The 72089-nt window shown below is 44.3% G+C and overlaps 2 protein-coding genes across 4 annotated transcripts; one reads left to right on the top strand and one right to left on the bottom strand.

The window, feature by feature from the left end:
• Window positions 1–11891: 11891 nt before the first annotated feature.
• LOC109782280 (uncharacterized) lies at window positions 11892–14706 on the bottom strand. 3 transcript variants are annotated; one of them, XM_040401632.3, is made up of 3 exons: window positions 14438–14706; window positions 12997–14372; window positions 11892–12795 (listed from the first exon to the last, which is right to left on the bottom strand). In XM_040401632.3, the coding sequence occupies exon 2, from the start codon at window positions 14340–14342 to the stop codon at window positions 13221–13223; it is 1122 nt and encodes a 373-aa protein (XP_040257566.1). In that variant the 5' UTR covers window positions 14343–14372; window positions 14438–14706; the 3' UTR covers window positions 11892–12795; window positions 12997–13220. The 3 variants fall into 3 exon arrangements, with proteins under 3 accessions (XP_040257566.1, XP_020196470.1, XP_040257565.1); XM_020340881.4 differs by having other exon boundaries at window positions 12997–14380; window positions 14438–14704; XM_040401631.3 differs by having other exon boundaries at window positions 12997–14705.
• Window positions 14707–41051: 26345 nt separating this feature from the next.
• On the top strand, window positions 41052–42285 carry LOC109782282 (protein SRC2-like). Its single transcript, XM_040399201.3, has one exon. The coding sequence runs from the start codon at window positions 41112–41114 to the stop codon at window positions 41904–41906; it is 795 nt and encodes a 264-aa protein (XP_040255135.1). The 5' UTR covers window positions 41052–41111; the 3' UTR covers window positions 41907–42285.
• Window positions 42286–72089: the final 29804 nt, after the last annotated feature.

Here is a 72089-nt window from a genome sequence, read left to right on the forward strand (position 1 = left end):
TGCAAAACAGTTGCACACGCGGAATACTCAGGTTAAACTTGACGAGCGTAGCATATGTACAGATATGGCCTCGGAACACAGAGACCGAAAGGTCGAGCGTGAATCATATAGCAAGTATGATCAACATAGTGATGATCACCATTGAAACTACTCCATCTCACGTGTTAATCGGACATGGTTTAGTTACTTTGGATCACGTAATCACTTAGATGATTAGAGAGATGTCTATCTAAGTGGGAGTTCTTAAGTAATATGATTAATTGAACTTAAATTTATCATGAACTTAGTACCTGATAGTATCTTGCTTGTCTATGTTAATTGTAGATATATGGCCCGTGCTGTTGTTCCGTTGAATTTTAATGCGTTCCTTGAGAAAGCTAAGTTGAAAGACGATGGTAGCAATTACACGGACTGGGTCCGTAACTTGAGGATTATCCTCATTGCTGCACAGAAGAATTACGTCCTGGAAGCACCGCTAGGTGCCAGGCCTCCTGCAAGAGCTACGCCAGAAGTTATGAACGTCTGGCAAAGCAAAGCTGATGACTACTCAATAGTTCAGTGTGCCATGCTTTACGGCTTAGAACCGGGACTTCAACGACGTTTTGAACGTCATGGAGCATATGAGATGTTCCAGGAGTTGAAGTTAATATTTCAAGCAAATGCCCGGATTGAGAGATATGAAGTCTCCAATAAGTTCTATAGCTGCAAGATGGAAGAGAATAGTTATGTCAGTGAGCATATACTCAGAATGTCTGGGTATAATAATCACTTGATTCAACTGGGAGTTCAACTTCCGGATGATTGCGTCATTGACAGAATTCTTCAATCACTGCCGCCAAGCTACAAGAGCTTCGTGATGAACTATAACATGCAAGGGATGGATAAGACGATTCCCGAGCTCTTCGCAATGCTAAAGGCAGCGGAGGTAGAAATCAAAAAGGAGCATCAAGTGTTGATGGTCAGTAAAACCACTAGTTTCAAGAAAAAGGGCAAAGGGAAGAAGAAAGGGAACTTCAAGAAGAACAGCAAGCAAGTTGTTGTTCAGGAGAAGAAATCCAAGTCTGGACCTAAGCCTGAAACTGAGTGCTTCTACTGTAAGCAAACTGGCCACTGGAAGCGGAACTGCCCCAAGTATTTGGCGGATAAGAAGGATGGCAAGGTTAACAAAGGTATATGTGATATACATGTTATTGATGTGTACCTTACTAATACTCGCAGTAGCACCTGGGTATTTGATACTGGTTCTGTTGCTAATATTTGCAACTCGAAACAGGGGCTACGGATTAAGCGAAGTTTGGCTAAGGACGAGGTGACGATGCGCGTGGGAAATGGTTCCAGAGTCGATGTGATCGCCGTCGGCACGCTACCTCTACATCTACCTTGGGATTAGTTTTAGACCTAAATAATTGTTATTTGGTGCCAGCGTTGAGCATGAACATTATATCTAGATCTTGTTTAATGCGAGACGGTTATTCATTTAAATCAGAGAATAATGGTTGTTCTATTTATATGAATAATATCTTTTATGGTCATGCACCCTTGAAGAGTGGTCTATTTTTAATGAATCTCGATAGTAGTGATACACATATTCATAATGTTGAAGCCAAAAGATGCAGAGTTAATAATGACAGTGCAACTTATTTGTGGCACTGCCGTTTGGGTCATATCGGTGTAAAGCGCATGAAGAAACTCCATACTGATGGAATTTTGGAATCACTTGATTTTGAATCACTTGGTACTTGCGAACCGTGCCTTATGGGCAAGATGACCAAAACACCGTTCTCCGGAACTATGGAGAGAGCAACAGATTTGTTGGAAATCATACATACAGATGTATGTGGTCCGATGAATATTGAAGCTCGTGGCGGATATCGTTATTTTCTCACCTTCACAGATGATTTGAGCAGATATGGGTATATCTACTTAATGAAACATAAGTCTGAAACATTTGAAAAGTTCAAAGAATTTCAGAGTGAAGATGAAAATCATCGTAACAAGAAAATAAAATTCCTACGATCTGATCGCGGAGGAGAATATTTGAGTTACAAGTTTGGTCTACATTTGAAACAATGCGGAATAGTTTCGCAACTCACGCCACCCGGAACACCACAGCGTAATGGTGTGTCTGAACGTCGTAATCGTACTTTATTAGATATGCTGCGAACTATGATGTCTCTTACTGATTTACCGCTATTATTTTGGGGTTATGCTTTAGAGACGGCTGCATTCACTCTAAATAGGACACCATCGAAATCCGTTGAGACGACGCCTTTTGAACTATGGTTTGGCAAGAAACCGAAGTTGTCGTATCTTAAAGTTTGGGGTTGCGATGCTTATGTGAAGAAACTTCAACCTGATAAGCTCGAGCCTAAATCGGAGAAATGTGTCTTCATAGGATACCCAAAGGAGACCGTTGGGTACACCTTCTATCACAGATCCGAAGGCAAGATATTTGTTGCTAGAAATGGATCCTTTCTAGAGAAGGAGTTTCTCTCGAAATATGTGAGTGGGAGGAAAGTAGAACTTGATGAGGTAACTGTACCTGTTCCCTTATTGGAAAGTAGATCATCGCAGAAATCAGTTTCTGCGACACCTACACCAAGAAGTGAGGAAGTTAATGATAATGATCATGAAACTTCAGATCAAGTTATTACTGAACTTCGTAGGTCAACTAGATCAAGATCCACACCAGAGTGGTACGGTAATCCTGTTCTGGAGGTCATGTTACTAGACCATGGCAAACCTACGAACTATGAAGAAGCGATGGTGAGGCCAGATTCCGCAAAATGGCTTGAAGCCATGAAATCCGAGATGGGATCCATGTATGAGAACAAAGTATGGACTTTGGTTGACTTGCCCGATGGTCGGCAAGCCATTGAAAATAAATGGATCTTCAAGAAGAAGACTGACGCAGATGGTAATGTTACTGTCTATAAAGCTCGACTTGTTGCGAAAGGTTTTCGACAAGTTCAAGGAATTGACTACGATGAGACCTTCTCACCCGTAGCGATGCTTAAGTCTGTCCGAATCATGTTAGCAATTGCCGCATTTTATGATTATGAAATTTGGCAAATGGATGTCAAAACTGCGTTCCTGAATGGATTTCTGGAAGAAGAGTTGTATATGATGCAACCGGAAGGTTTTGTCAATCCAAAGGGAGCTAACAAAGTGTGCAAGCTCCAGCGATCCATTTATGGACTCGTGCAAGCCTCTCGGAGTTGGAATAAACGCTTTGATAGTGTGATCAAAGCATTTGGTTTTATACAGACTTTTGGAGAAGCCTGTATTTACAAGAAAGTGAGTGGGAGCTCGATAGCATTTCTGATATTATATGTGGATGACATATTACTGATTGGAAATGATATAGAATTTCTGGATAGCATGAAGGGATACTTGAATAAGAGTTTTTCAATGAAAGACCTCGGTGAAGCTGCATATATATTAGGCATTAAGATCTATAGAGATAGATCAAGACGCTTAATTGGACTTTCACAAAGCACATACCTTGACAAAGTTTTGAAGAAGTTCAAAATGGATCAAGCAAAGAAAGGGTTCTTGCCTGTACTACAAGGTGTGAGATTGAGTAAGACTCAATGCCCGACCACTGCAGAAGATAGAGAGAAAATGAAAGATGTTCCCTATGCTTCAGCCATAGGCTCTATCATGTATGCAATGCTGTGTACCAGACCTGATGTGTCCCTAGCTATAAGTTTAGCAGGGAGGTACCAAAGTAATCCAGGAGTGGATCACTGGACAGCGGTCAAGAACATCCTGAAATACCTGAAAAGGACTAAGGATATGTTTCTCCTATATGGAGGTGACAAAGAGCTCATCGTAAGGGGTTACGTTGATGCAAGCTTTGACACTGATCCGGACGATTCGAAATCGCAAACCGGATACGTATTTACATTGAACGGTGGAGCTGTCAGTTGGTGCAGTTCCAAGCAAAGTGTCGTGGCGGGATCTATGTGTGAAGCGGAATACATAGCTGCTTCGGAAGCAGCGAATGAAGGAGTCTGGATGAAGGAGTTCATATCTGATCTAGGTGTCATACCTAGTACATCGGGACCAATGAAAATCTTTTGTGATAATACTGGTGCAATTGCCTTAGCAAAGGAATCCATATTTCACAAGAGAACCAAGCACATCAGAAGATGCTTCAATTCCATCCGGGATTTAGTCCAGGTGGGTGACATAGAAATTTGCAAGATACATACGGATCTGAATGTAGCAGATCCGTTGACTAAGCCTCTTCCACGAGCAAAACATGATCAGCACCAAGACTCCATGGGTGTAAGAATCACTACTATGTAATCTAGATTATTGACTCTAGTGCAAGTGGGAGACTGAAGGAAATATGCCCTAGAGGCAATAATAAAGTATTATATATTTCCTTATATCATGATAAATGTTTATTATTCATGCTAGAATTGTATTAACCGGAAACATAATACATGTGTGAATACATAGACAAACAGAGTGTCACTAGTATGCCTCTGCTAGACTAGCTCGTTTATCAAAGATGGTTATGTTTCCTAGCCATAGACATGAGTTGTCATTTGATTAACGGGATCACCTCATTAGGAGAATGACGTGATTGACATGACCCATTACGTTAGCTTAGCACCCGATCGTTTAGTATGTTGCTATTGCTTTCTTCATGACTTATACATGTTCCTATGACTATGAGATTATGCAACTCCCGTTTACCGGAGGAACACTTTGTGTGCTACCAAACGTCACAACGTAACTGGGTGATTATAAAGGTGCTCTACAGGTGTCTCCAAAGGTACTTGTTGGGTTGGCGTATATCGAGATTAGGATTTGTCACTCCGATTGTCGGAGAGGTATCTCTGGGCCCACTCGGTAATGCACATCACTATAAGCCTTGCAAGCATTGTGACTAATGAGTTAGTTGCGGGATGATGTATTATGGAACGAGTAAAGAGACTTGCCGGTAACGAGATTGAACTAGGTATCGAGATACCGACGATCGAATGTCGGGCAAGTAACATACCGATGACAAAGGGAGCAACGTATGTTGTTATGCGGTCTGACCGATAAAGATCTTCGTAGAATATGTGGGAGCCAATATGGGCATCCAGGTCCCGCTATTGGTTATTGACCGGAGAGGTGTCTCGGTCATGTCTACATAGTTCTCGAACCCAAAGGGTCCGCACGCTTAAAGTTACGATGACAGTTTTATTATGAGTTTATATGTTTTGATGTACCGAAGGTTGTTCGGAGTCCCGGATGTGATCACAGACATGACGAGGAGTCTTGAAATGGTCGAGACGTAAAGATTGATATATTGGATGACTATATTCGGACACCGGAAGTGTTCCGGAGAAGTTTCGGATTAAACCGGAGTGCCGGAGGGTTACCGGAACCCCCCCCCCCCCGGGGAAGTATTGGGCCTTAGTGGGCCTTGAGGGGAGAGAGAGGGCAGCAGCCAGGAGGTGGTGCGCCCCCTCCCAGGAGGAGTCCTAATTGGACTAGGAGAGGGGGGCGCAGCCCCCTTTCCCTCTCCCTCTCCCTCTCTTTCCTTCCCCCCTTCTTTTCCTAGTAGGACTAGGAAAGGGGAGTCCTACTCCTACTAGGAGGAGGACTCCCCCCCTCTCCTTGGCGCGCCCATAGGCAGCCAGCCTCCCCCTTGCTCCTTTATATACGGGGGCAGGGGGGCACCTCTAGACACACTTGATATACGATATTTTAGCCGTGTGCGGTGCCCCCCTCCACCAGATTACACCTCGATAATACCGTCGCGGAGCTTAGGCGAAGCCCTGCGTCGGTGGAACATCATCATCGTCACCACGCCGTCGTGCTGACGAAACTCTCCCTCAACACTCGGCTAGATCGGATTTCGAGGGACGTCATCGAGCTGAACGTGTGTAGAACTTGGAGGTGCCGTACGTTCGGTACTTGATCGGTCGGATCGTGAAGACGTACGACTACATCAACCGCGTTGTGATAACGCTTCCGCTGTCGGTCTACGAGGGTACGTGGACAACACTCCCCCCCCCTTGTTGCTATGCATCACCATGATCTTGCGTGTGCGTAGGAAATTTTTTGAAATTGCTACGTTCCCCAACAAATCCCTACTCACTCACATTGATATCTATTAATGGGCATCTCCATAGCCCGTTGATACGCCTAGTTGATGTGAGACTATCTTCCCCTCTTTTTTGTCTTCTCCACAACCACCATTCTATTCCACATATAGTGTTATATCCATGGCTCACGCTCATGTATTGCGTGAAGATTGAAAAAGTTTTGAGAATGTCAAAAGTATGAAACAATTGCTTGGCTTGTCATCGGGGTTGTGCATGATTTAAATATTTTGTGTGGGGAAGATGGAGCATAGCCAGACTATATGATTTTGTAGGGATAACTTTCTTTGGACATGTTATTTTGAGAAGACATGATTGCTTTGTTAGTATGCTTGAAGTATTATTATTTTTATGTCAATATTAAACTTTTATCTTGATTCTTTCGGATCTGAATATTCATACCAAAATTAAGAAGAATTACATTGAAATTATGCCAACTAGCATTCCACATCAAAAATTATCTTTTTTTTATCATTTACCTACTCGAGGACGAGCAGGAATTAAGCTTGGGGATGCCTGATACGTCTCCAACGTATCTATAATTTTTGATTGCTCCATGCTATATTATCTACTGTTTTGGGCAATATTGGGCTTTATTTTCCACTTTTATATTACTTTTGGGACTAACCTATTAACCGGAGGCCCAGCCCAGAATTGCTGTTTTTTGCCTATTTCAGTGTTTCGAAGAAAAGGAATATCAAACGGAGTCGAAACGGAATGAAATCAACTGGAGAAGTTATTTTTGGAAGGAAAGCTACCGAAAAAGCTTGGAGTGCATGCCAGGGGAGTCCCGAGCTGCCCACGAGGGTGGGGGGCGCGCCCCCCTGCCTCGTGGACAACCCGGAGGTCCACCGACGTACTTCTTTCACCCAAATATACCCACGTACCCTAAAACTTCCAAAACAGAGAATAGATCGGGAGTTCCGCCGCCGCAAGCCTCCGTAGCCACCGAAAGTCAATCTAGACCCGTTCCGGCACCCTTCCGGAGGGGGGAACCATCACCTGTGGCCATCTTCATCATCCCGGCGCTCTCCATGATGAGGAGGGAGTAGTTCACCCTCGGGGCTGAGGGTATGTACCAGTAGCTATGTGTTTGATCTCTCTCTCTCTCGTGTTCTTGATTTGGCACAATCTTGATGTATCGCGAGCTTTGCTATTATAGTTGGACCTTATGTTGTTTCTCCCCCTCTACTCTCTTGTAATGGATTGAGTTTTCCCCTTGAAGTAATCTTATCAGATTGAGTCTTTAAAGATTTGAGAACACTTGATGTATGTCTTGCCGTGCGTATTTGTGGTGACAATGGGATATCACGTGATTCACTTGATGTATGTTTTGGTGATCAACTTGCGGGTTCCGCCCATGAACCTATGCATAGGGGTTGGCACACGTTTTCGTCGTGATTCTCCGGTAGAAACTTTGGGGCACTCTTTGAGGTTCTATGTGTTGGTTGAATAGATGAATCTGAGATTGTGTGATGCATATCGTATAATCATACCCATGGATACTTGAGGTGACATTGGAGTATCTAGGTGACATTAGGGTTTTGGTTGATTTGTGTCTTAAGGTGTTATTCTAGTACAAACTCTAGGGCTGTTTGTGACACTTATAGGAATAGCCCAACGGATTGATTGGAAAGAATAACTTTGAGGTGGTTTCGTACCCTACCATAATCTCTTCGTTTGTTCTCCGATATTTGTGACTTTGGAGTGACTCTTTGTTGCATGTCGAGGGATAGTTATGTGATCCAATTATGTTATTATTGTTGGGAGAACTTGCACTAGTGAAAGTATGAATCCTAGGCCTTGTTTCCTATCATTGCAATACCGTTTACGCTCACTTTTACCGCTTGCTACCTTGCTGTTTTTATATTTTCAGTTTACAAAAACCTATATCTAGCATCCATATTGCACTAGTATCACCATATCTTCGCCGAACTAGTGCACCTATACAATTTACCATTGTATTGGGTGTGTTGGGGACACAAGAGACTCTTTGTTATTTGGTTGCAGGGTTGTTTGAGAGAGACCATCTTCATCCTACGCCTCCCACGGATTGATAAACCTTAGGTCATCCACTTGAGGGAAATTTGCTACTGTCCTACAAACCACTGCACTTGGAGGCCCAACAACGTCTACAAGAAGAAGGTTGTGTAGTAGACATCAGGGAGGGCCGGCCCTCTCATGGCGCGCCCAAGGGGGGAGTCCTACTCCCGGTGGGAGTAGGATTCCCCCTTCCCTAATTGGAGTAGGAGAAGAAGGAAGGAGGAGAGAGGGAGAAGGAAAGGGGGGCCATCCCCCCACCCCAATTCGGATTGGGCTTGGGGGGCGCCCCCACCTTGGCCGCCTCCTCCTCTCTCCCTCTAAGGCCCATAGACTCCCAGGGGGGTTCCGCTTTTTTTTGACAAAGACTGTAAGGGAAACCCCTACAGTATAATTGGTGCAACAAACCCAAATTGCAAGTACCATGCCTTGAACCTGGGTGGGTGGGAAGGCATCAACCCCTTCCCACCACTAGGCTATGCCTTAGTCTGCACGGGAGGGGGGGTTCCGGTAACCCCCCGGCACTCCGGTAAATGCCCGAACTCACCCGGAACCATTCCGATGTCCAAACATAGCCTTCCAATATATCCATCTTTATGTCTCGACTATTTCGAGACTCCTCGTCATGTCCATGATCACATCCGGGACTCCGAACAACCTTCGGTACATCAAAACACATAAACTCATAATACCGATCGTCATCGAACGTTAAGCGTGCGGACCCTACGGGTTCGAGAACTATGTAGACATGGCCGAGACTCGTCTCTGGTCAATAACCAATAGCGGAACCTGGATGCTCATATTGGTTCCTACATATTCTACGAACATCTTTATCGGTCAAGCCGCATAACTACATACGTTGTTCCCTTTGTCATCGGTATGTTACTTGCCCGAGATTCGATCTCGGTATCCTCATACCTAGTTCAATCTCGTTACCGGCAAGTCTCTTTAGTCGTTTCGTAATGCATCATCCCACAACTAACTCATTAGTCACATTGCTTGCAAGGCTTATAGTGATGTGGATTACGGAGAGGGCCCAGAGATACCTCTCCGACAATCGGGGTGACAAATCCTAATCTCGATCTATGCCAACTCAACAAGCACCATCGGAGACACCTGTAGAGCATCTTTATAATCACCCAGTTACGTTGTGACGTTTGATAGCACACAAAGTGTTCCTCCGGTATTCGGGAGTTGCATAATCTCATAGTCATAGGAACATGTATAAGTCATGAAGAAAGCAATAGCAACAAACTAAACGATCATCGTGCTAAGCTAACGGATGGTTCAAGCCAATCACATCATTCTCTAATGATGTGATCCCGTTAATCAAATGACAACTCATGTCTATGGCTAGGAAACTTAACCATCTTTGATTCAACGAGCTAGTCAAGTAGAGGCATACTAGTGACACTCTGTTTGTCTATGTATTCACACATGTACTCAGTTTCCGGTTAATACAATTCTAGCGTGAATAATAAACATTTATCATGATATAAGGAAATATAAATAACAACTTTATTATTGCCTCTAGGGCATATTTCCTTCAGTTGGTGCATCACAAGCGCTTCAAGGTCGTCACTTTCATAGGGCTGCTCATACCCAACAAGGTAGAGGGTCTTCGTCAAGTGTGGGAGAGGAGAAAGTTGAAGATGTGGAGGAAGTGGAGGAGGAGTTCAGTATTGATGATCGTGATTTTTCAAGTGAGGATGAAGAAGATGTGACCAATGTTGCAAATGGTGATGGCAAGAACATGGGTGACAATGAAGATTGTGACTTCGACGGTGACTATTAGGGATTTGGGAGTTGAGCGATGAGAGAGTCGGTCTTTTGTTAAATTTGTAGTGTGAACCTAAGTTATGCCATTAGACTTTAAGATTATGGTTATGGACTCCTATTGTTGTTGAGCTATCTAATATTGTTGGGTTTGTTTTGGTAGCTTTGTTTCTTCTGTCTTCTCAATCCTCCTATTTAATTCTTAGTTTTAGAATGTTTGTTATTGCTCTATTCTGGAACATGGACTTACTTTTCGGTGTTTAATGCAGACTGTTTTGGAAAAAAGAAGAGAGAAGAGCAAGGGGAATGCAATTTGTACTACTTGGGCAACCACCAGGTATGTATGTCATCATGTACAACTCATTTGGTGCTTTAGTTTGTTGTCATAAATGTTACAACAGGACTATGAAGTTGTTATTTAATTTGCTATCATTCGCCATAAGGTTGTGTCTATGATGTCGCTACGCCGTACGCCATAAGCGTTATAATGTTATGACGGGGTCGGTCGCCATAAAACACGTTACGCCATAAAAACATTGGCTACCGACGATGATGGGAGTGGGGGCATGACGATGGCTCTGCCATCAAAAACACCGAAGGGGGGGAGCGAGAGCGAGTGTGTGTGAACTGCCGTGTGAGGTGACTGGAGAGAGCGTTGGGAGCTATGAGACGTCTCGTCGTCTCCCACGTGTGCATATGCTCGTCACGCATGGCTTGAGCGAGCCTGGCTCTGGAAAAACAGCCGATTCAGTCATTCCCCTGGATGCAGGCCCAGGGCTGCTTTAAGTTTCGTGCGGGTCAGGAAACAGATGCAGTCCAAGCAACCAAACAGGCTAATTTCATCTCGCGCGGGCCTGGCTGAGGGGAATGTGGCCTACCAAACGCATCATAATTCACACCTTGTTAGTTCTCATTTTTGTTTGCACAGTTGCACAAGGTGCTAGGTTTTAAGATGAGATTTGATATCTGGAACCGGCGAGTTGGAAGCAGATCAGGGGCGAATAGTTGGAGTATGAGGTCTTTTTTGCCAATATCATAGTGGCACCTGCTACAACATCTTCTTTGTCAACCAACTAGTATTGGGTGAAGTAAAGCTAACTTGAGAGGGGGAATGCTCACCTGATGGCTGCATGCATGTCTATCTTGTATGACCTGTCGTTAAACTCAGGTTATTTCATGCCCTGTTAATCTGTTAAAAAAAACAGCTCGGGCCGTTTCATGGAGTTGCTTTTTTCAGTGATCCAGTAAAGAAAAGAGGTCCATCACGCCGAAACACTACTGAAAGAGCAAAATGTTCCTACATTGAAACCACGAGAGGTATTAGCAAATTTGATTTTACTTGTAAACGAAAGGAAGAACGGCTGATTGAAACAAAAGGAAGAACGAATTTTCCAATCAACCTATATGCACACGTTATAAGTCAGCTGATTAATCAGCCATACTTAAAACAACATAATTTTTCCTGCAAAAAATAAAATAAAAATAACACAACATAACTTCTGGTGCAATGCTCTTTCTCCCGCGCCATACGTTTCGAGGTGCTGCGCATTGTGCACCGCGAACGGCATACGCCTTCCCAGCATGACTCCATGGTGGATTGGTGGACGACCAACGCCAGCACCTCGGAGCCAGCTACGGCAAGGAAGGACTTGAACTCCTTGGTTATCCTCGTCATGCGTAGGATCTGAAAGGAGTGCAACAGCAGGGTTGGTGTTCGATAACATCTCGGCCGCCGCTTCGGTGGTAGTGGCGGGCATTGTTCCCGAATGGAGGCTATGGCTACTCGCGTGGCGGCAGAGGGGCCGTAACCGTAGAGTTGTGGGTAGGCACGAGTAGTTAGGCAGAGCTCTGTGCCGGTGGATTTGGGTGGTGTGGCCTCTGTTACGAGGTTCTGTAAAACTTGCATCTCTTTTTCCCTCTTAATCTTAATGATGATATGACAGCGCAATTCTCTTGCGCGTTCCGAAAGAAAAAACACAACATAACTTGCAAGTTGTACACATACGGTTGCCTACATAACATGCAGATTAATAGCCGAATTGCTGGACATTAAACATAAATATCTGCTATTAGATGCAGAAATACAAAGGCACTTCGACAGACCGGACAGATAAATTTAGAGGAAATAGAGATCTGTAGTGCCTCTCTTTAGCCATCATCTTCACAACATTCAAACTCCCATCCCACTGACCGCTTCTTTCAATTCGTTAAAGTCCATTCCATTCATCATCAAATGACGCCTGTTCGAAACAAGAAGAGACCAAGCGACAGTAATCTCCACTTCCACCTTAGGGTCACTGTCACCCAAGAAACATGTCTCCTGACTTATATTGCAAGCTTTGGGCGTGAAGCAAACCTCACCCTGTGCGGTGATATCACCAGATTCTGAGTAGGCTTGTATGACAACATTCAGGCTTCCTTCCAATTCTACAGAAACTACATGCCTTGATAGAAGAAGGTAACCATATGAACCCTTAGGCATTGTTCTACCGCGTGAAGCAAGCATCACAACTTCCATGGATGGGGCATGAGTAGTATAAAAGACTTTACCATCAGTGACCTTATATGTCCGCGGTGGTGAGAGGCAAGCCACTTTACCGCCGTAATCGAAAGGCCATGGTCCATTTTTGACACGGACACCCAATATAGTGGCCTGAACAGTTTCATGAATTCGCTCCATGCATAACTCTATTCTGCAGAAGCAGTTGCTGAAGGAAATGGTACGTCCTCCGCTGTAATGGCGCCTCTCACTAATCAATGCTATATCTTGAGACAATGTTTTGCCTTTTACTCTTAGCTCGGTTTCAAAGTAAACATCATCGGTAAACACAATGGCACGAGACGGGCCAATTAAGCGCAAGAAAGGATCCTGCAGGCGTCACCAAAAAACTTATTAGTACCGGCAATCCTAAAGGAACAAAACATACCTACTTCTAAACCTTTTTTTGAACTGACACAATATGACAGCAAGAGAAGACAAGTAAGGAAGAATGGCACCACATGTGCATTAAATAACATACAAAAAAATTGTAGGAAAGGATTATAGCAGGTAAAGTACTAGCATACATACGTCCTGACTGAGCTTCTGCGACCTCCACCTATCGCAAGAGAAGAGGAGGTTGCGGCTGTGATCCACACAGTCTCGAGCGGCAACCACACCATACACAGATAATGGCCACTCAAGGCCGCCTTTTAACTCCTCGAGCTTGATGGTGAAGATCTGCAGGGTGGCCCCGGCGATGGCGGCATCTCCTGGGTCGCATCCAGGTGTGCAGTGGGTGAAGTGCATGGGACTCACGGTCGCTGCAAAGACCAACCAGATAGAAGACCATGGGTGTCCATCTCCATCTTCATATCATGATCACATGGACACAGTTTGGATTCATTGGAGCCTTGGACCTGCTTCAGATCCATGGCTGAATGGTGTTGGGGCCTTGCAGGTGGAGCCGCAGCACAACCTCCGTGCTTCCCCTTCTTATGACCCCCGCGGTTCCCCTTCTTACTGCCACGAGACTGCATCTCGGTATCAGGCCCGCGGGAAGGAAGTTGAGACTGCATCTCAGTCTCACGAGGCAATGGACCAATCAACTGCTTCTCCACGAAGGATTTTCCCTTCTTACTGCGACGAGGAGGAACCTTACTCTGGATGTCAGGTCGACTAGAAATAACTTCAGGCTGCTGCGTCCTCGCCTCGACCTTTTCCCCGTCGTCTAATTTGGTTCCAGACAAGTCCAAATTTTTGAAATGCGCCTCCATGGTTGTCGCCTCATCCTCATGGGCACCTTCCGGATAAATCTCATGGCAGTCATACACAGATGGTTGCCTCTGCTGTTGTAAAGGAGGAGGGGAAGGAGGACCTGGAACCTCACTCTGGATCAGAGAGCCGCAAGAAAGAACTGGTTCCTCCAAGAGGGATTTGCCGCTGCCCCTCCGCAACTTGGTCCTCTTCTTCCGCCCCACTTCAGCCGACAAAGCTTCCATGGCTTCGAAAAAAACAGGATTGACCTCCTTCTGTTTCTCTCTGTTTCGGTCGAGGTCATCCAAAATACCACTCACAACTGATACATATTCCACGCTCGGCGTCCACGGCAACGAGTCACCTTCGGTCCTCTCATGCTCCTCCAGTGCTCTCTCCTTCCGTCTTCGAAAATCGGCCAACAGCGTTTTCTCCTCCTTAAGCAGTTCTGATCGCAGCCCCGCCAATTGCTTGAGCTTCTCAGGAGGGATGACCGGACCCTTGTGATCCCCCTTCTTCATGCCGTGAGGAGGAGGAGGGACTGGAACCTTACTCTGGATCTCAGGGCTGCAAGAGACATCTTCAGACTGATCCTCCTCCAAGACAACAGATTTGCCCCTGTCCATCGCATCCTCTGCGCCATCGCCACCACCATCCAATGTGTCCGACTGGTTAGGCATATCCTCCCGCTCCAGTTTTATGATCCGCCCCTGAAAGTCTTCGAGCTTCTCAGGAGTCATGCCACGAGGATGGGGAGGGGGGACTGGAACCTTACTCTGGATCTCGGTGCAGCAAGAAAGAGCTTCAGGCTGCTGCTCGGTGGACTTGCCGGATTCCCCTTCCGTCCCCGTCCCCGTCTCCACCTCAAGAGGCGCCCTCGCCTCACTTTCCCCCGGCCGCCACCCGCCGTCGCTTCTCTTTTTGTGTTCTGATAGGTGCCGCCGCCCAGTTGGAAAGAGCTCAACTTAGGGTTCCTCCCAAAGGGAGCAGTTCCGAGTGCGGGGAATGAGGATTGAGGAACGAGTAAAATGACCACTAGCTTAAACAAAAAAGTAAAATGACCACTCATATGTCCCGGACGCGTCGGGTGCGTCCAGGAAGAGGGCCCGATCATCCTTCGGTTTAAGTCCGGTGCAATCACATGCGTGATTTTTTCTTAACACAATATAGACACGTACGCACATACACTCATTTCTATAAACGCGCAAAAACTTACCCAATGTTATGAGCGTCTCTGAAATATTAAATTGCCGTGTCATGTTGAGATACATAAAGATGCTTTCGTAGTTGATGAGAACATCTCTTCCCACTAAATAGACGTCGCCAGAAAGCCCGAAATAAATCTAGAAAAATGCAAGCACCAATCTCAAGTATGCGACTTGAACTGCAGGGAATATTACTGTCCTCCTGGCTATTCAATCATAGGTTAGTTCGCATCACATATCTTAAATACATACTACACACATGTAACACAAAAGTTGAGTACTATTACATATACAGGGTCTGTTACAGTCCAGAAAAAATTATCAAAAATTGACATCGTATTTGATCCTTCCTAGATATGGCTTTCTGTGAAACAAAAACTGACACAGAGCACTAACTAATAAATTAGTATAAAAATAATAAGAAATGATATAAAAACATAAAAAGTAATAATATAAACTAGTAGCATTTAACAATCAAAATTATACATACGTTTGCAACGTAACAGCATCCCTGAAAGGATCGATATAGTTGACTAGAGGGAGGTGAATAGGCAACTAACAATTTTTAACTTTTCTTTACCAAATTAAACTTTGCATCAAAGTAGGTTGTTGTGACGCCCCCGATATGACTGTACACTAATCATGCACGCAAATGTGTACGATCAAGATCAGGGACTCATAGGAAGATATCACAACACAACTCTACAACATAAATAAGTCATACAAGCATCATAATACAAGCCAGGGGCCTCGAGGGCTCGAATACAAGTGCTCGATCATAGACGAGTCAGCGGAAGCAACAATATCTGAGTGCAGACATAAGTTAAGCAAGTTTGCCTTAAGAAGGCTAGCACAAACTGGGATACAGATCGAACGAGGCGCAGGCCTCCTGCCTGGGATCCTCCTAACTACTCCTGGTCGTCGTCAGCGGGCTGCACGTAGTAGTAGGCACCTCCAGTGTCGTAGGAGTCGTCGTCGACGGTGGCGTCTGGCTCCTGGACTCCAGCATCTGGTTGCGACAACCAGGTAGAAAGGAAAAGGGGGAAAAGAGGGAGAGAGGCAACCGTGAGTACTCATCCAAAGTACTCGCAAGCAAGGAGCTACACTACATATGCATGGGTATATGTGTAAAGGGCCATATCAGTGGACTGAACTGCAGAATGCCAGAATAAGAGGGGGATAGCTAGTCCTGTCGAAGACTACACTTCTGGCAATCTCCATCTTGCAGCATGTAGGAGAGAGTAGATTGAAGTCCTCCAAGTAGCATCGCATAGCATAATCCTACCCGGCGATCCCCTCCTCGTCGCCCTGTTAGAGAGCGATCACCGGGTTATATCTGGCACTTGGAATGGTGTATTTTATTAAGTATCCGGTTCTAGTTGTCATAAGGTCAAGGTACAACTCCAAGTCGTCCTGTTACCGAGGGACACGCCTATTCGAATAGATAAACTTCCCTGCAGGGGTGCACCACATAACCCAACACGCTCGATCCTATTTGGCCGGACACACTTTTCTGGGTCATGCCCGGCCTCGTAAGATCAACACGTCGCAGCCCCATCGAGGCTCAACAGAGAGGTCAGCACGCCGGTCTAAATCCTATGCACGCAGGGTTCTGGGCCCATCTTCCATTGCACACCTGCACGTTGCGAGGGCGGCCGGAAGCAGACCTAGCCTAGCAGGCGTTCCAGTCCAATCCGGCGCGCGCCGCTCCGTCGCTGACGTCAAGAAGAGCTTCGGCTGATACCATGACGTCGAGTGCCCATAACTGTTCCCGCGTAGTTGGTTAGTGCGTATAGACCAAATGGCCAGACTTAGATCAAATACGAAGATCTCGTTAAGCGTGTTAAGTATCCGCGAACGCCGACCAGGGCCAGGCCCACCTCTCTCCTAAGTGGTCTCAACCTGCCCTGTTGCTCCGCCACAAAGTATCAGTCGGGGGCCGTCAGGAACCCAGGCCCACCTCTACCGGGATGGAGCCACCTGTCCTTTCAGCCCCCTCATCAGAATCACTTTCGGGTACTCAACGATCCGACCCGACTTTAGTCACCACATGTGTCATGTATAAAAAGTATATAGTATATACCCGTGATCACCTCCCGAAGTGATCACGGCCCAGTAGTATAGCATGGCAGACGGACAAGAGTGTAGGGCCACTGATGGAACACTAGCATCCTATACTAAGCAGTAGGATAGCAGGTAAGGGTAACAACTGTAGCAACAATGACAGGCTATGCAACAGAATAGGATTAACCGAAATCAGTAACATGCTACACTACTCTAATGAAAGCAGTATAGAGAAGAATAGGCGATATCTGGTGATCAAGGGGGGGCTTGCCTGGTTGCTCTGGCAAGAAGGAGGGGTCGTCAACACCGTAGTCGATCGGGGGTCGCCGGCAGTCTCGGGGTCTACCGGAAAGAAGTAACAGAGGGGGAACACAATAAGTAACAGAGCAACCAAAGCATCACAAAACATAACGAGGTAATACGCGGTGCTAGGTATGCCCTAACGCGGTAGTAAGTGATATTGGTGAAGGGGGGAAACATCCAGGAAAGTATTCCCGGTGTTTCGCGTTTTCGGACAAATGAACCGGAGGAGGAAAGTTGCGTGTTTGCTATGCTAGGGATGTGTGGCGGATGAACGGGCTGCGTATCCGGATTCGTCTCGTCGTTCTGAGCAACTTTCATATAGAAAACATTTTCATCTGAGCTACGGTTTATTTTATATGATTTTCTAAAGTTTTAAATCATTTTTAGAATTTATCTAATTAATTTAATCCAATATTATCCAGAATAGTGTTTGCTGGCGTCATCATGACGTCAGCAGTCAACAGAGGTGTTGACTGGTCAAACTGACGTGTAGGCCTAGTGGGACCCACCTGTCATACTCTGTTAGGTTGATTAGGGTTTAGGTTAAACAAAATACTGTTTAATTAAACTAACAGGTCAATTAGATTAATTAAGTAGGATTAATTAACTTAATTAATTTAGTTAATTAATTAATTAATTAATTTTATTATTATTTATATTTTTTTAATTCCTTTTTTTAACATGTTCTGGGGGGTGGGGCCCCACATGGCATAGGCCCATGGGGGCCTAGCGGGCGAAACGGGCAGCGGGCACCCGCGCGTTTGCACCCGAAGGGCAGACCCGGGGCATCGCGGGGTGCCGGAACTGGCCGCCGGCGTGGCAGTGGCCTGCGGGGCCAGAGGCGGAGGCGGGGCATAGGACGACGGCGGGGCCAGAGTCAGGGCGGCCGCGGTGGAGGTGGTGGTGGGGTCGCGTGGGCGGAGCAGGGGCACGACACATCACAGCAGCGACAGCAGCACATGAGCGCGGCGGGTGGGAGTTAGGCGCGTGCACGAGGAAGTAGGGGCGCGGACGTGGGCGCGCGCGGAGCTGCGGGCGCCGCGAGCGAGCAGGCGCGGCGACGAGTCAAGGGGGAGCAGGGGGCGGCCACGCGCGGAGCGCGGACGGCGCGGCGAGCGGGCTATGGGGAGGAGGAGGACCGGGGTCCTCACCGGGGTGCGTAGGGACGGGGCAGCGAGCTCGGAGAGGAGGACGAGGAAGGGGCGACGTCTGGGTCGCCGGCGACGAGTGCGGCGGGGCGACGGGGTCGAGGGCGCGGCGCCGGAACGGCGGCCTCGACTCGGGACGAGGAGGAGGTGAGGAGGCGAGGCGACGGGGTCGAGGTGGTGATGGCGTAGGGCGACGGGGCACCGGCGAGGTTGTCCGGCGAGGGAGGGCACTCCGGGCGGCGGCGGGATCGGGGCGGTGAGCACTGGGGTGCTCCCGATCCAGATCGCGCGGGGGGGGGGGGGGGGGGAGGAGTGGGGATCGTGGGGAGGGGATTAGGGTTTCTGGTAGTGGGGGCAACAGGGCCATATAGGCTAGAGGGTTGGGGTGGGCCGGCCTGGCTGTTGTCTGGGCCAAGGCCCAGGGGAAAGGGGGTTTTCCTTCTTCTATTTTTGTTTGTTTTCTGTTTTGCTTTTTCTTTTATTTACTATTTTCTGTTCTATTTTAGTTACACCTATTTTAGTTTTTATAAAATACAAAACAAACTCCTAAAATATTTTTATAATATAGCCCACTACCTCAAAAAGTTTGGTGCAATATTAAAAATACTCGGTACATTTTTATCATTTAAAAAGTACTTAAATATTTGTTTTAGCCACATTTTTATTTATTTTAGTGCATTAAAACATTTTATAAAATTGTGGATTCTCTACCATAATTACCTATGCATTATTTGTCACAATCCGAACATTTTAGTTTTAATATTTGAAAACTTTTGTGGTTTGCCTTTAACTCAAATTTGAATTTGAATCATTTTGAACTAACGTGAGATTAACAACAGTAACCGTGATGATGTGGCATGATTAACAGGGAATTACTGTAGCTTAAATATCTGGGCTTCACAATTCTCCTCCACTACAAGAAATCTCGTCCCGAGATTTAAGAGGGGAAGTGACGTGGAAGGGATTTGGTTACGAAATTCTAACGAGTCATCTCGGTCTTGGTTGCTCTTCTCGAAGAGGTCGATCCATTACGTGGGTGTCTTCATTTCTCTGCTTCGGTCATCATGACGATGTTGGAATCCTTTCTTCGGGAGCTCCATCGTACTTACGAATAGGAAAGGGGCAGCTTGACAACGATAGAATGCTACCAGGGGTAATCACCGGGGGTTATCCCACGAATGAACATATGAGTATCTCTCGAGTTGAACGAATAAAACATGCCGAGAGCAAAGTAATATGGTACAATAAGAAGTTTCAAACGGGTAGATAGTTGCTGAAGTCTTAACCAGAGAGGAAAAGGGGTTCAGAGCAGCGAGAGTAAGTATTGCGTTTGATACCAGAATAGAGCACTAGGAAGGTGGCCCATGAATTAAATACGAAGCCAAGCGTGAGGAATAACCATTCGAGACAGGGTTGTACAAGAGAGTCAGGTTTTGATCCTGTGGAACTGTGGGTTCTGGGCCCACCATGTGGGTTAAAAGTAGGAAGGGTGGAGACGTCTTGCGTGATCATGTAAGCAAGGCATGTCAGAGGATAGCCTGTCATTTATGTCGACAACAACATCGGTACCAAGGGCGAGGGACGAAGAGAACCATTTTCCTGCTCGTTGAACGAGGCGGACCAATAGGCAAAGTTCTTGTCCATCGGTGGTTACCGGAATGCTATCAACAAAAGCAACAGGGTCTTACTGACAGGGTTGTACACCAAGGTGTTTACATAAGCAGAAGAACATTACTGCTTAGATCATATAGATCACCAGAAAGGTTAAACAAAACAATGGAAAGGAAAATGTGATCATCAGATTAAACAGAACAATGGAAAGGAAAATGTGTTTAAACACATATTTCAGGGGTATATCCTTCCCAAGGACAAGCAGATGATATCCATGACATGATAGAAGGTAGAAAACCATTTAGGTAAGGGAAGAGAACTTTCCTGACATTACCCATACAACGGTGTTTGGATAATTGATAAGGAAAATTTAGCATTGTGCTTTAAATGTTCTTATTGAAAATCGGAGTACCACAGACATGCTTCGAGATAGCATTGACATGGTCATTGGTAAAGATCAGAACTTGGATTCACAAAGGATCCTTCAACTCCTGATGGAAGAATCGCTAAGCTTGCTAAAAAGGAAACTATAACAATAGGTCCTACGGCCAGGTGTGCTAGGCATGACATCACCTTAACGGGTTATACTAAGACCAATGTTATAACTCTTGGAAATATGTTCCAACCATCATATCTGACAGAGGTTCAGATCTGATTGGTGTCATGATACCTCAGACTCAGGATGCCTGAGAAGAAAGGTGCAACACAAATTGATGGGATGACATTGTAAGATTCTCGGGAAATGAACTATGAAAGCAAGTTCCGAAACAAGAGTTCATCATTAAACCAAGGAGAGGGTTAGGAGGTGGCTGATGGACTTGACGAAAAATCATCCAATTTTCCAAACAGATGGATTTGCACAATTATGTGAACATGGGGATAACATTTGCCAGATCAAATGGTATAATGGTGTATGCTCGAGCAAAACATACATAATCAAACATTGGTTGAAAAGTACACCCGAAATATGGGTTTAGGTAGCATGATCAATGTTAGAATGGTGACTCGATAACCAAAAGACTTAGAATGAAACTATCGGCCATTGACTTCAAAGCAATAGGGTTGCTAGAAGTTTTAGAATCCGAACAACACATTTCACCTGTTGGTATCCCGGTTAGAATCAACACGTGAACCTGGAAATGAATGGAGATGGCGAGAAGTATTACTATATCAGGAATTCTTAAGAGGTGGGGCAATCCTCACAACATCCTTGACATGAAGGACAGTAATACTTCAATGTAGAACATAACATAAGCTAGATAGGAAAGAGCTCCATAACATGATCAAGTCTGAATTGGAGGGGGGGGGCAATAACGTTGCCGATGATAACACAATTCATCGAGGGGCAAGGATGGTATTTCTCATCCTGAATTTCGACACACAACTTGGAAGAAGTCAAATTGTTGACAATGATTTCGACAAATTTGTCGAGAGGTTTTCAAGAAGATGTAATTGATCGACGATGACATCAAGTCAAAGGAATGATGAAAGGGAAAGGTTATTGGAACCACGGTTAGGACACAAACTCGAAATCAAGTTCGCTGTTCAAGGAGAAGTGATATGACGGGGAAGATCGATTGTAAGATTAGCTCACCGTCGCAATGTGTGCTCTGGGAAGAAGGACTCGGTAGCACAGTTAAAATTTAGCACGATAATGATATAGCCAATCAGGCTAGGAATGACGTGATCGAGTACAAATTCGCAAGTAAAGAAGATTACTAAGAGTTGTTTAATCGCGACGCAGACTCGATTCAGTTATCGATGTCCTTGAGTGTTTAATAACTCGAAGCCCGTGAAAAACTGTAATCAGTGAGAAAGTAGTACTTGATGAAGAACTCATAAGAAGTTATGCAGTTCCGTGATAATCTCGAGATACCAGGGGGGTAATACTCGACGACAAACCAAAGTAGAGGTTGGACTGGGGTATTGTTCTGCAGAAGACAAGTGCTCAACTTGTACGAGAAATGGTATTTAAAGGAGAACATGGTCGGAACCACGATTGCAAAAGGCCAGATCCCAGATATAAGATGAACTTATACCAAGGGAATAATTAATTTAATAGAAGCTTTTAATGATAAGATCTACATCGTGTCCATGGGCATGAACACAAAGTTCAAGGTCCACTCCCACTTCTCCAATGCATAACCTTTCATTCACTTCTCGCATTCGATGAAGTTGTATGGTAGAAAATTATCTGGTAAAATACCAGAAGGGTATGGCTTGTGAAAACCTTCGGGTTCATACGGTTTTTTGGGAAGGTATAGGTTCAATCCCATCGGGCATCTTAGTAACATATACCATAAGTTTCAAAAGTAAATACACAAGCTCGAAAGAAGAGCATGGTTGAGAAAGTAGAGGATACAATTTACCAAAGGCATTATGTATCCGAGGGAAGGCTCACAAGGTTATTGAATATGAAGGACGTTGTCGGATAAAATCCATTAAAGGATATGTCGGTCCATAACAGAGCTGATGTGAGCATCGGCACACAACCAGAGGAAGTAACAATGCAAATGCATTGGATTATAGAAGCAACTGACTAATTCCAAGTTCAGATGCAAAGGAATTTATGATTTCCAAATCAAGGGATCAGAAGCAAACGCTCTGATTAAGGATGGATAAGTTGAGTAGGCTTAGGGGTATGATCGATGGCAAATTGATTGGTCGAGATCCAGCTCACGTTTAAAATGACGCCTGAGCCGGAAGGATGAATTCTAGGATCTGATTGAGGATTGCGAGCATTCGCAACAAATTGAATCAACGGACTCAAAATGATAATGACAAGAGATGCCAATAAGATTATAGACTTATTGGATTAACCATAATGCAAGCAAGTAAGAATTTCAAGAGCAATAGGCTACTCAGGATTTCGGAAGTCCAAATAGTATTTTGAAGACTTTTGTGAAATACATGAATCAACTGGGGATGAGCAAATATCCGGTGAGTGCTAGAAATTATCCATAGTGGTAGTCATGTGGCAAAGAACAACAAGGCAGTAAGCTCAAAGGATTCTCGGAGCAACAAGGAGAATTTCGAGGTATCTTGTAATAACAAGACCAACTAAGAAACATTGTATGAATGGCGAGTATACGTGGTTATCCATAGGAGTTTATCGATGCAAGGGAATTGCAAAAGCGAAGAACACAAGTTCTCGGGTTATCAGCACAGAGTATGTTCAGGGTCTTCACGTGCAGCAGACGATCATCAGTAATAAGAGGCTCTCCGGGTGAAAGTGATAACGGGATCCTAATGTTAGATTTAGTAAAATTCACTTAACCCGAATAGAAGAGAGATCAGAGTCCCAGAGTATAGGCAAGGAGTAAAAGATGCTAATACCACCCAATGGCGACGTGGGCCCGTAAGCCGCACAGCCATGTTAGTAAAAACTTTTTCAATGACTAGACTCAACTTCGGCCAAGGAGTTGGAAAGGGGGATTCCTACAGGCAGTTGGCTCTGACACCAACTTCTGACGCCCCCAATTTGACCGTACACTAATCATGCACGCAAATGTGTACGATCAAGATCAGGGACTCACGGGAAGATATCACAACACAACTCTACAACATAAATAAGTCATACAAGCATCATAATACAAGCCAGGGGCCTCGAGGGCTCGAATACAAGTGCTCGATCATAGACGAGTCAGCGGAAGCAACAATATCTGAGTGCAGACATAAGTTAAGCAAGTTTGCCTTAAGAAGGCTAGCGCAAACTGGGATACAGATCGAAGAGGGGCAGGCCTCCTGCCTGGGATCCTCCTAACTACTCCTGGTCGTCGTCAGCGGGCTGCACGTAGTAGTAGGCACCTCCAGTGTCGTACGAGTCATCGTCGACGGTGGCGTCTGGCTCCTGGACTCCAACATCTGGTTGCGACAACCAGGTAGAAAGGAAAAGGGGGAAAAGAGGGAGAGAGGCAACCGTGAGTACTCATCCAAAGTACTCGCAAGCAAGGAGCTACACTACATATGCATGGGTATATGTGTAAAGGGCCATATCAGTGGACTGAACTATAGAATGCCAGAATAAGAGGGGGATAGCTAGTCCTGTCGAAGACTACGCTTCTGGCCATCTCCATCTTGCAGCTTGTAGGAGAGAGTAGATTGAAGTCCTCCAAGTAGCATAGCATAGCATAATCCTACCCGGCGATCCCCTCCTCGTCGCCCTGTTAGAGAGTGATCACCGGGTTATATCTGGCACTTGGAAGGGTGTATTTTATTAAGTATCTGGTTCTAGTTGTCATAAGGTCAAGGTACAACTCCAAGTCGTCCTGTTACCGAGGGACACGACTATTCGAATAGATAAAGTTCCCTGCAGGGGTGCACCACATAACCCAACACGCTCGATCCCATTTGGCCGGACACACTTTTCTGGGTCATGCCCGGCCACGTAAGATCAACACGTCGCAGCCCTACCTAGGCTCAAGAGAGAGGTCAGCACGCCGGTCTAAATCCTATGCACGCAGGGGTCTGGGACCATCGCCCATTGCACACCTGCACGTTGCGAGGGCGGCCGGAAGCAGACCTAGCCTAGCAGGCGTTCCAGTCCAATCCGGCGCGCGCCGCTCCGTCGCTGACGTCAAGAAGAGCTTCGGCTGATACCACGACGTCGAGTGCCCATAACTGTTCCCGCGTAGTTGGTTAGTGCGTATAGACCAAATGGCCAGACTCAGATCAAATACCAAGATCTCGTTAAGCGTGTTAAGTATCCGCGAACGCCGACCAGGGCCAGGACCACCTCTCTCCTAGGTGGTCTCAACCTGCCCTGTCGCTCTGCCACAAAGTATCAGTCGGGGGCCGTCAGGAACCCAGGCCCACCTCTACCAGGATGGAGCCACCTGTCCTTTCAGCTCCCTCATCAGAATCACTTGCGGGTACTCAACGAGCCGACCCGACTTTCGTCACCACATGTGTCATGTATAAAAAGTATATAGTATATACCCGTGATCACCTCCCGAAGTGATCACGGCCCAGTAGTATAGCATGGCAGACGGACAAGAGTGTAGGGCCACTGATGGAACACTAGCATCCTATACTAAGCAGTAGGATAGCAGGTAAGGGTAACAACTGTAGCAACAATGACAGGCTATGCAACAGAATAGGATTAACCGAAATCAGTAACATGCTACACTACTCTAATGCAAGCAGTATAGAGAAGAATAGGCGATATCTGGTGATCAAGGGGGGGGGCTTTCCTGGTTGCTCTGGCAAGAAGGAGGGGTCGTCAACACCGTAGTCGATAGGGGGTCGCCGGCAGTCTCGGGGTCTACCGGAAAGAAGTAACGGAGGCGGAACACAATAAGTAACAGAGCAACCAAAGCATCACAAAACATAACGAGGCAATACGCGGTGCTAGGTATGCCCTAACGCGGTAGTAAGTGATATCGGTGAAGGGGGGAAACATCCAGGAAAGTATTCCCGGTGTTTCGCGTTTTCGGACAGATGAACCGGAGGAGGAAAGTTGCGTGTTTCCTATGCTAGGGATGTGTGGCGGACAAACGGGCCGCGTATCCGGATTTGTCTCGTTGTTCTGAGCAACTTTCATATAGAAAACATTTTCATCTGAGCTACGGTTTATTTTATATGATTTTCTAAAGTTTTAAATCATTTTTAAAATTTATCTAATTAATTTAATCCAATATTATCCAGAATAGTGTTTGCTGACGTCATCATGAAGTCAACAGTCAACAGAGGTGTTGACTGGTCAAACTAACATGTAGGCCCAGTGGGACCCACCTGTCATACTCTGTTAGGTTGATTAGGGTTTAGGTTAAACAAAATACTGTTTAATTAAACTAACAGGTCAATTAGATTAATTAAGTAGGATTAATTAACTTAATTAATTTAGTTAATTAATTAAATTTATTATTATTTATATTTTTTTAATTCCTTTTTTTAACACGTTCTGGGGGTGGGGCCCCACATGGCATAGGCCCCTGGGGGCCTAGCGGGCGATACGGGCAGCGGGCACCCGCGCGTTTGCACCCGAAGGGCAGACCCGGGGCGTCGCGGGGTGCCGGAACTAGCCGCCGGCGTGGCGGTGGCCTGCGGGGCCAGAGGCGGAGGCGGGGCACAGGACGACGGCGGGGCCAGAGTCAGGGCGGCCGCGATGGAGGTGGTGGTGGGGTCGCGTGAGCGGAGCAGGGGAACGGCACATCACAGCAGCGGAGCAGCACGTGAGCACGGCGGGGTGGGAGTTAGGCGCGTGCACGAGGAAGCAGGGGTGCGGACGTGGGCGCGCGCGGAGCTGCGGGCGCCGCGAGCGAGCAGGCGCGGCGACGAGTCAAGGGGGAGAAGGGGGCGGCCACGCGCGGAGCGCGGACGGCGCGGCGAGCGGGCTATGGGGAGGAGGAGGACCGGGGTCCTCACCGGGGTGCGTAGGGATGGGGCAGCGAGCTCGGAGAGGAGGACGAGGAAGGGGCGGCGTCCGGGTCGCCGACGACGAGTGCGGCGGGGCGACGGGGTCGAGGGCGCGGCGCCGGAACGACGGCCTCGACTCGGGACGAGGAGGAGGTGAGGAGGCGAGGCGACGGGGTCGAGGTGGCGATGGCGTAGGGCGATGGGGCACCGGCGAGGGAGGGCACTCCAGGCGGCGGCGGGATCTGGGCGGTGAGCACTGGGGTGCGGGTTGAAAGTCCATGACGTGGCTTTGAATGGTTCATACTGAATGCACAAAAAGTCTGGAGTTGTAATAAGTTTTAAAAAATGAAGTGCCTTTGTAACAGATGAGTTTTTGTCCGAAACCCTGATACTTCGAAAGAGGTTGTCCAGTTCGTACACGAAGTGCATCCAGTTTTTGCCTTCACCCTCTCTAGTTTTTTGCACATGCTATGTGGGTGAAATGATGATACCATGCATAGTTTCAACCTTTTCAGAGTTCACTTGTAGTGCTTTTCAATTTCAGGGTCATTTAGCTCAAAACAAATCAGTAAATGCATGAAAAAGAGTAAATGAAGGCATAAAGGGTTGAAAGTTGATGACGTGGCTTTGAATGGTGCATACTGAACGCACAAAAAGTCTGAAGTTGTAATAACTTTAAAAAAAGAAGTGCCTATGTAACAGATGAGTTTTCGTCCGAAACCCTGATACTTCAAAAAAGATTGTCCAGTTTGTACACGAAGTGCATCCAGTTTTTGCCGTAACCATCTCTACTATTTTGCACATGCTATGGGGGTGAAATGATGATACCATGACAAGTTTCAACCTTTTCAGAGTTCATTTGTAGTGCTTTTTAATTTCAGGGTCATTTAGCTCAAAACAAATCAGTAAATGCATGAAAAATAGCAAATAAAGGCAGAAAAGGTTGAAAGTTGATGACGTGGCTTTGAAAGGTGCATACTGAACGCACAAAAAGTCTGGAGTTGTAAAAAGTTTAAAAATGAAGTACCTTTGTAAGAGATGAGTTTTCGTCCGAAACCCTGATACTTCGAAAGAGATTGTCCAGTTTGTACACGAAGTGCATCCAGTTTTTGCCGTAACCATCTCTACTATTTTGCACATGCTATGTGGGTGAAATAATGATATCATGACAAGTTTCAACTTTTTCAGAGTTCGTTTGTAGTGCTTTTCAATTTCAGGGTCATTTAGCTCAAAACAAATCAGTAAATGCATGAAAACTGCAAATGAAGGCAGAAAGGGTTGAAAGTTGATGACGTGGCGTTGAATGGTTCATACTGAATGCACAAAAAGTCTGGAGTTGTAATAAGTTTAAAAAAAGGAAGTGCCTTTGTAACAGATGAGTTTTTGTCTCAAACCCTGATACTTCGAAAGACATTGTCTAGTTTGTACACGAAGTGCATCCAGTTTTTGCCGTAACCCTCTCTATTTTTTTCACATGCTATATGGGTGAAATAATGATACCATGCCAAGTTTCAACCTTTTCAGAGTTCATTTGTAGTGCTTTTCAATTTCAGGGTCATTTAGCTCAAAACAAATAAGTAAATGCATGAAAAATAGCAAATGAAGGCAGAAAGGGTTGAAAGTTGATGATGTGGCTTTGAATGGTGCATAATAAACACACAAAAAGTCTGGAGTTGTAATAAGTTTTAAAAAATGCAATGCCTTTGTAACTGATGAGTTTTCGTCCGAAACCCTCATACTTCAAAAGAGGTTGTCCAGTTCGTACACGAAGTGCATCTAGTTTTTGCCTTCACCCTCTCTACTTTTTTGCACATGGTATGTGGGTGAAATGATGATACCATGCCAAGTTTCAACCTTTTCAGAGTTCACTTGTATTGCTTTACAATTTCAGGGTCATTTAGCTCAAAACAAATCAGTAAATGCATGAAAATAGCAAATGAAGGCAGAAAGGGTGGAAAGTTCATGACGTCGCTTTGAATCGTGCATACTGAACGCACAAAAAGTCTGGAGTTGTAATTAGTTTAAAAAAATGAAGTGCCTTTGTAACATATGAGTTTTCGTCCGAAACCCTGATACTTCGAAAAAGATTGTCCAGTTTGTACACGAAGTGCATCCAGTTTTTGCCGTAACCATCTCTACTATTTTGCACATGCTATGTGGGTGAAATGGTGATACCATGACAAGTTTCAACCTTTTCAGAGTTCATTTGTAGTGCTTTTCAATTTCAGGGTCATTTAGCTCAAAACAAATCAGTAAATGGATGAAAAATAGCAAATGAAGTTAGAAAGGGTTGAAAGTTGATGACGTGGCTTTGAATGGTGCATACTGAACGCACAAAAAGTCTGGAGTTGTAATAAGTTTAATAAAATGAAGTGCCTTTGTAACAGATGAGTTTTCGTGTGAAACCCTGATACTTCGAAAGAGATTGTCCAGTTTGTACATGAAGTGCATACAGTTTTTGCCGTAACCATCTCCACTTTCTTGCACATGCTATGTGGGTGAAATCATGATACCATACCAAGTTTCAACCTTTTCAGAATTCATTTATATTGCTTTTCAATTTCAGGGTCATTTAGCTCAAAACAAATCAGTAAATGCATGAAAAATAGCAAATGAAGGCAGAAAGGGTTGAAAGTTGATGACGTGCCTTTGAATGGTGCATACTGAAAGCACAAAAAGTCTGGAGTTATAATAAATTTAAAAAATGAAGTGCCTTTCTGACAGATGAGTTTTCGTCCGAAACCCTGATATTTCGAAAGAGATTGTCCAGTTTGTACACGAAGTGCATCCAGTTTTTGCCGTAACCATCTCTACTATTTTGCACATGCTATGTGGGTGAAATGATGATAGCATGACAAGTTTCAACTTTTTCAGAGTTCATTTTTACTGCTTTTCAATTTCAGGGTCATTTAGCTCAAAACAAATCAGTAAATGCATGAAAAATAGCAAATGAAGACAGAAAGGGTTGAAAGTTGATGACGTGGCTTTGAATGGTGCATAATGAACACACAAAAAGTCTGGAGTTGTAATAAGTTTTAAAAAATGAAATGCATTTGTAACAGATGAGTTTTCGTGTGAAACCCTCATACTTTGAAAGAGTTTGTCCACTTCGTACAGGAGGTGCATCCAGGTTTTGCCGTCACACTCTCTACTTTTTTGCACATGCTATGTGGGTGAAATGATGATACCATGCCAAGTTTCAACCTTTTCAGAGTTCATTTGTAGTGCTTTTCAAAATCAGGGTCATTTAGCTCAAAGCAAATCAGTAAATGCATGAAAAATAGCAAATGATGTCAGAAAGGGTTGAAAGTTCATGATGTGTCTTTGAATGATGCATACTGAATGCACAAGAAGTCTGTAGTTGTAATAAGTTTTAAAAAATGGAATGCCTTTGTAAGAGATGAGTTTTCGTCCAAAACCCTGATACCTCAAAAAAGATTGTGCAGTTTGTACACGAAGTGTATCCAGTTTTTGCAGTAACCATCTCTACTATTCTGCACATGCTATGTGGGTGAAATGATGATAACATGCCAAGTTTAAACCTTTTCAGATTTCATTTGTAGTGCTTTTCAATATCAGGGTCATTTAGCTCAAAACAAATTAGTAAATGCATGAAAAAAAGCAAAAGAAGGCAGAAAGGGTTGAAAGTTGATGATGTGGCTTTGAATGGTGCATACTGAACGCATAAAAAGTCTGGAGTTGTAATAACTTAAAAAAAAGAAGTGCCTTTGTAACGGATGAGTTTTCGTCCGAAGCCCTGATACTTCGAAAAACATTGTCCAGTTTGTACACGAAGTGCATCCAGTTTTTGCCGTAACCATCTCTACTATTTTGCACATGCTATGTGCGTGAAATGATGATACCATGACAAGTTTGAACGTTTTCCGAGTTCATTTGTTGTGCTTTTGAATTTCAGGGTCATTTAGCTCAAAACAAATCAGTAAATGCATGAAAAATAGCAAATAATGGCAGAAATGGTTGAAAGTTGATGACGTGGCTTTGAATGGTGCATACTGAACGCACAAAAAGTCTGGAGTTGTAAAAAGTTTAAAAAAAGAGGTGCCTTTGTAATAGATGAGTTTTCGTCCGAAACCCTGATACTTCGAAAGAGATTGTCCAGTTTGTACACGAAGTGCATCCAGTTTTTGCCGTAACCATATCTACTATTTTGCACATGCTATGTGGGTGAAATAATGATGCCATGACAAGTTTCAACTTTTTCAGAGTTCATTTGTAGTGCTTTTCAATTTCAGGGTCATTTAGCTCTAAACAATCAGTAAATGCATGAAAATAGCAAATGATGTCAGAAAGGGTTGAAAGTTCATGACATGGCTTTGAATGGTGCATACTGAACGCACAAAACGTTTGGAGTTGTAATAAGTTTAAAAAATGAAGTGCCTTTGTAACAGATGAGTTTTTGTTCGAAACCCTGATACTTTGAAAAAGATTGTCCAGTTTGTACACGAAGTGCATCCAGTTTTTTCCGTACCCATCTCTTCTATTTTGTACATGCTATGTGGGTGAAATGATGATACCATGCCAAGTTTCAACCTTTTTAGAGTTCACTTGTAGTGCTTTTCAATCTCAGGGTCATTTAGCTCAAAACAAATCAGTAAATGCATGAAAAATAGCAAATGATGTCAGAAAGGGTTGAAAGTCCATGACGTGGCTTTGAATGGTGCATACTGAACGCACAAAAAGTCCGGAGTTATAATTAGTTTTAAAAAATGAAGTGCCTTTGTAACAGATGAGTTTTCGTCCGAAACCCTGATACTTCGAAAGAGATTGTCTAGTTTGTACACGAAGTGCATCCATTTTTTGCCGTAACCCTCTCTACTTTTTTTCACATGCTATGTGGGTGAAATGATGATACCATGCCAAGTTTCAACCTTTTCAGAGTTCATTTGTAGTGCTTTTCAATTTCAGGGTCATTTAGCTCAAAAAAAATCAGTAAATGCATGAAAAAAAGCAAATGAAGGCAGAAAGGGTTGAATGTTGATGATGTGGTTTTGAATGGTGCATAATGAACACGCAAAAAGTCTGGAGTTGTAATAAGTTTAAAAAAATGCAATGCCTTTGTAACAGATGAGTTTTCGTCCGAAACCCTCATACTACAAAAGAGGTTGTCCAGTTCATACACGAAGTGCATCCAGTTTTTGCCGTCACCCTCTCTACTTTTTTGCACATGCTATATGGGTGAAATGATGATACCATGTCAAGTTTCAACCTTTTCAGAGTTCATTTGTAGTGTTTTTCAATTTCAGGGTCATTTAACGCAAAACAAATAAATAAATGCATGAAAAATAGCAAATGAAGGCAGAAAGAGTTGAAAGTTGATGATGTGGCTTTGAATGGTGCATAATGAACACACAAAAAGTCTGGAGTTGTAATAAGTTTTAAAAAATGCAATGCCTTTGTAACAGATGAGTTTTCGTCTGAGACCCTCATACTTCAAAAGAGGTTGTCCAGTTCGTACACGAAGTGCATCCAGTTTTTGCCGTCACCCTCTCTACTTTTTTGCACATGCTATATGGGTGAAATGATGATACCATGCCAAGTTTCAAATTTTTCAGAGTTCACTTGTAGTGCTTTTAAATTTCAGGGTCATTTAGCTCAAAACAAATAAGTAAATGTATGAAAATAGCAAATGAAGGCTGAAAGGGTTGAAAGTTCATGTCGTCGCTTTGAATGGTGCATACTGAACGCGCAAAAAGTCTGGAGTTGTAATTAGTTTAAAAAAATTGAAGTGCTTTGTAAGAGGTGAGTTTTCGTCCGAAACCCTGATACTTCGAAAAAGATTGTCCAGTTTGTACACGAAGCGCATCCAGTTTTTTCCGTAACCATCTCTACTATTTTGCACATGCTATGTGGGTGAAATGATGATACGATGACAAGTTTCAACCTTTTCAGAGTTCATTTGTTGTGCTTTTCAATTTCAGGGTCATTTAGCTCAAAACAAATCAGTAAATGCATGAAAAATAGCAAATGAAGGCACAAAGGGTTGAAAGTTGATGACGTGGCCTAGAATGGTGCATACTGAACGCACAAAAAGACTGGAGTTGTAATAAGTTTAAAAAAATGAAGTGTGTTTGTAACAGATGAGTTTTCGTTCAAAACTCTGATACTTCAAAAGAGATTGTCCAGTTTGTACACGAAGTGCATCCAATTTTTGCCGTAACCCTCTCTAGTTTTTTGCACATGCTATGTGGGTGAAAGATGATACCATGCCAAGTTTCAAACTTCTCAGAGTTCATTTGTACTGCTTTTCAATTTCAGGGTCATTTAGCTCAAAACAAATCAGTAAATGCATAAAAAATAACTAATGATCTCAGAAAGGGTTGAAAGTTCATGACGTGGCTCTGAATGGTGCATACTGAACGCACAAAAAGTCTGGAGTTGTACTAAGTTTAAAAAAATGAAGTGCCTTTGTAACAGATGAGTTTTCGTCCGAAACCCTGATACTTCGAAAAAAATTATGCAGTTTACACGAAATGCATCTAGTTTTTGCAGTAACCATCTGTACTATTTTGCACATGCTATGTGGGTGAAATGGTGATACGATGCCAAGTTTGAACCTTTCCAGAGTTCATTTGTAGTGCTTTTCAATATCAGGGTCATTTAGGTCAAAACAAATCGGTAAATGCATGAAAAATAGCAAATGAAGGCAGAAAGGGTTGAAAGTTGATGACGTGGTTTTGAATGGTGCATACTGAACGCACAAAAGTCTGGAGTTGTAATAAGTTTAAAAAAATGAAGTGCCTTTGTAACAGATGAGTTTTCGTCCAAAACCTTGATACTTCAAAAGAGATTGTCCAGTTTGTACACGAAGTGCATCCAGTTTTTGCCGGAATCCTCTCTACTTTTGGCACATGCTACGTGGGTGAAATGATGATACCATGCCAAGTTTCAACCTTTTCAGAGTTCATTTGTAGTGCTTTTCAATTTCAGGGTCATTTAGCTCAAAACAAATCAGTAAATGTATGAAAAATAGAAAATGAAGGCAGAAAGGGTTGAAAGTTGATGACGTGGCTTTGAATGGTGCATAATGAACACACAAAAAGTCTGGAGTTGTAATAAGTTTTAAAAAATGAAATGCCTTTGTAACATATGAGTTTTCGTCCGACACCCTGATGCTTCGAAAGAGATTGTGTAAACATGTAAAAATATACATAAAAAATACATTGATCAGTAGCGCATGTCAGCCAAAACGCGCTACTGCTATGTGTAAACATGTAAAAATATACACCAAAAATATAGTGATCATCAATGATCTTTTTGTGTACAATAGGAATTGTCAATATGAGTCCTCACCGGTTTAGAAACCGGAGAAGACTCATATTGCGGCCACAAATTCTACACATAGAGTTCAATGAAGACCAAGTGGTTGTGATAGTTTGAGAAGTAACATATTTAAGGTGGTAAAAATCATGTTAGCGGAGCGAGGTGGGACTAAAAAACCGCTGCTAATAGAATCAACCAAAAAACTCTAGTACCGGTTGGTGGCATGAACCGGTACTAAAGGGGCTGGTGGGGCCCCAGCCTGACAACAGCCTGCCACAGCCTCTTTAGTACCGGTTCGTGGCATGAACCAGTACTAAAGGTTCGCCACGAACCGGTACTAATGAGCACCGCCCGCCTAGCCATTGGAACGGACACTAATGGTCACAGTAGTGCCGGTTCAATTACAAACCGGGACTAATGAGCTTCACATTAGGCCATTTTTCTACTAGTGTAAACCTTTTAGTACCGGTTGGTGTTACCAACCGGTACTAAAGGTCTCCCAGCCCCCGGCGCTGGCTCGTGCCACGTGGTGGCCCTTTTGTGGCGGTTCATGTTGAACCGGTACTAAAGGCGGGGGGGACCTTTAGTCCCCACCCTTTTGTGCCGGTTACGGAACCAACACTAAAGGGCCTTACGAACCGGTGATATAGCCCAGTTTTGCACTAGTGTAGAGAGTACTATATGTATCTACGTCGAATGCATTCATCATTAGTTGGTGCATAAACCGTGTGGGAACAATTTAAGAATAATGGGTTACGTTCCTAATTATAATGCTGAGTTTAATGATGATGATTGGTGCATTCATACCCTCCTAACCCTCTTTGCAAGCATTTTATAGGATATTCAAGTATGAAATATTCGCTGTTTTTTTCTTTTAGTATTCACTATTCACTATGGTTTGCTTTAGATACTCCCTCCGATCCAAAAAAAGTGTCATGGCTGAGTTCTTTGGTCAAGAACTATCTTCAATTTTTTATTTTGGCCTCACTGAATTTAAGTGGATGCAGTAAAAAATTGAATTGTATCCAAGCCAAGCTAGCGTTTTGGGCTTAAGGGTGCCACGAGCCGATCCCAGGCTCCCAGCTCGCCTCTTACATGGAGGACATCGAGTTCATGCGGAACAAAACTACAAGCACACATGTAATAACGCCATCAACATCGAGACCGAGGCACTGGTTGCCTGTGCCCGAAGATCATGTCAAAGCTAACAGTGATGTAGCGTGTCTCGCAATGGCTTGTTCGGTGTTGTTGGCGCAATTTGTAGGGATGGAACATGTGCTTTCTTGGGAGCATCAACAGTTGTAATCAGGAACATCAATGATCCTCAGGTACTTGAAACACTAGCTATCAGGGAGGCACATGCCCAATCAGAAGATCTATACATAAACCAATTTTTTGTTGCATCCGTTTGCAAGGTGGCCATTGATGCAAATAAGGAGGGAAGCTCAGCAAGTTTCGGTGCTATAGTTCAGGAAATAGTAGCTAGATCTAGTAATTTTTGTTCACGTGTTTTTAGTTATGAGTATAGAACCTCCAATATGGAGGCTCATAATCTCGCAAAGTTTGCTTTATCGTTAGCGTATGGGCGCCATGTCTGATTAGGATATCCCGGTGATATTGTATTCGTCCCTGAAAACATCGTGACGTACGGAGTAATAAAGCTTTGTGAGATTCAAAAGAAAAAACTCGATTGGTGTCTTTGAGTTTGATTATTCAACATTCGATTCGAATGTATTGTTAACAGTTCCAAAAAATATATTACCATTTTTTTACATGAGGAGCATAGGTTTTTTTGTTTCATTATCATTTGTAAGTTCAGTTTGAGGAATGATGTTTTTTCTTAGGTGCTCATTTTTTTCTGTCCTTCAATTCAATGTTTTTATCCAACGTTTAAATTCACAAGGTTAATCAAGTAACTTGTTACCTACTACTCCTTATTACCTAAGTAAGAATATTTATTCGTAAGTTCCGTCTGTTAGTTCTTCATGGGCAATTGGGCATGCAGCTGGTCCATAGTTATTGTTAGAGTAGTCATTATGGTATACGAGTTCTAGTCCAAGTCAGTTTTGTACCCCTACCTCAAGTCGGTCTGTACCTTCTTATATACTCTTGTATGCCGCACCAAATCATTAATAAGCAACAGTTTTATTCAGCTTTCATGATATCAGATACCGGTCCCAGGGTTTAGGGTATGCCTCCGCCAACGCCACCGCCGCCGCCGCCGCCCGGCTACTTCGGGCGCCGGGCCGCACTCATCGCCAAGGCTGCCAACACCGCGGCCGCTTCTCTCTCGGCCCTCACCATAGCTCCACAAAACTACCCTGCACCCATCCTCGCCGCACCAATATCTCTTGCTGACACAATCTCCGACGTCAGCCCCTACATCCCCATAGTTCTTGATCTCGCCGCCCACAACTACTACCATTGGAGACATCTCTTCGATCTCCACCTCGGCCGCTGCAACCTGCTCGCATGTCGCCGCCAACTGTCTTCCCCGCCCCGACGATCCGCAATGGTTGAAAGACGATCTCGCGATCGTCCAGTGGTTCTACACCCGCATCACCACCGACATCTTGAACATGCTCGATCACGACGGCGCCACCGCTGCCAACATCTGGCACTCCCTCCGTCAGCTCTTCCAAAGCAACACCAACGCTCGGAAAAATGCTCTCCACACCGAGCTTCGCAATATGGTGCAAGGAGACGCCCCGATGAACCTGTTCTGCCAGCGCGTTAAGACCATTGGTGATGAGCTCCGCGAACTCGGCGATACAGTTAGCGACTCACAACTAATCAATATCGTCGTCGTCGGCCTCAGCGAAGACTTTGACAAGCAAGCCTCGTTCATACCGATGATACGGGCCCCTCCTACCTTCGCTGAAGTTCGTTCCTTGCTACAACTCGCGGCGGAAACACAAGCTCGCAAGGACTCTCGCCCCAAGGCCTTTCATGCTGCGGCTCATCCTCCTCTGCCATCTACACTAGCACCGCCTTCCAGGCCGGCTCCTGCCGCCGGGCCGTCCGCATCGTCATCTGTTCAACCGCCCCCAGGCTGGAGTCCTAGTCCAAACTACCGCGGCAAAAACCCAATCTACAGGCCGCCGTTGACTCGTTCGGTTCCGCCTACGACATCACCAGCACCGAGTCCTGCACCACCCACCAGTGCTCCATCTGCGGTTGCATGGCGGCCTCCTTATGATCCTTGGACGGGGCTTGTTCAAGCATGGCCCATGCCCTGGTCCGCTCCGTCCACCCTCGGTGCTCCGCCGGCATACTCAGGTGCCTAGCAACCCGGCCTTCGGCCGCCTACTGGTGCTCCCGGGGTTCTCAACCCCCGACAGCCGGCCAACGCCTATCACGCCGCCCCGACGTATGCTCCTTATGGTCATTACAGCACCGACGGCGGCGCTTACTACACACCTCAGCCGGCCGTGCTCCCGACGCCACCCCCACCACAGCCGGCCAATGCCTACTACACTCCCCAGCCGGCCCTACTGCCTTCACCATCGTATCCGCCGGCACTGCTTCCGACGCCACCCTCACCTGCGACGCCGAGCTGGGATCAAGCTGCCTTTCTCCAGGCCATGAATAACTTTGCTGCACAAGGAAACTCAGGTACGGATTGGATCTTTGATTCAGGGGCCTCTAGTCATATGTCTGCATCTAGTAATTGGTTATCTTCTTGCACTAAATCTCCTTTCCCTTCCATTATCCTTGGAGATGGATCATCTATTCCTATATATTGTGTTGGTCAGGCTCAACTTCCCTCTTCCACCAAACCTCTTTTACTTCGCGATGTTCTAGTTGCACCCGCCCTCATTAAAAATCTTATCTCTGTTCGCCAATTTACTTGCGACAATCTAGTTTCGGCTGAATTTGACCCTTTTGGTTTATCTGTGAAGGATTACCTGACCAAGGCCGAGATCGCTCGCTTCAATAGCTCTGGTGATCTTTATTCTCTTAATGGAGTTCCTGCCGCCACCCCTCCAACATCCATGCTGGCCTCCGTCGATCTCTGGCATCGTCGCTTGGGCCATCCCAACCCCGCCGTCTTAGCTTCTATGCTTAGTGAATTTATCATACCATGTAATAGGGACTCTCATAATTCTGTGTTTTGCGAGTCTTGTCAATTAGGCAAACATGTGCGTCTTCCCTTTAGTTCCTCTAGTTCTTGTAGCACTTATCCCTTTGAATTAATACATTGTGATTTATGGACCTCTCCCATTGCAAGTGTTTCGGGTTTTAAATACTACCTTGTTATCTTAGATGATTTCACCCACTTTGTCTGGACTTTTCCTCTACGCAACAAATCCGAGGTCCATTCTCTTTTCCTTAATTTTCAACGCTATGTGTCTGTTCACTTCTTCCTCCCAATTCGGTTTATCCAATGTGACAATGGTCGCGAGTTTGATAACATTAAAAATCGTACTTTCTTCTTACAACATGGCATCCTGCTTAGGTTCTCATGTCCCTACACCTCCCCTCAAAATGGTAAAGCAGAACGCTCTCTTCGCACCCTCAATGATATAGTTCACACTCTCCTCATTCAATCATCTATGCCTCCCAAGTTTTGGGCTGAAGCCCTACACATGGCCACCTTCCTTCTAAATATTCGACCTTCCAAAACTAAACCCAACACTACTCCCTATTATTCCCTCTTTCTTTCCCACCCCGACTACTCCGCGGTTCGTGTTTTCGGTTGTCTCTGTTTGCCAAATGCCTACGCCACTTCTGCAAATAAATTGTCACCACGCTCTATCCCATGTGCTTTTCTCGCCTTCTCTGACGAGCACAAAGGCTATCGCTGTCTCGACCTTCACACCGGACACGTTCATGTCTCTCGTCATGTCACGTTTGCTGAGCACATTTTTCCTTTCTCACAACGCACTACTACACCATCCAACACCCCTAGCTCCGCAAACACCCCCTCTCCCCGTCCTTTCCAACTTTATACTCCCCTACCTGCCGAACACAACTTATCACCACCACCATTAACATCCACCATAGCCAATCCCAACCATACACTCACCCCACCCGAGACGTCCCCAACACCCCCGACCCCTGCTCCCTCCCCAACACCCCCGGCCCCTACTCCCACTCCACCACCCAGCCCTGCTCCCACTCCACTACCCAGCCCTACTCCTTCGTCCGACTCTTCCGCTGCGCCGGACTCACCAGTACCCACCTTACCCCCTCGTGCTATTCCTACAGCAGCCCCGATTAATGATCATCACATGCGTACTAGGGCCAAATCAGGATTTCATCAACCCCAAGACCGCCTAAACCTTCATACCTCCGTATCTCTCACTTCTCTTCCAAAAAATTACAAAACTGCTCTACTTGATCCCAATTGGGCCGCTGGCATGCAAGAAGAATATAATGCTTTACTTCAAAACAACACCTGGCAACTTGTTCCTCGTCCTCCCAATACAAATATTGTTTCTGGCAAATGGATTTTTCGCCAAAAGTTCCACTCCGATGGGAGCCTCTCACGATATAAAGCCAGGTGGGTTTGTCGTGGCTTTTCTCAGCAACAAGGAATTGATTACGAAGAAACCTTCTCTCCTGTTGTTAAACCTAGCACCATTCGCATCGTTGTTAGTGTTGCTGTCTCCTCTTCATGGCCCATTCACCAACTTGATGTTAAAAATGCTTTCCTCCATGGTTCCCTTCAAGAAACTGTCTACTGCCAGCAACCTCTGGGTTTTGAAAATCCATCCTTTCCAACTCATGTATGTCTTCTTCAGAAATCTCTCTACGGTCTTAAACAGGCCCCACGAGCTTGGTTTCAACGCTTCTCCTCCTTCATTCAAACAATAGGCTTCACTCCATCTCTCTCCGACACCTCTCTTTTTGTGTATCATCAAACTTCTGACACTGCCTATTTACTTCTCTATGTAGATGATATCATTCTTACCGCCTCCTCTGAAAAGTTCTTAGATCATATTGTCTCTCTTCTTAGATCTGAATTTTCTATGACTGACCTAGGACTCCTTCATCATTTCTTAGGCATTGTTGTTGTTCGAGATTCCTCCAGCCTTTTTCTTTCCCAACGCCAGTATATTCTTGATCTTCTTAATTGTGCTGGTATGCTTGACTGTCAATCATCTCGCACTCCTGTCGATACTAGTTTTAAACTTTCGGCTACCGGTGAACCCTTTTCCGATCCTACTCTCTATCGTAGCCTAACAGGTGCTCTCCAATATCTCACCATTACTCATCCTGAAATCTCTTTTGCTGTTCAACAAGCATGTCTCTATATGCATGATCCCCGGATTCCTCACTATAATCATGTTAAACGCATTCTTCGGTATTTAAAAGGAACTCTCAATCATGGTCTCCACCTCAATAATTCTTCTCCAAACTCGCTTACCGCATACTCTGATGCAAACTGGGCTGGTTGTCCTGACACTCGAAGGTCCACTTCCGGTTTTTGTGTTTTTCTTGGTAACAATTTGATTTCTTGGTCTTCGAAAAGACAGGTTACAGTCTCACGTTCGTCGGCCGAGGCTGAGTATCGCGCTGTGGCACATGCCGTTGCAGATACAATCTGGATTCGGCAGTTACTCTCCGAGCTACACAGGCCTATTGAGCAGGCCACTATTGTCTACTGTGACAACATATCAGCAGTCTACATGACCAGCAATCCAGTTCAACACCGACGCACAAAGCATATTGAGATTGATATTCATTTTGTTCGTGAAAAGGTTGCTCTTGGTCAGGTTCGGGTTCTTCATGTTCCCTCTACGGCTCAGTTTGCTGACATTTTCACCAAGGCACTGCCTACTAAGCCGTTTCAAGATATCTGTTTCAGTCTCAACGTCGTCGAGCCTGCCGTTGATACTGCGGGGGAATGTTAGAGTAGTCATTATGGTATACGACTTCTAGTCCAAGTCAGTTTTGTACCCCTACCCCAAGTCGGTTTGTACCCTCTTATATACTCTTGTATGCCGCACCAAATTATCAATAAGCAACAGTTTTATTCAGCTTTCAGTTATGATTGTGAATTCTATTCCATCTAGTGGGAAAGATCATGCACCTTCCACTCTTCCAGTAGTTTGGAAAAGTATATGTCGCATCAGTGGGAAAGAAGTAGCACAACAATCTTTCATCAGAAGCAACCTAACAGTCCTATACAATTCACTGATTCACACACCCACAGGTATTCTAGAAGAGATGTTGAGATCTTTAGGGTTTAAAATTTAGAATTTTGTATATCAAATGTCATCAGTAACAAGCTAGCTGTTGCGCACATTCTGTTGAAATTTCCCTTGGCATCGGATGCGTGCACATCCATGCATGCATGTTGCCCGCGCGCCAAACTTGGAGCAGCCGATCGACTCGTACGTCGCTGGCCGCGGGCCCAGCCCGACTCCTATACATACCCCTGCGCCATGGCCGCCATAAGCCCGTACGGCAAAGCTCGCAGCTTAGTAGCCACGTAGTTTCCCATTCTCCAACAGCGCTGGGGCGGTTAGCAATGGCGCACAGGGTCCTGGAGCTGACGCTGGTGTCGGGTCACAACCTGAAGGATGTCAATGTGTTCAGCCGCATGGAGGTGTACGCCATCACGTCCGTGTTCGGCGACCCTCGCACGCGGCGGTGCAGCCAGGTCGACCGCGACGGCGCCAGGCACCCGACGTGGGACGAAACGTTCCTGTTCACCGTCCCACCGACGGCCGCCAAGGCCGCTGCCGCGGGCGCCTACCTCCACGTGCTCCTCCGCACGGAGCGCCTCTTCGGCTTCGACGACCGCGACGTTGGCGAGGTGTTCATCCCTCTCGCCGACCTTCTCGCCTGCGCCTGCGTCGGCGGCCCGCCGCGGTGCGCGTCGTACCCGGTCCGGAAGGTGCACTGCACCGAGCACCGGGGCATGCTCACCGTGGCGTACCGCTTCGGCCCCGTGATGGCGCCGCTGGCCCAGGACAAAGAGTGCTGGGACGACGCCACGGTGGTGGGCTACGAGCTGTCGCCATGGCAGTACTATCCTCCGACGTACGTCTACGCGCCGGAGGCGGCGGTGCCGCGCTACCCTCAGGCGTGTGCTCGCATGCCGCCGGCGCCCAAGCCAGCCGCCGGCTGCGGCGCGGCCGCCGCGTCGCCAGCGGAGAAGAATTATTGCGTAAGGAACGGCAGCTTCGCGATGGGGCTCGGCGCGGGGCTGCTCGGCGGAGGCTTCGGTGGAATGGTGTTCGGCGACATGCCGCCGTCGGACCAGGCGGCTCATGACTCCGGGTACAAGCCTACGGCCGACGGTGCAGGGGTCGCCTTCTGAAAACTTCCCATATTCATCAGGATGTATGACTAAATAAGTACGTACGTCAAACTTGAATAAATAAAAACTTGACATGTTCATCAGGATCGTGAGATGCACACGGTCCAGATAGCTTGGTACATTCGGTCACTCCTGTAGTCTACTTGTCTGTACTGCGTTGTTACTTTACGCGCTGTCCATTGCAGTGTACTTCCTCCATAAATTAATATAAGAGTGTTTAGATCACTACTTTAGTGATCTAAACACTTTTATATTAGTTTACAGAAGGAGTACTTGCTTACTCGATTCCTTCTGCTGTGAGTGATTAAACTTCAAAGTTCAATTCCATTACAAATTAACAAGAGCAGCATGCATCTGTGATCCCAAGTGCAGCTGTGGAAGCGAAGTGTAAGAGCATCGATCCACAACAATGTTTATATTTTTTCGAAAAGGAGGATTACCCCTGCAACAATGTTTATTGGAGGCGACGTTTGTGATCCAATGCATGTACATGTGACAATCAGGGTCGTCGGATCAAACTCAAGATGAGTAACGATATGTTTTTCGAATCGGTCACCGCGGAAGAGAATCCACATCTGAATTCCATTCAAAATAGGAGCATAAGGAGAACAATGGTGAGCCTGATCGTACCCGGATGTACTCAAACCTCGAGTCGATGGCTACTCTAAGGCCCGACATCTTGAACAAGACAAACCATATCATGAGACTACTAATGATGTTGATTAGGGTTGCATTTGTAAGTTGGTCGATGTCATGAAACACCTGTGCATTCCAGGAATAACAAACAAATATTCGCGGGATTGCGACGATCAAAGGGTGCCAAACGCACCCAAACCTCTTGGGGAGGTTGCAAGAACATGAGTTGAAGAGAAGGTTGTTAGTCGGTTGCCCAACTGCAAGGATGTCGAGCTGATCCCGGACCGCATTGACGTGGTAGCAGTCAAAGAAGAGGTGGAAACAATTTCCAAATGGATCGGGGCACCATTGCGAGTCAGGTTAGTCTACAACGACTTGTGATAGGAAGTTCAGCTTCGTGTTGAGATGATCATGCAGCCGCAGCCAGGCTAGAGGACCACATTGGCGCAACCGAGGTGTTATTGACCTGGCAAGTGAAGTAGTGGTATGTACCTCAATTTGAGAACCATACTTCATCGACGAGGAAGAGCTTCTCCTGGCCACCCAACATATCAAGATCCTGCAACAAAGAATGAAGAGGAACAACTTCGGTGAAAGATCAAGATTATTGAGTATAGAGGGGGGGGGGGTGAATAGGAGATTATAAAATTTCCAACAGAAAAATTAGAGTAAACAACATATATAAAGAACTAGAACCAGATCTGAGAATATAACTACAGAAACAAAAACAGATCTAGACAAGTACAACAGTAAAGACAAAATCAGAAGGTAGGAACAAGTACAAACTCACATGAACAAGTATAAACTAGCATGAACAGAGCAAGAACAAGTGATACTCAAATAAGTAAAGGATTACAGAGAAGATATCTGATGTAGTTTCCGAAGTGTAAGTTGTTTGCAACTGAAGAAAATATGCCCTAGAGGCAATAATAAAGTTGTTATTTATATTTCCTTATATCATGATAAATGTTTATTATTCATGCTAGAATTGTATTAATCAGAAACTTAGTACATGTGTGGATACATAGACAAACAGAGTGTCCCTAGTATGCCTCTACAAGACTAGCTCGTTAATCAAAGATGGTTAAGTTTTCTAACCATAGACATGTGTTGTCATTTGATGAACGGGATCACATCATTAGAGAATGATGTGATGGACAAGACCCATCCGTTAGCTTAGCATTAATGATCGTTTAGTTTTATTGCTATTGCTTTCTTCATGACTTATACATGTTCCTCTGACCATGAGATTATGCAACTCCCGAATACCGGAGGAACACCTTGTGTGCTATCAAACGTCACAACGTAAATGGGTGATTATAAAGATGCTCTATAGGTGTCTCCGATGGTGTTTGTTGAGTTGGCATAGATCGAGATTAGGATTTGTCACTCCGTGTATCGGAGAGGTATCTCTGGGCCCTCTCGGTAATGCACATCACTATAAGCCTAGCAAGCAATGAGTTAGTCATGGGATGATGCATTATGGAACGAGTAAAGAGACTTGCCGGTAACGAGATTGAACTAGGTATGATGATACCAACGATCGAATCTCGGGCAAGTAACGAGATTGAACTAGGTATGATGATACCAACGAGTAAAGGGAACAACGTATGTTGCGGTTTGACCGATAAAGATCTTCGTAGAATATGTAGGAGCCATAGCCAATATGAGTATCCAGGTTCCGCTATTGGTTATTGACCGGAGATGTGTCTCGGTCATGTCTACATAGTTCTCGAACCCGTAGGGTCCGCACGCTTAACTTTCGATGACGATTTGTATAATGAGTTATATGATTTGATGACCGAAGATTGTTTGGAGTCCCTGATGAGATCACAGACATGACGAGGAGTCTAGAAATGGTTGAGACATAAAGATTGATATATTGGACGATGTTATTCGGACACCGGATGAGTTCCGAGAGGTACTGGATAATTATTGGAGTGCCGGAGGGTTATCGAAACCCCCGAGGGAACTAATGGGCCTTGATGGGCCTCAGTGGGGAGAGAGGAAGGGCCACAAGAGGCTGGCCGCCCCCCCTTGGGTCCGAATTGGACTAGGGGAAGGGGGCGGCGCCCCCCTTTCCTTCCCTTCCCCCTCTCCCTTCCTTCTTCCCCCTTTCCTCCAGGTGGAATCCTACTAGGACTTGGAGTCCTAGTAGGACTCCTCTCTCTTGGCGCGTCCTACGGGGGCCGGCCGGCTTCCCCCTCCCCTCCTTTATATACGGGGGCAGGGGCACCCTAGAACACACAAGTTTCTCTTAACCGTGTGCGGTGCCCCCTCCACAGTTACACACCTCAGTCATATCATCGTAGTTCTTAGGCGAAGCCCTGCGCCGGTAACTTCATCATCACCGTCACCACGTCGTTGTGCTGACGGAACTCTCCCTCGACCTCAACTGAATCAAGAGCTCGAGGGACGTCATCGAGCTGAACGTGTGCTGAACGCGGAGGTGTCGTGCGTTCGGTGCTTGGATCGGTTGGATCGCGAAGACGTTCGACTACATCAACCGTGTTACTAAACACTTCCGCTTTCGGTCTACGAGGGTACGTGGACAAACTCTCCCCGCTCGTTGCTATGCTTCTCCTAGATAGATCTTGTGTTATCGTAGGATTTTTTTGAAATACTACGTTCCCCAACAGTGGCATCCGAGCCAGGTCTATGCATAGATGTTATATGCACGAGTAGAACACAAAGAGTTGTGGGCGATAATAGTCATACTGCTTACCAGCAACGTCTTACTTTGATTCGGGGGTATTGTTGGATGAAGTGGCCCGGGCCGACATTACATGACCGCGTTCATGAGACTGGTTCTACCGACGTGCTTCGCACACAGGTGGCTAGCGGGTGTCTGTTTCTTCAAGTTTAGTTGAATCGAGTTTGACTACGCCCGGTCCTTGTTGAAGGTTAAAACAGCACACTTGATGAAAAATCGTTGTGGTTTTGATGCGTAGGTAAGAACGATTCTTGCTAGAAGCCTGTAGCAGCCACGTAAAATTTGCAATAACAAAGTAGAGGACGTCTAACTTGTTTTTGCAGGGCTTGCTGCGATGTGATATGGTCAAGACGTGATGAGATATAAATTGTTGTATGAGATGATCATGTTTTGTAACAGTTATCGGCAACTGGCAGGAGCCATATGGTTGTCGCTTTATTGTATGAAATGCAATCGCCATGTAATTGCTTTACTTTATCACTAAGCGGTAGCGATAGTCGTAGAAGCAATAGTTGGTGAGACGACAACGATGCTTCGATGGAGATCAAGGTGTCAAGCCGGTGACGATGGTGATCATGACGGTGCTTTGGAGATGGAGATCAAAGGCACAAGATGATGATGGCCATATCATATCACTTATTTTGATTGCATGTGATGTTTATCATTTATGCATCTTATTTTGCTTAGTACGACGGTAGCATTATAAGATGATCCCTCATTAAATTTCAAGGTATAAGTGTTCTCCCTAAGTATGCACCGTTGCTACCGTTTGTCGTGCCGAGACACCACGTGATGATCGGGTGTGATAAGCTCTACGTTCACATATAACGGGTGCAAAGCAGTTTTGCACACGCAGAATACTCGGGTTAAACTTGACGAACCTAGCATATGCAGATATGGCCTCGGAACACTGAGACCGAAAGGTCAAGCGTGAATCATATAGTAGATATGATCAACATAATGATGTTCACCATTGAAAACTACTCCATCTCATGTGATGATCAGACATGGTTAAGTTGATATGGATCACGTGATCATTTAGATGACTAGAGGGATGTCTATCTAAGTGGGCGTTCTTAAGTAATATGATTAACTGAACTTTAATTTACCATGAACTTAGTACCTGATAGTATTTTGCATATCTATGTTGTTGTAGATCAATGGCCCGTACTACCATTCCCTTGCATTTTAATGCGTTCCTAGGGAAAGCTAAGTTGAAAGATGATGGTAACAATTACACGGACTGGGTCCGTAACTTGAGGATTATCCTCATTGCTGCACAGAAGAATTACGTCCTGGAAGCACCGCTAGGTGTACCACCCTTGCCAGCAACTGCGGACATTGTGAATGCCTGGCAGTCGCGCGTTGATGACTACTCGATAGTTCAGTGTGCCATGCTTTATGGCTTAGAACCGGGACTTCAATGACATTTTGAACGTCATGGAGCATATGAGATGTTTCAGGAGTTGAAGTTAATATTTCAAGCAAATGCCCGGATTGAGAGATATGAAATCTCCAATAAGTTCTATAGATGCAAGATGGAGGAGAATAGTTCTGTCAGTGAACATATACTCAGAATGTCTGGGTACCACAACCACTTGACTCAACTGGGAGTTAATCTTCCTGATGATAGTTTCATTGACAGAGTTCTTCAATCACTGCCACCAAGCTACAAAAGCTTCGTGATGAACTATAATATGCAAGGGATGGATAAGACAATTCGCGAGCTCTTCGCGATGCTAAAGGTTGCGGAGGTAGAAATCAAGAAGGAGCATCAAGTGTTGATGGTTAACAAGACCACTAGTTTCAAGAAAAAGGGCAAAGGGAAGAAGGGGAACTTCAAGAAGAATGGAAAGCAAGTTGCTGCTCAAGTGAAGATGCCCAAGTCTGGACCTAAGCCTGAGACTGAGTGCTTCTACTGCAAAGGAAATGGTAACTGGAAGCGGCACTGCCGCAAGTATTTGGCGGATAAGAAGGATGGCAAAGTGAAAGGTATATTTGATATACATGTTATTGATGTGTACCTTACTAATGCTCGTAGTAGCGCCTAGGTATTTGATACTGGTTCTGTTGCTCATATTTGCAACTCAAAATAGGGGCTAAGGACGAGGTGACGATGCGCGTGGGAAACGGTTCCAAAGTCGATGTGATCGCCGTCGGCACGCTACCTCTACATCTACCTTCGGGATTAGTTTTAGACCTGAATAATTGTTATTTGGTGCCAGCGTTAAGCATGAACATTATATCTGGATCTTGTTTGATGTGAGACGGTTATTCATTTAAATCGGAGAATAATGGTTGTTCTATTTATATGAGTAATATCTTTTATGGTCATGGACCTTTGATGAGTGGTCTATTTTTTTTGAATCTCGATAGTAGTGATACACACACACACACACATATATATATATATATATATATATATATATATATATAGTATTGAAGCCAAAAGATATAAGTTTAATAATGATAGTATAACTTATTTGTGGAACTGCCATTTAGGTCATATTGGTGTAAAGCGCATGAAGGAACTCCATGCTGATGGGCTTTTAGAATCACTTGATGCTTGCGAACCATGCCTCATGGGCAAGATGAGTAAAACTCCGTTCTCCGAAACAATGGAGCGAGCAACAGACTTGTTGGAAATAATACATACCGATGTATGCGGTCCAATGAGTGTTGAGGCTCGCGGCGGGTATCGTTATTTTCCGACCTTCACAGATGATTTGGGCAGATATGGGTATATCTACTTAATGAAACATAAGTCTGAAACATTTGAAAAGTTCAAAGAATTTCAGAGTAAAGTGGAAAATCATCATACAAGAAAATAAAGTTTCTATGATCTGATCGTGGAGGAGAATATTTGAGTTATGAGTTTGGTCTTCATTTGAAACAGTGCGGAATAGTTTCGCAACTCACGCCACCTGGAACACCACAGTGTAATGGTGTGTCCGAACATCGTAACCGCACTTTATTGGATATGGTGCGATCTATGATGTCTCTTACTAATTTACCGCCATCATTTTGGGGTTATGCTTTACAGACGGCTGCATTCACGTTAAATAGGGCACCATCTAAATCCGTTGAGACGACACCATATGAACTGTGGTTTGGCAACAAACCCAAGTTGTCGTTTCTTAAAGTTTGGGGCTGCGATGCTTATGTGAAAAAGTTTCAACCTGATAAGCTCGAACCCAAATCGGAGAAATGTGTCTTCATAGGATACCCAAAGGAAACTGCTGGGTACACCTTCTATCACAGATCCGAAGGCAAGATATTTGTTGCTAAGAATGGATCCTTTCTAGAGAAGGATTTTCTCTCGAAAGAAGTGAGTGGGAGGAAAGTAGAACTTGATGAGGTAATTGCACCTGCTCCCGAATTGGAAAGTAGTTCATCACAGAAGTCAGTTCCAATGATTCCTACGCCAATTAGTGAGGAAGCTAATGATAATGATCAACCAGAGTAAGATCCACACCAGAGTGGTATGATAATCCTGTTATGGAGGTCATGTTACTTGACCATGATGAATCTACGAACTATGATGAAGCGATGATGAGCCCAGATTCCGCGAAATGGCTTGAGGCCATGAAATCTGAGATGGGATCCATGTATGAGAACAAAGTATGGACTTTGGTTGACTTACATGATGATCGGCAAGCCATAGAGAATAAATGGATCTTCAAGAAGACTGACGTTGATGGTAATGTTACTGTCTACCAAGCTCGACTTGTTGCGAAAGGTTTTCGACAAGTTCAAGGAGTTGACTACGATGAGACCTTCTCACCTGTAGCGATGCTTAAGTCTGTCCGAATCATGTTATCAATTGCCACACTTTATGATTATGAAATTTTGCAAATGGATGTCAAAACGGCATTCCTTAATGGATATCTTAAAGAAGAGTTGTATATGATGCAACCAGAAGGTTTTGTTGATCCAAATGGTGCGAACAAATTGTGCAAGCTCCAGCGATCCATTTATGGACTGGTGCAAGTCTCTCGGAGTTGGAATATACGCTTTGATAGTGCGATCAAAGCATATGGTTTTATACAGACTTTTGGAGAAGCATGTATTTACAAGAAAGTGAGTGGTAGCTCTGTAGCATTTCTGATATTATATGTGGATGACATATTGTTGATCGGAAATGATACTGAATTTCTGAATAGCATAAAAGGATACTTGAATAAGAATTTTCAATGAAAGACCTCGGTGAAGCTGCTTATATATTGGGCATCAATATCTATAGAGATAGATCAAGACGCTTAATTGGACTTCCACAAAGCACATACCTTGATAAAGTTTTGAAGAAGTTCAAAATGGATTAGTCAAAGAAAGGGTTCTTGCCTGTGTTACAAGGTGTGAAGTTGAGTCAGACTCAATGCCCGACCACTTCAGAAGATAGAGAGAAAATGAAAGTCATTCCCTATGCCTCAGCCATAGGTTCTATCATGTATGCAATGTTGTGTACCCAACCTGATGTGTGCCTTGCTATTAGTTTAGCAGGGAGGTACCAAAGTAATCCAGGAGTGGATCACTAGACAGCGGTCATGAACATCCTGATATACCTGAAAAGGACTAAGGATATGTTTCTCGTTTATGGAGGTGACAAAGAGCTCGTCGTAAATGGTTACGTCGATGCAAGCTTTGACACTGATCCGGATGACTCTAAGTCACAAACCGGATACGTATTTATATTGAATGGTGGAGCTGTCAGTTGGTGTAGTTCCAAGCAGAGCGTCATGGCGGGATCTACGTGTGAAGCGGAGTACATAGCTGCTTCGGAAGCAGCAAATGAAGGAGCTCATATCTGATCTAGGTGTAATACCTAGTGCATCGGGACCAATGAAAATCTTTTGTGACAATACTGGAGCAATTGCCTTGGCGAAGGAATCCAGATTTCACAAGAGAACAGAACATCAAGAGACGCTTCAATTCCATCCACGATCAATTCAAGGAGGGAGACATAGAGATTTGCAAGATACAAACAGATCTAAATGTTGCAGACCCGTTGACTAAGCCTCTCTCACGAACAAAACATGATCAACACCAAGACTCCATGGGTGTTAGAATCATTACTATGTAATCTAGATTATTGACTCTAGTGCAAGTGGGAGACTGATGAAATATGCCCTAGAGGCAATAATAAAGTTGTTATTTATATTTCCTTATATCATGATAAATGTTTATTATTCATGCTAGCATTGTATTAACCAAAAACTTAGTACATGTGTGGATACATAGACAAACAGAGTGTCCCTAGTATGCCTCTACTAGACTAGCTCGTTAATCAAAGATGGTTAAGTTTCCTAACCATAGACATGTATTGTCATTTGATGAACGAGATCACATCATTAGAGAATGATGTGATGGAAAAGACCCATCCGTTAGCTTAGCATTAATGCTCGTTTAGTTTTATTGCTATTGCTTTCTTCATGACTTATACATGTTCCTCTGACCATGAGATTATGCAACCCCCGAATACCGGAGGAACACCTTGTGTGCTATCAAACGTCACAACGTAACTGGGTGATTATAAAGATGCTCTACAGGTGTCTCCGATGGTGTTTGTTGAGTTGGCATAGATCAAGATTAGGATTTGTCACTCCGTGTATCGGAGAGGTATCTCTGGGCCCTCTCGGTAATGCACATCACTATAAGCCTTGCAAGCAATGTGACTAATGAGTTAGTCACGGGATGATGCATTACAGAACGAGTAAAGAGACTTGCTGGTAATAAGATTGAACTAGGTATGATGATACCGACGATCGAATCTCGGGAAAGTAACATACCGATGACAAAGGGAACAACGTATGTTGTTATGCGGTTTGACCTATAAAGATCTTCGTAGAATATGTAGGAGACAATATGAGCATCCAGGTTCCGCTATTGGTTATTGACCGGAGATGTGTCTCGTGTTGGGGAACGTAGTAATTTCAAAAAAAATTCCTACGCACATGCAAGATCATGGTGATGCATAGCAACGAGAGGGGAGAGTGTTGTCCACGTACCCTCGTAGACCGAAAGCGGAAGGGTTATCACAACGCGGTTGATGTAGTCGTACGTCTTCACGATCCGACCGATCAAGTACCGAACGCACGGCACCTCCGAGTTCAGCACACGTTCAGCTCGATGACGTCCCTCGAACTCCGATCCAGCCGAGTGTTGAGGGAGAGTTTCGTCAGCACGACAGCGTGGTGACGATGATGATGTTCTACCAACGCAGGGCTTCGCCTAAGCTCCGCAACGATATTATCGAGGTGTAATATGGTGGAGGGGGGCACTGCACACGGCTAAAATATCGTATATCAATTGTGTTTCTAGAGGTGCCCCCCTGCCCCCGTATATAAAGGAGCAAGGGCGAGGCCGGCTGCCCTTGGGGCGCGCCAAGGAGAGGGGGGAGTCCTCCTCCTAGTAGGAGTAGGACTCCCCTTTCCTAGTCCAACTAGGAAGAGAGGGGGGGGGGAAGGAAAGAGAGGGAGATGGAGAGGGAAAGAGGGGCCGCGCCCCCCTCCCCTAGTCCAATTCGGACTCCTCATGGGAGGGGGCGCGCCACCTCCTGGCTGCTGCCCTCTCTCTCCCCTCAGGCCCACTGAGGCCCAATACTTCCCCGGGGGGTTCCGGTAACCCCTCCGGCACTCCGGTTTTATCCGAAACTTCTCCGGAACACTTCCGGTGTCCGAATATAGTCGTCCAATATATCAATCTTTATGTCTCGACCATTTCGAGACTCCTCGTCATGTCCTTGATCACATCCGAGACTCCAAACAACCTTCGGTACATCAAAACATATAAACTCATAATATAACTGTCATCGTAACGTTAAGCGTGCGGACCCTACGGGTTCAAGAACTATGTAGACATGAGCGAGACACCTCTCCGGTCAATAACCAATAGCGGAACCTGGATGCTCATATTGGTTCCTACATATTCTACGAAGATCTTTATCGGTCAGACTGCATAATAGCATACGTTGTTCCCTTTGTCATCGGTATGTTACTTGCCCGAAATTCGATCGTCGGTATCTCGATACCTAGTTCAATCTCGTTACCGGCAAGTCTCTTTACTCATTCCGTAATACATCATCCCGCAACTAACTCATTAGTCACAATGCTTGCAAGGCTTATAGTGATGTGCATTACCGAGTGGGCCCAGAGATACCTCTCCGACACTCGGAGTGACAAATCCTAATCTCGAAACACGCCAACCCAACAAGTACCTTTGGAGACACCTGTAGAGCACCTTTATAATCACCCATTTACGTTGTGACGTTTGGTAGCACACAAAGTGTTCCTCCGGTAAACGGGAGTTGCATAATCTCATAGTCATAGGAACATGTATAAGTCATGAAGAAAGCAATAGCAACATACTAAACGACCGGGTGCTAAGCTAACAGAATGGGTCAAGTCAATCACGTCATTCTCCTAATGAGGTGATCCCGTTAATCAAATGACAACTCATGTCTATGGCCAGGAAACATAACCATCTTTGATTAACGAGCTAGTCAAGTAGAGGCATACTAGTGACACACTGTTTGTCTATGTATTCACACATGTATTATGTTTCCGGTTAATACAATTCTAGCATGAATAATAAACATTTATCATGATATAAGGAAATAAATAATACTTTATTATTGCCTCTAGGGCATATTTCCTTCATCTCGGTCATGTCTACATAGTTCTCAAACCCGTAGGGTCCGCACGCTTAACGTTCGATGACGATTGGTATTATGAGTTATATGATTTGATGACCGAAGATTGTTCGGAGTCCAGGATGAGATCACGAACATGACAAGGAGTCTCGAAATGGTCGAGACATAAATATTGATATATTGGACGATGTTATTCGGACACCGGATGAGTTCGGAGAGGTACCGGATAATTATCGGAGTGCCGGAGGGTTATCGGAACCCCCGAGGGAACTAATGAGCCTTGATGGGCCTTAGTGGGGAGAGAGGAAGGGCCACAAGGGGTTGGCCGCGTGCCCCCCTTGGGTCCGAATTGGACTAGGGGAAGGGGGCGGCGCCCCCCTTTCCTTCCCTTTCCCCCTCTCCCTTCCTTCTTCCCCCTTTCCTCCAGGTGGAATCCTACTAGGACTTGGAGTCCTAGTAGGACTCCTCTCTCCTGGCGCGCCCTACAGGGGCCGGCCGGCCTCCCCCTCCTTTATATACGGGGGATGGGGGGCACCCTAGAACACACAAGTTTCTCTTAACCGTGTGCGGTGCCCGCCTCCACAGTTACACACCTCAGTCATATCGGCGTAGTGCTTAGGCGAAGCCCTGCGCCGATAACTTCATCATCACCATCACCACACCGTCGTGCTGAACTGGATCAAGAGCTCGAGGGACGTCATCGAGCTGAACGTGTGCTGAATGCGGAGGTGCCGTACGTTCGGTGCTTGGGTCGGTTGGATCGCGAAGACGTTCGACTACATCAACCACGTTACTAAACGTTTCCGCTTTCGGTCTACGGGGGTACGTGGACACACTCTCCCCGCTCGTTGCTATGCTTCTCCTAGATAGATCTTGCGTGATCGTAGGAATTTTTTTGAAATACTACATTCCCCAACAGCAACAACTCTACATCTTTGTTGGAGAGGTTGAGCAACATGCACCGAAGTCACGTAGACTGCACATTGTTCTCCTTGAGCTAAGTTGCTCATAACTCACACAATTACTCATGGTAGACCATGTGATGATATCTGAACCGTTATAAATAGGTTTGTGGCTGATCCACAATTCAGATGCTAACAAATCAACACCTAATTGTTGCGGAAAATGATACGTCTCCAACGTATCTATAATTTTTGATCGTTCCATGCTATTATATTATCTGTTTTGGATGTTTAATGGGCTTTAATATGCTCTTTTATATTATTTTTGGGACAAACCTATTAACCGGAGGCCCAGTGCCAGTTGTTGTTTTTTTGCCTATTTCAGTATTTCGCAGAAAAGGAATATCAAAGGGAATCCAAACAGAACGAAACCTTCGCGAGGATCTTTCTTAGAACAAACGCAATCCATGAGACTTGGAGTGGAAGTCAGAGACGCAAGGAGGCGGCCACGAGGTAGGAGGGCGCGCCCAGGGGGTAGGCGCGCCCCCCACCCTCGTGGGCCCCTCGTAGCTCCACCGACGTACTTCTTTTGCCTATATATACCCTTGTACCCTAAAAACATCCAGGAGAGCCACAAAACCACTTTTCCACCGCCGCAACCTTCTGTACCTATGAGATCCCATCTTGGGGCCTTTTCCAGTGATCTGCCGGAGGGGGATTCGATCATGGAGGGCTTCTACATCAACACCATAGCCTCTCCAATGATGTGTGAGTAGTTTACCATAGACCTTCGGGCCCATAGTTATTAACTAGATGGCTTCTTCTCTCTCTTTGGTTCTCAATACAAAGTTATCCTCGATGTTCTTGGAGATCTATTCGATGTAATATTCTTTTGCAGTGTGTTTCCCGAGATCTGATGAATTGTGGGTTTATGATCAAGATTATCTATGAACAATATTTGGTACTTCTCTGAATTCTTATATGCATGATTTGATGTCTTTGCAAGTCTCTTCGAATTATCGGTTTAGTTTGGCCTACTAGATTTATCTTTCTTGCAATGGGAGAAGTGCTTAGCTTTGGGTTCAATCTTGCAGTGTCGTTTCCCATGACAGTAGGGGCAGCAAGGCACGTATTGTATTGTTGCCATCGAGGATAAAAAGATGGGGTTTATATCATATTGCTTGAGTTTATCCCTCTACATCATGTCATCATGCCTAATGCGTTACTCTGTTCTTATGAACTTAATACTCTAGATGCATGCTGGATAGCGGTCGATGTGTGGAGTAATAGTAGTAGATGCAGAATTGTTTCAGTCTACTTGACACAGACGTGATGCCTATATTCATGATCATGCCTAGATATTCTCATAACTATGTGCTTTTCTATCAATTGCTCGGCGGTAATTTGTTCATCCACCATAATATATGCTATCATGAGAGAAGCCACTAGTGAAACCTATGCCCCCCTGATAACCCACAAGTATAGGGGATCGCAACAGTTTTCGAGGGTAGAGTATTCAACCCAAATTTATTGATTCGACACAAGGGGAGCCAAAGAATATTCTCAAGTATTAGCAGTTGAGTTGTCAATTCAACCACACCTGGATAACTTAGTATCTGCAGCAAAGTATTTAGTAGCAAAGTAATATGATAGTAATGATAACGGTAGCAAAAGTAATATTTTTGGGTTTTGTAGTGATTGTAACAATAGCAACGGAAAAGTAAATAAGCGAAGAACAATATGTGAAAAGCTCGTAGGCATTGGATTAGTGATGGATAATTATGTCGGATGCAATTCCTCATGTAAGAGTTATAACCTAGGGTGACACAGAACTAGCTCCAGTTCATCAATGTAATGTAGGCATGTATTCCGAATATAGTCATGTGTGCTTATGGAAAAGAACTTGCATGACATCTTTTGTCCTACCCTCCCGTGGCAGCGGGGTCCTAACGGAAACTAAGGGATATTAAGGCCTCCTTTTAATAGAGTACCGGACCAAAGCATTAGCACTTAGTGAATACATGAACTCCTCAAACTACGGTCATCACTGAGAAGTATCCCGATTATTGTCACTTCGGGGTTGTCGGATCATAACACATAATAGGTGAATATAGACTTGCAAGATAGGATCAAGAACTCACATATATTCATGAAAACATAATAGGTTCAGATCTGAAATCATGGCACTCGGGCCCTAGTGACAAGCATTAAGCATAGAAAAGTCATAGCAACATCAATCTCAGAACATAGTGGATACTAGGGATCAAACCCTAACAAAACTAACTCGATTACATGGTAAATCTCATCCAACCCATCACCATCCAGCAAGCCTACGATGGAATTACTCACGCACGACGGTGAGCATCATGAAATTGGTGATGGAGGATGGTTGATGATGACGACGGCGACTAATCCCCCTCTCCGAAGCCCCAAATGGACTCCAGATCAGCCCTCTCGAGAGAGATTAGGGCTTGGCGGCGGCTCCGTATCATAAAACTTTCTCTCTGATTTTTTGCTCCGCGAAAGCAAATATATAGAGTTGGAGTTGAGGTCGGTGGACATCCAGGGGCCCACGAGGCAGGGGTCGCGCCCCCCACCCTCGTGGACAGGGTGTGGGCCCCTGGCCTTGATTCTTTCGCTAGTATTTTTCATATTTTCTAAAAATAATCTCCGTGGATTTTCAGGTCATTTCGAGAACTTTTGTTTCTGCACAAAGATAACACTATGGCAATAAACAACGTCAGTCTGGGTTAGTTCCATTCAAATCATGCAAGTTAGAGTCCAAAACAAGGGCAAAAGTGTTTGGAAAAGTAGATACGACGGAGACGTATCAACTCCCCCAAGCTTAAACCTTTGCTTGTCTTCAAGCAATTCAGTTGATAAACTGAAAGTGTTAAAGAAAAACTTTTACAAACTCTGTTTGCTCTTGTTGTTGTAAATATGTAAAGCCAGCATTCAAGTTTTCAACAAAGATTATGAACTAACCATATTCATAATAACACTTAGGTCTCATGTTTACTCATATCAATGGGTAATCAACTAGCGAGCTATAATAATAAATCTCGGATGAAAACACTTTCTCAAAAGAATCATAATATAATATGACAAGATGGTATCTCGCTAGCCCTTTCTGAGACCGCAAAACATAAATGCAGAGCACCTTTAAAGATCAAGGACTGACTAAACATTGTAATTCATGGTAAAAGAGATCCAGTCAAGTGATACCCAATATAAACTAATAGTAATGCATGCAAATGACATCGGTGCTCTCCAGCGGGTGCTTTTTAATAAGAGGGTGATGACTCAACATAAAAGTAAATAGATAGGCCCTTCGCAGAGGGAAGCAGGGATTTGTAGAGGTGCGAGAGCTCGGTTTTGGAAATAGAGATAAATGATATTTTGAGCGTTATACTTTCACTGTCAACATAACAACCGAGAGATGGCAATATCTTCCATGCTACACACATTATAAGCGGTTCCCAAACAGAACGGTAAGGTTTATACTCCCCCTCCACCAACAAACATCAGTCCATGGCTTGTCCAAAACAACGGGTTCCTCCAACTAACAACAATCTTGGGGGAGTTTTGTTTGAATTATTTTGATTTGATTTGCATAAAGCATGGGACTGGGCATCCCGGTGACCAGCCATTTTCTCGTGAGTGAGGAGCGGAGTCCACTCCTCTTGAGAATAACCCGCCTAGCATGGAAGATACAGACAGCCCTAGTTGATACATGAGCTATTCGAGCATACAAAACAGAATTTCATTTGAAGGTTTGGAGTTTGGCACATACAAATTTACTTGGAACGGCAGGTAGATACCACATATAGGAAGGTATGGTGGACTCATATGACATAACTTTGGGGTTTATGGAGTTTGGATGCACAAGCAGTATTCCCGCTTAGTACAGGTGAAGGCTAGCAAAAGACTGGGAAGCGACCAACTGAGAGAGCGACAACAGTCATGAACATGCATTAAAATTAGTAAACATTGAGTGCAAGCATGAGTAGGATATAATCCACCATGAACATAAATATCATGAAGGCTATGATGATTTGTTTCAACTACATGTGTGAACATGTGCCAAGTCAAGTCACTTGAATCATTCAAAGGAGGATACCACCCTATCATACCGCATCACAACCATTTTAATAGCATGTTGGCATGTAAGGTAAACCATTATAACTCATAGCTAATTAAGCATGGCATAAGAACCTATAATCTCTAATTGTCATTGCAAACATGTTTATTCATAATAGGCTAAATCAAGAACGATGAACTCATCATATTTACAAAAACGAGATAGGTCGAGTTCATACCAGCTTCTTTCATCTCAATCAGTCCATCACATATCGTCATAATTGCCTTTCACTTGCACGACCGAACGATGTGAATAATAATAATAGTGCACGTGCATTGGACTAAGCTGTAATCTGCAAGCATTCAATAAATAGGAGAAGACAAGGCAATATGGGCTCTTGGTTAAATCAACAATCATGCATATTAGAGCCACTAAACATTTTCATTATGGTCTTCTCCTATCGACCCCCCAAGGAAAAGAAAAAGAATAAAACTATTTACATGGGAAAGCTCCCAACAAGTAAAAGAAGAACGAGAAATCTTTTTGGGTTTTCATTTTAATTACTACTACAAGCATGGAAATTAAACTAACTAATTTTTTGGTTTTTCTTAAGGTTTATCAAACACACAAGAAAGCTAGAAAAAGAAATTAGACTAGCATGGATGGTACAATGAAAAAGTATGAGCACCGACAACTAGAAGTGAGTGTGTGAACATAAATGTAATGTCGGTGAGAAATACATACTCCCCCAAGCTTAGGCTTTTGGCCTAAGTTGATATATTGCCAAGGATAGCCTGGCTGATATCCGAAATTGTAACTGGAGTCGTACTGAGATGCAGCAGCCATTGCTTCCTGAGCTGCGGCATGGCGGCGAGCTGCCTCCGCTCTCCTCTCGTATTCGGTTGCCTCCTCCCTGGTTACAACATATCTTCGTTTTGCCTGGTAATCAAAAAGGGAAGGAGCAGGGAGAGTAACATGGACAGCGCGACGTCTGTCAAAGATTAGTCGATACTGCAGGAATTGTTCATTCCTCACAAGAAAATGATGACTGACCATAGCGTCATAATCAAAAAAGGCGGGAGGCAACTCCCCATCACCCTCAGATGGAGGTATACCAAGATAATTAGCAACACGGGTCGCATAAATCCCTCCAAAAAAATCTCTAAATAACCATTATTATGCAACCTACGTGCTACAATTGCCCCCAAGTTGTAATCTTTATTACCTAATACAGCACTCTTGAGGACACAAAGATCACGGACACACATGTGACAAGCTTCATCTTTACCATTAATACATCTACCAATGAAGAGAGCAAAATAATGTATAGCAGGAAAATGAATGCTCCCTATGGTAGCTTGTGCAATATCTCTAGATTCTCCCACAGTGATACTAGCAAGAAAGTCTTTATATTCAGATTTATGGGGTTCATTAGCACTACCCCACTGCGGGAGTTTGCAAGCAGTAGTGAAATCTTCTAGGTCCATGGTATATGATTTATCATATATATCAAACGAAACACTTTGAGAATTACGCGAGGATGAAACTTTAAACCTTCTCATGAATGAATCAGTCAAATAGTAGTACTGAGGACACTTATCTTGCATGAAGTCCTCAAGATCGGCATTACGCACATATGCATCAAATTCACCCTTAATGCCTGCATTGACCATAAATTCTTCTGACGACCATTCACAAGGCCGCACATTGATATGTCTCTGTCATATCTATAGTTTTTGATTGTTCCATGCCAATATTATTCAACTTTCATATACTTTTGGCAGCTTTTTATACTATTTTTGGGACTAACATATTGATCCAGTGCTCAGTGCCAGTTCCTATTTGTTGCATGTTCTACGTTTCGCAGAAACCCAATATCAAACGGTGTCCAAACGGGATAAAAACGGACGGAGAATTATTTTGGAATATTTGTCATTTTTGGGAGGAAGAATCAATGAGACGGTGCCCGAGGTGGCCACGAGGGTGGCCCATGCCACCACTTTAAGTGGGCGCGACCCCACCCTCATGGCCCCCTCGTAAGGCGGTTGATGCTCTACTTTGGCCGCAAGAAAGCTAATTTTTGGAAAAAGATCTGGGTGAAAGTTTCAACCCAATCGGAGTTGCAGATCTCCAGATATAAAAGAAACGGTGCCAGGGCAGAATCTGAGAACGCAGAAACAGAGAGAGACAGAGAGACAGATCCAATCTCGGAGGGGCTCTCGCCCCTCCCATGCCATGGGAGCCAAGGACCAGAGGGGAAACCCTTCTCCCATCTAGGGAGAAGGTCAAGGAAGAAGAAGAAGAAGGGGGGCTCTCTCCCCCTTGCTTCCGGTGGCGCCGGAACGCCGCCGGGGGCCATCATCATCACCGCGATCTTCACCAACACCTACGCCATCTTCGCCAACATCTCCATCACCTTCCCCCCTCTATCTACAGCGGTTCACTCTCCCGCAACCCGTTGTACCCTCTACTTGAACATGGTGCTTTATGCTTCATATTATTATCCAATGATGTGTTGCCATCCTATGATGTCTGACTAGATTTTCGTTGTCCTATTGGTATTTGATGAATTACTATGATTGATTTAATTTGCTTGTGGTTATGTTGCTGTCCTTGGGTGCCCATCATATGAGCGCGCGCGTGGATCACACCATAGGGTTAGTTGTATGTTGATAGGACTATGTATTGGAGGGCAAGAGTGACAGAAGCTTCAACCTAGCATAGAAATTGATGCATACGGGATTGAAGGGGGACCAATATATCTTAATGCTATGGTTGGGTTTTACCTTAATGAACGTTAGTAGTTGCGGATGCTTGCTAATAGTTCCAATCATAAGTGCATAGAATTCCAAGTCAGGGATGACATGCTAGCAGTGGCCTCTCCCACATAAAACTTGTTATCAGTCTAGTAACGTAGTTAATTGCTTAGGGACAATTTCACAACTCCTACCACCACTTTTCCACACTCGCCATATTTACTTTATTGCTTCTTTATCTAAACAGCCCCTAGGTTATATTTACGCGTTCTTTATTATCTTGCAAACCTATCCAACAACACCTACAAAGTACTTCTAGTTTCATACTTGTTCTAGGTAAGGCGAACACTAAGCGTGCGTAGAGTCGTATCAGTGGCAGATAGGAATTGAGAGAATATTCGTTCTACCTTTAGCTCCTCGTTGGGTTCGACACTCCTACTTATCGAAAGAGGCTACAATTATCCCCTGCACTTGTGGGTTATCAAGACCTTTTCCTGGCGCCGTTGCCGGGGAGTCATAGCGTGGGGTGAATATTCTCGTGTGTGCTTGTTTGCTTTATCACTAAGTAATTTTTATTTGCTGTTCTTAGTTGTTCTCTACCTTTAGTTATGGATATGGAACATGAAATACCAAAAAAATTAGTGGTACTTGCTACTCATGGAGATGGGGAACCTCCTAAAACCCTCGATGCTCGTTATGTGACAGATATTATGTGACAGATATTAATCCTGAAAAAACCCCATTCAATCTGGTAATGGGAGACACGTTGGACCAACGAGAATACTTTAGGGATTATCGCTTGACTCAAAAAGGGAAATTATTATGGGTTCAAATTCATATGTTGCATTGGTATGCTCGGGAACTATGCTTGAGATATGATTATACTTGTTGCTTTAGGATGAAGGCTCCACACCTTCCCTTTTCATGCAAATTTAATGATGATAAAACCTTGGCATCTTATGCTAATGGTATATATGATTACTATGATGTGGAACAAATAGAAGAATTCATTGCTTTTATGGGTGCTTATGAGATTGAATCTATGTTTAAAGAGTTTGACGATTTTGATGATTCAGTTTATAGACCTGAAAATTTTGATATACTTAAATATTGTTATGAAAATTATGAATACAATTCCGATATTGATGCATTTATTGAGAAAGTCTCTGTTGTCCAAGAAGAGACTAATATTTTGCAGGAAGCTATGGAAGAAGAAATTGATGAAACTATGAGCTCATTGGATGAAAAAGATGATGAGGAGAGCGAAGAACAAAAGGAGGAAGAGGGGATTAGCTACCCGTGCCCACCTTCTAATGAGAGTAACTCTTCAACTCATACATTGTTTAATTCTCCTTCGTGCTTACCAAAGGATGATTGCTATGATGATTGTTATGATCCCGTTCATTCTCTTGAAATATCCCTTTTTGATGATGCTTGCTATGCTTGTGGCCAAGATGCCAATATGAATGATGCTTATGGAGATGAACTAGCTATAGTTCCTTATGTTAAACATGAAATTGTTGCTATTTCACCCACGCATGATAGTCCTATTATCTTTTTGAATTCTCCAAACTACACTATATCGGAGAAGTTTGTGCTTATTAAGGATTATATTGATGGGTTGCCTTTTACCAATACACATGATGACTTTGATAGATATAATATGCATGTGCTTGCTGCTCCTACTTTCAATTATTATGAAAGAGGAACTATATCTCCACCTCTCTATGTTTCCAACACGATAGAATTGCAAGAAACTGCTTATACTATGCATTGGCCTTTACTTGGTGTGCATGAATTGTTCTGTTATGACATGCCGATGCATAGGAAGAGAGTTAGACTTCGTCATTGTATGATATATGTTACTTTGTGCTCACTACTAAATTACAAATCATTGTTAATTAAAATTGGCTTTCATATACCTTGGGATCCGGGTGGATCCATTACTTGAGCACTATATGCCTAGCTTAATGGCTTTAAAGAAAGCGCTGCCAGGGAGACAACCCGGAAGTTTTAGAGAGTCATTTATTTCTGTTGAGTGCTTTCATATAGTTTACAAACCAAAAAAGATAAAGAGGGGAACCCAAAACTTTTCAAAAAGGAAAGTGAAAGTAAGAGAGATAAGCATTGTTGAAGTGGGAGCTAGCCTTGAACTTTGTTCATGCTCACGGAGACTTTGTGAATCTCAATTACAGAAACTTTTCATCAAAAATATTTATCCCCTTGTACAATTCCATTGTATTATAAAAATAATGTGCTAAGGTTTGCCTTTAGGATGTTTACAATGCTTGTTGGTTTGTACAGTGCAGGACAGAAACTTTGTCTGTAGTGCGCGATTTTACATTTTTACCTGGAACGCCAAATTTTTCTGATTCCTTTTGAAATGTCTTTCTGTATAAATTTTTTATTTTTCCTAATTTTTGTAGAATATTTGGAGTAACATAAGTATGGTGAATGTTCAGATTTCTACAGACTGTTCTGTTTTTGACAGATTCTGTTTTTTGATGCATAGTTTGCTTGTTTTGATGAAAGTATCAACTTCTATCAGTGGATTAAGCCATGGATAAGCTATATTACAGTAGACACAATGCAAAAACAAAATATGAATTGGTTTGCTACAGTACTTAGAGTAGTGATTTGCTTTATTATACTAACGGATCTTACCGAGTTTTCTGTTGAAGTTTTGTGTGGATGAAGTGTTTGATCGAGGAGGTCTCGATATGAGGAAAAGGAAGAGAGGTAAGAGCTCAAGCTTGGGGATGCCCAAGGAACCCCAAGTAAATATTCAAGGAGACTCAAGCGTCTAAGCTTGGGGATGCCCCGGAAGGCATCCCCTCTTTCTTCAACAAGTATCGGTATGTTTTCGTATTCGTTTCGTTCATGCGATATGTGCAAATCTTGGAGCGTCTTTTGCATTTAGTTTTAATTTTTATTTTATGCACCATGCTGGTATGAGATAGTCCTTGGTTGATTTATAGAATGCTCATTGAACTTCACTTAAATCTTTTGAGTATGGCTTTATAGAATGCTTCATGTGCTTCACTTATATCATTTGAAGTTTGGATTGCCTGTTTCTCTTCACATAGAAAACCGCCATTTGTAGAATGCTCTTTTGCTTCACTTATATTTGTTAGAGAGTGGGCATATCTTTTGTAGAAAGAATTAAACTCTCTTGCTTCACTTATATCTATTTAGAGAGATGACAGGAATTGGTCATTCACATGGTTAGTCATAAAATCCTACATAAACTTGTAGATCGCTGAATATGATATGTTTGATTCCTTGCAATAGTTTTGCGATATAAAGATGGTGATATTAGAGTCATTCTAGTGGGTAGTTGTGGATTGTAGAAATACTTGTGTTGGAGTTTGTGATTCCCGTAGCATGCACGTATGGTGAACCGTTATGTAACGAAGTCGGAGCATGAGGTATTTACCGATTGTCTTCCTTATGAGTGGCGGTCGGGGACGAGCGATGGTCTTTCCTACCAATCTATCCCCCTAGGAGCATGCGTAGTAGTACTTTGCTTCGAGGGCTAATAAACTTTTTCAATAAGTATATGAGTTCTTTATGACTAATGTGAGTCCATGGATTATACGCACTCTCGCCCTTCCATCATTGCTAGCCTCTTCGGTACCATGCATTGCCCTTTCTCACCTCGAGAGTTGGTGCAAACTTCGCTGGTGCATCCAAACCACGTGATATGATACGCTCTATCACACATAAGCCTCCTTATATCTTCCTCAAAACAGCCACCATACCTACCTATCATGGCATTTCCATAGCCATTCCGAGATATATTGCCATGCAACTTTCATCATCATCATATACATGACTTGAGCATTTGTTGTCATATTGCTTTGCATGATCGTAAGATAGCTAGCATGATATTTTCATGGATTGTCCGTTTTTTATGTCATTGCTACGCTAGATCATTGCACATCCCGGTACACCGCCGGAGGCATTCATATAGAGTCATATCTTTGTTCTAGTATCGAGTTGTAATATTGAGTTGTTAGTAAATAGAAGTGTGATGATCATCATTAATAGAGCATTGTCCCCCCCCCCCCAAAAGAGAGTCCAACGAAGCCTAAATAAAAAAGGGGGCCAAAGAAGCCCGCAAAAAAAAGAAGAAAAAATATATAAAAAGGGACAATGCTACTATCCTCTCTTTCCACACTTGTGCTTCAAAGTAGCACCATGTTCTTCATATAGAGAGTCTCTTATGTTGTCACTTTCATATACTAGTAGGAATTTTTCATTATAGAACTTGGCTTGTATATTCCAATGATGGGCTTCCTCAAAATGCCCTAGGTCTTCGTGAGCAAGCAAGTTGGATGCACACCCACTTAGTTTCTTTTGTTGAGCTTTCATACACTTATAGCTCTAGTGCATCCGTTGCATGGCAATCTCTACTCCTCGCATTGACATCAATTGATGGGCATCTCCATAGCCCGTTGATTAGCCGCGTCGATGTGAGACTTTCTCCTTTTTTGTCTTCTCCACATAACCCCCATCATCATATTCTATTCCACCTAAAGTGCTATGTCCATGGCTTGCGCTCATGTATTGCGTGAGGGTTGAAAAGGCTGAAGCGCGTTAAAAAGTATGAACCAATTGCTTGGCTTGTCATCAGGGTTGTGCATGATGTGAATATTTTGTGTGGTGAAGATGGAGCATAGACAACTATATGATTTTGTAGGGATAACTTTCTTTGGCCATGTTATTTTGAAAATACATGATTAATTTATTAGTAGGCTTGAAGTATTATTGTTTTTATATCAAATGATAGACTATTGCCTTGAATCACTCGTGTCTTAATATTCATGCCATGATTAGATATATGATCAAGATTATGCTAGGTAGCATTCCACATCAAAAATTGTCTTTTTTTATCATTTACCTACTCGAGGACGAGCAGGAATTAAGCTTGGGGATGTTGATACGTCTCCGTCGTATCTATAATTTTTTATTGTTCCATGCCAATATTATTAAACTTTCATATACTTTTGGCAACTTTTTATACTATTTTTTGGGACTAACATATTGATCCAGTGCCCAGTGCCAGCTCCTGTTTGTTGCATGTTTTATGTTTCACAGAAACCCAATATCAAACGGAGTCCAAACGGGATAAAAACAGATGAAGAATTATTTTGGAATATTTGTGATTTTTGGGAGGAAGAATCAACGCGAGACGGTGCCCGAGGTGGCCACGAGGGTGGCCCACGCCACCACTTTAAGTGGGCACGGCCCCCACCCTCGTGGGCCCCTCGTAAGGCGGTTGATGCTCTACTTTGGCCGCAAGAAAGCTAATTTTTGGAAAAAGATCTAGGCGAAAGTGTCAACCCAATCGGAGTTACAGATCTCCAGATATAAAAGAAACGGTGCCAGGGCAGAATCTGAGAACGCAGAAATAGAGAGAAATAGAGAGACAAATCCAATCTTGGAGGGGCTCTCGCCCCTCCCACGCCATGGGAGCCAAGGACCAGAGGGGAAACCCTTCTCCCATCTAGGGAGGAGGTCAAGGAAGAAGAAGAAGGGGGCTCTCTCCCCCTTGCTTCCGGTGGCGCCGGAACGCCGCCGGGGCCCATCATCATCACCGTGATCTTCACCAACACCTACGCCATATTCACCAACATCTCCATCACCTTCCCCCCTCTATCTACAGCGGTCCACTCTCCCGCAACCCGTTGTACCCTCTACTTGAACATGGTGCTTTATGCTTCATATTATTATCCAATGATGTGTTGCCATCCTATGATGTCTGAGTAGATTTTTGTTGTCCTATTGGCAGTTGATGAACTGCTATGATTGATTTAATTTGCTTGTGGTTATGTTGATGTCCTTTGGTGCTGATCACATGAGCGCGCGCGTGGATCATACCATAGGGTTAGTTTTATGTTGATAGGACTATGTATTGGAGGGCAAGAGTGACAGAAGCTTCAACCTAGCATAGAAATTGTTCCATACGGGATTGAAGGGGGACCAATATATCTTAATGCTATGGTTGGGTTTTACCTTAATGAACGTTAGTAGTTGCGGATGCTTGCTAATAGTTCCAATCATAAGTGCATAGAATTCCAAGTCAGGGATGACATGCTAGCAGTGGCCTCTCCCACATAAAACTTGCTATCGGTCTAGTAACATAGCTAATTGCTTAGGGACAATTTCAAAACTCCTACCACCACTTTTCCACACTCGCCATATTTACTTTATTGCTTCTTTATCTAAACAGCCCCTAGGTTATATTTACGCGTTCTTTATTATCTTGCAAACCTATCCAACAACACCTACAAAGTACTTCTAGTTTCATACTTGTTCTAGGTAAGGCGAACACTAAGCGTGCGTAGAGTCGTATCAGTGGTAGATAGGACTTGAGAGAATATTTGTTCTACCTTTAGCTCCTCGTTGGGTTCGACACTCTTACTTATCGAAAGAGGCTACAATTATCCCCTACATTTGTGGGTTATCAAGACCTTTTTCTGGCGCCGTTGCCAGGGAGTCATAGCGTGGGGTGAATATTGTCGTGTGTGCTTGTTTGCTTTATCACTAAGTAATTTTTATTTGCTGTTCTTAGTTATTCTCTATCTTCAGTTATGGATATGGAACACGAAACACTAGTGCAAAACTGGGATTTATCACCGGTTCGTAAGGGCCTTTAGTGCCGGTTCCGCAATCGGCACTAAAAAGTGGAGACTAAAGGTCCCCCCCCCTTTAGTACCAGTTAGGCATGAACCGGCACTAAAGTGCACCCACGTGGCACAAGCCAGCGCCGGGGGCGGGGAACCCTTTAGTACCGGTTGGTAACACCAACCGGTACTACAATATTTGAGGGGGTTTTGGTTTTATTTTTTATTTTTCTTTAATTTTGTTTTTTCCATTTAATTTTTTTTGTTTGCTGGTATTTTACGATACTACATATGGTACACGTTATGCACATATATATAAATAGATTTTCTCGTAGCTAGAACCGATCATTATATATATATATCATCGAATGTCCACAACCACCATTATAATTCACACATACACATGCATGTACAATTTCCCTAGGTATATATACAATTTCTCCTACATGTTTTCTTGGTGCCTTCGGAGCACGATGACTAGTGGTTCATGGGGGCGGAAGCGGGTAATAGTATTCTCCTTTGGGATCTATGACCTGGTCGAGCAAAAATCCCGCTATGTCCTCTTGATGTGCTCGTATGTGCTCCGTTGGTAGGAGCTTGTCCCGCACGTCATGGAACTGTTAAGAAGGAGATCAATATCGATAATCATGTAAAAATCGTGAATAGTGTTCTGTGAAACGTACCCATTGCTGTCTATCAGATCTGCTCCTTTCGGACGCCATCATGCGAATGTTCTCGCAAACGTAGAATACACACACATCACGCCCCGACGCCTGCTTCATGGACTTTACGAGAATTGAATTTAATCAGGTAATAATTAATCAAGCATGATAATTAATTAATGGTATTGAAACAAGAATTAAAGAGATGGCAGCTAGCAAGCTAGCTAGTTGGTACTACTTAATTACTTACCTTGGGTCAATACCAAAACAGCTTTTTTCTCCATTTTCCTGGAGTCACCTTGATGAACTTTGCCCAAGCCCTGCCCGCCGAAAAAGAAAATTAATAAAGGGGTTATTAAATAGTTCATATCAGGAAATGACGAACCTAAATAGGCCAAGATATAGTTAATAATGATTGAAATTACCTGTTGACTATCCCCTTCATGGTGGAGTAGTCACTTTCTTCTTTAATTAGTGAGTCCAGTACTTCAACTTTTCCTTCCTCAACTTTAATGTCTACCAAGATCCAGTGGTAACTGCATGCGCACACGTTTGCATGTCTTAATTAAGCGGGCATGTGCACAACACTAATCAACTACCCTAAACCATATACACTTAATTAAGAGGGCATGTGCACAGTAAGCAAAAACAGAATTTGTAGTACAAGACAGTGTGACTCACAGGAAGTTGTAAGGAAGTAGTATGTCTTCATTGGTATTGAGGCACTTCAAGAACTCTAGCATGCTTTCGTCTAAACTTGTTCGATAAATTTCAAGATTCCATGTGTATTCATTAATGGTATTTGGGTCAATGAACCCAATGCCATAGCGTCCAGTTTTTTTCATTTCATACATCTTCATCCTGCATAATACCACAGAAAAGAATATAGTGAGGATAATTACAGGTATAATGATAGATTCATCAAAATGATCACTACAACTAGCTTGAGACTTAAATTACAGAAAGAAATCACTTACAGACAATAGCAACTGACGATAGATTTGTCGAGTGCATCTTGATTGAATAACTGAAATAGTTCTGAATACTCAACGGACACAGCTTTCTCATGGAAGTAATGCTCCTCCTTAACATTCACCATTAGGGACTCTCGATTGGAAATCTTGGTAATGTTCATGTACCACTGATGCAATTCATACATTCTCGTTGGGAGGTTCTTGACCTCGTCTGGCTGGACCAAAGGTTGGCCCCGGACATATTTCCGTTTTATTTCCTCCTCCCTAAGCGGACACATGGGCTCGATTTCGAGGAGTTGTCCAACAGTGATATTGAGCATTTCAGCCTACATTATATGCTCCTCGGTTATTACCACATTGCCCAGCTGGGGAACGTTAGCGGTTTGCCCACATATATATAGGGCACGTGTACGCTCATGTGTTGTTGGCACAACAAGCGGGGGGATCGATTGCGCCGCCTGTTCTCCCAGCTGGGGAACGGTTTTCCCGCATTTTTGGACAGCTGCTTGTTGGCTCGAGCTCGAGCTCGCTTCTCTCTGTAGTCGAGCTCGATGTGCCTTCCTGATTTGGCGCTCATAGTCTGAGTCAACAGGCTTGGGAGTTGGTTTTCTTGCCATATGCATAAAGTGGTCAATAACTTCCTCAGGCACTTTCTCCCTTGGCGGCGGTGCCGGTGTCGGTCCAAAATGGGTGTCCACTTCGGCCCGCACTACAGCTTCATTTTGCTCGTTGGTCATGTCGTAAGGCCTCAGAGGAAGAGGAATGAGGCTTGGACCATATTTATATCGCTTGTCTCCGCATGTACCTCATGTACTACCTCGACTCGTACCGCTACGCACCATAGCTGCGGCGTGTCTCTTGTGCGATTGCTGAGGCGGCGGAGACGGCTGACGTGGCTGAGTTGGAGCAGGAGTCTGCTCACGCATTGGTGGACTTGGAGGAGTAGGAGTCTGCTGACACGGTGGCGGACTTCGGGGAGGAGTCGGCTCACGCGTTCGTGGACTTGGAGGAGCGGGAGTCTGCTGACACGATGACGGACTTCAAGGACGAGTCGGCTCACGCGTTCGTGGACTTGGAGGAGCGGGAGTCTGCTGACTCGGTGGCGGACTTCGAGGAGGAGTTGGCTAACGCGGTGTCAGTGGCCTTCGAAATATGATGCAATCCTTTCTCCATAGGATGATACGATGTATGGCCTCTCCCAGTGTAAGCTCGTCGTCACCTCCAGGAATATCAAGCTGTAGCCCCGAATAGTGGTCCACCACGTCATCAACCAAGACACGAGCATAGCCCGCTGGAATCGCGTTGCACTAGAAGGTTGCTTCGGGGGGATTTGTAAAAGCAACGGCGTCCGCCACCTTCACGGATATGTTCTTCATTTTGTAGTGTAGCTCACAGTTAGTGTTCTCTATGATGTCATCCACAGGGTATCTATCCAGCAGTGCGTCGCTTGGGGCGGAACCAACGCTGCTTCTCGGCATGGATGGGACGGTGCTATCCAATGCTAGACGATCATCCGCTAGCTGCTCCCGTAGCTGAGACCCCCTTTCCTGGCTAAGTGAGTCGATCTGCTGTTGCTGCCGTTCTAATTTGAGTGCCAAGTTCGCGTGCAAAGCTTCTAGGCCTTGAAGGCGTTCTGTGTCATGCTTCCTCTGCTCCTCCTCCAGCTTCCTCTTCTTCTCCTCCTCCATCTTCTTTCTTGCACGGCACCTGTACTCGTCGTTCCATTCCGAAAAGCCCTCATACCAGGGAATAACGCCCTTGCCTCGTGTTCTTCCCGGGTGTTCAGGATTTCCCAGGGCGCGCGTAAGCTCGTCGTTCTCTCTATTGGGCGTGAACACCCCCTTTCGAGCATCTTCTATTGCGTCAAGTAAATTTTGTTCGGCTCCTTTTAGACTTGCCTTCTGCGAAACCAGGCCTGTCTTCGGGTCCAACGCCCCCCCATGCGCATAGAACCAAGTTCTGCACCTGGGGGGGGGGGCAGCTCCTAGTAACCGGAGTGACCCCTACATCCTCCATCTCTTGCTCAGACTTATCCCACTTAGGCATTGCCACCGCGTAGCCACCTGGCCCCAGCCTATGGAACTGCGACTTTTTTGCGGCATTGGCCTTGTTTTTTCTCGACCGTTCCTTAGATAATTCTGATTCCTTGAATTTCACGAAAGCGGGCCAGTGTTCTCTTTGCTTCTCCAGTGTTCCCTTGAATTCTGGAGTCTTCCTTCCTGCAGCGACGTAGTTGGCCCATACAGTTTTCTTGTGGGTGTTGAATGCAATTGCCATCTTCTTAAAAGCAGCGTCCTTGACTTTCTGCACATCTGCATCAGTGAAATAATCTGGTAGGGTGAAATGTTCCATCAGAGATTCCCAAAGCTTTTGTTTTGCTCTCTTGTCGACCCAAGTAACATCTAAACGTTTAGTTTTTGGCTCTTTCCATTCTTGAATGGAGATCGGGAGTTGGTGCTTCACAAGAACTCCGCATTGACAAACGAACTTGTTCGCAATGTTCTTAGGCGTGAGGGGTTCGCCACTAGCATTGATGGAATCGAAGTTGTACTTTACACCCTCCTTCAAGTTTTTGCCCGGGCCTCATTTTGTCCTGCTGTCTGTAGAAGCAGATTTGCTCGATCCGGAGGGCTGAAAGAAGAAAGGTCGATTCGTTAATATAGCTTCAAATGAAAAAACATGTGACGATCACCAGATGCCTGCTTATATAAATATACCTTGCCGGTAGTCTTTGTTATTTCAAGATCAACATTGTCTGCGTCATCATAATCATTGTCTGTGTCATCATAATCATAGTTCATGACTTCATCAGCTCGGTAGTCGAGATCGAATATCTTATCATCACCCTCCCCTATATTGTTCAGATATTGGGAGACGTCATCTCCTGTTAGGGCTGCGTATGATCTCGAACATGGCCTCTTCTCCCTCTCTGTCGGAATTGTCCGCCATAGCTTTTAACTAATCCAGAAGAAATATAAAACAATTTAGTATTCAAATTGCAATGCATGGATGCAATCAATAACGAAAAACTGAATCATATAGTACATAATATGCATCGTCTCGAATAATATATAATCTCGAATAAATCGTCTCGAATAATACATAATCTCGAATAAATCGTCTCGAATAATATAGAATCTCGAGTACATTGTCTCTAATAATATATATAATCTCGAATACAT

This window comes from Aegilops tauschii, chromosome 2 (genome assembly GCF_002575655.3).
Source record: "Aegilops tauschii subsp. strangulata cultivar AL8/78 chromosome 2, Aet v6.0, whole genome shotgun sequence".
In the NCBI taxonomy this organism is placed as follows: domain Eukaryota; kingdom Viridiplantae; phylum Streptophyta; class Magnoliopsida; order Poales; family Poaceae; genus Aegilops; species Aegilops tauschii.

Coding starts and splice junctions, on each gene's coding strand:
- LOC109782280 (XM_040401631.3), bottom strand. CDS start 14,402: ATGACTCCTGAGAAGCTCGAAGACTTTCAGGGGCGGATCATAAAACTG.
- LOC109782282 (XM_040399201.3), top strand. CDS start 41,112: ATGGCGCACAGGGTCCTGGAGCTGACGCTGGTGTCGGGTCACAACCTG.